The sequence below is a fragment of the Thermobia domestica genome, unplaced genomic scaffold (assembly GCF_964235325.1).
Source record: "Thermobia domestica unplaced genomic scaffold, izTheDome1.hap1.1 HAP1_SCAFFOLD_138, whole genome shotgun sequence".
Taxonomy (NCBI): Eukaryota; Metazoa; Arthropoda; class Insecta; order Zygentoma; family Lepismatidae; genus Thermobia; species Thermobia domestica.
The window spans coordinates 206260-278348 of NW_027655894.1; the positions used below are offsets into that span (position 1 = coordinate 206260).

At 35.3% G+C, this 72089-nt stretch overlaps 3 non-coding genes across 3 annotated transcripts; all 3 read left to right on the forward strand.

Annotated features, from left to right (window-relative positions):
• The first annotated feature begins 10852 nt into the window (after nucleotides 1-10852).
• Nucleotides 10853-10934, forward strand: TRNAL-AAG (transfer RNA leucine (anticodon AAG)). The gene has a single exon. It is a non-coding gene; the product is annotated as a tRNA-Leu (tRNA).
• Nucleotides 10935-22491: 11557 nt separating this feature from the next.
• TRNAL-AAG (transfer RNA leucine (anticodon AAG)) lies at nucleotides 22492-22573 on the forward strand. The gene has a single exon. It is a non-coding gene; the product is annotated as a tRNA-Leu (tRNA).
• A 27331-nt stretch (nucleotides 22574-49904) lies between these two features.
• Nucleotides 49905-49986, forward strand: TRNAL-AAG (transfer RNA leucine (anticodon AAG)). Its single transcript has one exon. It is a non-coding gene; the product is annotated as a tRNA-Leu (tRNA).
• Nucleotides 49987-72089: the final 22103 nt, after the last annotated feature.

The window sequence follows — 72089 nt, forward strand, 5'->3', positions numbered from 1 at the left end:
TTGTTAACTACTTTTTAAATAATATTTGTATTTATTCTGTAATAATTTACATACGTTATTACAAAATAAACAAGTTACTCAAAAATAAATACAAATATTAGTTTAAAATTTGTATTTATTTAAAATTCTACCGCGTGCCTATAAAAATAACGTGATTTTAAGTTTATTGATTTATTTCTATTTTATTTTATTTCATTCTATTTAGCATAACTATTGCTTTGTTTTAACATCGTAACTTTTCCCCTGCACATCAGTAGTTTCGTGGCGCAGCAACTTTTGAAAATAACTGTATTCACCCGAGATTTTCTCAATTGGGGAAATAACTCGTCCTTCATGGATCTTTTTATTATTGTTTTATATTTGTTTATAGCAAAATGTAATAGGCAAATATGGTTTAGGCGAAAGAAATGAACGGAGAGAGGGACTGGTTAATTTCTGAAGACGGAATTCACTAGTAATTGCGAACACGTAGTTCATTCAGCACAAAAGAAGAATATATAGATGGGATTCCCCAATAGACGACCGGAGATATCAGATAGACTATGTTATATTTCAGGACAGTTATCGGAATAGCTTGAAGAACGCGAAGGCCCTTCCTGGGCCTGATATTTTCTCTGATCATAACCTTGTGCTGGCCGAAGTGGATATTCAACTGAAAAAAAGGAGGTAGAAGAAAAGTAGGCAACAAACTGTTGAACACTGAAAAGTTGAAAAACGAGGAAGTAAGAAATCTTTTCGTTGAGAAATTCGAAGAAAATGAATCAAACGAGGAAAGGATAGGTGCGGGTAGTAACAAACAGTTTGAGCATATTAAACTTTGCATACAGCAGGGTGCAAAAGAAGTAATAGGTTACCGCAATCATGAAACGGGTAATAAACCATGGGTTACAGAGCAAATGTTGCAGAAAATGAGGGAAAGGAAGACATGGAAACAGGTTGATACGGAAGAGGGCAAAAGAGTATATTAAACAATGAGTTGCGAAAGGAAACAAACAGAACAAGGGAAGAGTTTCACAAAAAAAAGCGAAAACACAAGAATTGGAAAGAAAATGAAATGAAATTTTTTGATTTTTACGTCCCATGGTTATGACGGTTAGTCTAAAGGAGACGGTGATGATGAGTAATAAATGAAATGGTGGAACCAAGAAAGTAGGAGGAAACGGGAGAACCCCGAGGAAACCCACGCACACGATATTTGTCCACCGCAAAGTTCACTTGGTGGGGGCTGGGATCGAACCCGGGACTCGAAGCACCAGGCGTGAACGCTCTACCACTGAGCCAAAGAATTAGAAAGAGTTGGGAAATATAAGGAAATGTCTAAGAAGATGAAATCTATGGAACTTCGGAGGAAACAAGTGGGTATTACGATGGCAGCACAAAATAAGAATGGGAAGGTAGTCATCGAGAGAAGGGAAATTTTAGGAAGATGGAAAGAATATGTTGAAGACTTATATGAGAGTACGGATAGACTTTCAGGCCTAGATATTGAAGTAAAACATGAAGTGGGCGATGATGATAAAGGGGTTTTAATATTCTTCGGGATGACTTTCAAAAAGTTATATCCGAAATTAGGAAGACAACCGGGATGTATAATATACCAATAGAATTCATTAATAATATGGGAGACAAGGGAAGAAAGAATTTCGGCTGTGCAACGAAATATATGAAACAGGAGAGTGGTCAAAAAACTTGTTGAAGACGATCATGATATAGATCAGTGGTGTCCAATTATAATGAGCCTGAGGGCCATAACCGCCTTTACTACTAAGGTGGAGGGCCGCAAATAATAATAATAATAATAATAATAATAATAATAATAATAATAATAATAATAATAATAATAATAATAATAATAATAATATTACACTACAAAAGAAAAATATTAAAAAATATATTTGAAATATTACATACCTACTCAATGTGAGTAATGAGGGTGACTACCAGCGTTTACAAGTGCTGGGGTATCTATATCCATTCCTCTTATTGTAAAAGATGTAACCCGCAGACGTAAAAGAGAAGAATCTCTAAGGCAGCTTTTGGAGCGATTCTTTACAATTTTCATGGTGGAAAATGCACTTTCACACAGATAAGTACTACCAAACATTGACACTATTTTCGGACACAACTCACAAAAGTTAGGGAAACGTTCGTTAGAAAGTAGCCTGAAAAATCTACTCCTTTCTTTGTTCTTGTCTGAATGAATGGGTCAGTCTGAAGGTCACCAAGTTCGAGCTGTAAGTTTGGAGGTTGTTCTTCGATGTCTATTGTAATGGATTAGTAAATAATGCAATGTCGTTTTTTAGTTTGTCAAAATCTGAGAACCTCACATTAAATTCTTTCGTCGTACTCTGTATATCTCTACAGAACTCAGAAAAATTAAATGCTCATTTTCAAGATCTAATGTCAGACGATTGCAACTTGGAAAGTATGCTAAATTGTGTTTATCACAAGAAGTGGTGTATTTCTTGCGCGCTATGGCTTCTAGGCAAAGTTCGAGGAAGAAAGGGTCTGATTTAAAAAGCTAGATCAAATATATATTCGTTCATTGAAGTAATCGTCCCTTTCAGCAACGATTACATTACCGACTCCAGTGTTGCCATGGATGCCCGCGCCTTTTTGTTGTATTATAGAAGCGCTAAATGGATACCTTATTCCGAAAGAAGAGTGAAAACATTAAAAGAATGAATGAATATAAATTAAAATATTATTAGTTATAACAATCGTAAATCATGAATGATTTGTGGGCCACAGAAAATGGTTTGGCGGGCTGCCATTTGGACAGACCTGATATAGATGTCTAAGAAATTGAACCCAAAGAGATGTGAGGATTATAGAACTAAAAGTTTGCTCCGAATTCTGAATAGAACGTTGTATGAAGGAACAAATGAAGAAGTTGAGCAGAAACAGTTCGGGTACAAGAGAGGTTAAGGCACAAGAGATGCAATTCGATTATTAAGGATGATCGGTGAAAGATTTATAGACAAAAAGAAAGATTTATAGAAAAAGGGCTATTAATCTAGAAAAGGCTATTGACTATGTGAATTTGCAATTGTTGTTGAAAATTCTAACTAAGGTTAGGTTGGAATAGAAAGATCAAAGACTGATAAGAAACTCATATATGAATCAAATAGTAAATATTAGAATAAGGGAGGAAATAACAGAGGAAAGTGCAATTGGAAGGGGAGTTCGACAGGAATGCTGTCCCCCGCCAACAATACGATATCTATCTAGAAGAGATAGCGAGAAAGAGCCTACAAAATGAGAACATTTCAGTAGGAGGTAGAATGATCAGATATATACGGTTTGCAGTTGATATAACCTTTTGTTTCGGAATCTGAAAAGAAAAGCAATAAGCTGTAAGAAAACTTGAGTAAGGGCTGTAAAGAATATGCGATGAAAATAAATTTTAGACCGACAAAAGCCATGATGATTGGAACGAAGGGGTTGGTGTCAAATATAAAAGTAGGAGGATAGAAAATAGAACAGATGACTATGTGTCGATACCCGGGTATTATTATTAGTGATGGTATGAAGTACGAATATGAAATAAAAGAAAGGGTAGGAATGGAGAAAGAAGCATTTAGGAGAAAGAAAACACTATTTTGTAGAACCTTGAATAAAGAGTTTATAAAAAGTCTCATAAAATACTTCGTGTGGAGTATTGCACTGTATGGGCATTATGCAAAAAAGACGAAAACGACTGGAAGGTTTCGAAATGTGACTGTTCAGAAGAACGAAGAGAATTAGTTGGATCGAGCGGAAAGCGAATGAGAGGGTGTTAGAAATGGTAGGGAAGAAAAGAACAATTTTACATACTATTAAGAAGACGAAGAGAAACTGGTTGGGACATTGGCTAAGAAGAAACTATATCGTGAAGTACGTGTTAGAAGGTATGATGGCAAAAAAAAGAGAGTGAGTGGGCGAAGAGGGCTACAATTAAGGGACGATATCAAAACAGTAAAATCATAAGTAAAGACGAAGAGGTTAGCAGAAGACTCTGGAAAATGGAAACTTCTCAGTTGCGGCAGGTGAGCTGCCAATAATGGCAGAATACCTATGATAATGATTATGATGAAACTATTTAAAAATCAAATGAAAGACTACAAAATGTAAGAAATTTGATTGAAAAAATAATTTTAGAAAATAGACGATATATTTTATTTTAAATACTTCCATTCACATGCCAACACTTCTTCCCAGAACGCTCAAATGGTGGACACTCGTGTTATAGCTACAAGACTGTACAAAGAACAACTTCTTCATTTATTTTACTAAACTACTACAAAACAAGAAAATCACTTAATAAATCCTCTAACAAAATATGGAGTCTACTTGTTTTGAAGACCTACATCAAAGTTTTCATAATTCGTTGATAGAGTGAAAAGGATAAATAATTGTCACATGATTCAAAGATATAAGAGATAATATGCTAGTAATTTATCCACTTTGTTAAGAGTGTATGTTAAATAAAAGTAAAAATACATTTTAAAATAAAGTTAAAACATAGTAACCTAAATATTTTGTTGTGTACAAAAAAATTTAGAAAACACATATTCATTTTTTAAAACGCGATAACACACACGATGTCCTGAAATAGTCAATAAGTGCTCTTAATTTAGTATATTTTCTTATTTAGACAAAGAGATGGCACTGTGAGATAACGTAATTAGTTGTAGCTTTAATATATATATCTTTTTTAAGTATAAGAAACATTGCGCTGGAAATATCTAGTTTTCCAGGATACCACAATCTTTTCCTCTCCTTGCGGCTAGAGTATTGCAGTCTGCCTGCAGGAAGTTTTTACATTGTTATATGTACGTATATACGTAAAAGTATTTGTAGATATAAACTTCCTGTTCGTCAGACAGGAAAACCATAACATTGTGCATTTTCTTTCTTTCTTTTTTCTTTTTTTTTTAGTACTTGTGATACAAGAAGATAGATTAGAAGCATTCAAAAAGAACAATGAAAATAATACGTTTCATCTCGTATAACAGCGTTTAAACTACATATGTAGTACAAATTCTTCTTTGATGTTTTTGTTTAAATACTAAAGTTGTTAATGAGTTGTAATTGAACGCAGAAACAGCTTGCTTCTGTACTTACGTTAGTTGTTTCGAGGAGTCGGAAATTGTAATAAATAAAAAAAAATAAAACTTGTTCCTAAATAATTTGATGATACAAAACGTCTTTGGTAAAAATAGAGTAATTAAAAAGAAATGTTCTCGGATAATTCTTAAGGAGTTTGGTTTCCTAGAAATTAATTTATATGCTATATTCTGACTAGGCGAGAGTTTGGCTCGCTAGATTTTGGGAGACGAGGTTTTGGGCGGCGAGGTTTAGGACACTACGTTTTGGGCGGCGAAGTATTGGCCAGGCGAGGTTTCGGCCCGACGAGATTTTGTCCGTACCCCTTCAAGAACTACTTGATTTATTATCGTTAATTTTAGTCAGGATGTGGAACATCAAAACTTTGGAATTTAGGTCGTTAATGGAGGTGATACATCCAGTTGATCCGAAAATATGGACAATCAAAAATCGGTTACCTACGTATTTCTATGGGTATAATTACACGTATACATATACATATCCTTGCTAGACAAGGGTGACAACCTGCATTACTGTTAATATTAGCGGGTTAGTACACAGAGACATGGACATTATGCAAAAAATGATTTTAAAAAAGTACTGGAAGCTTTTGAAATGTGGGTGTAGAGAATTAGCTGGGTCGAACGGAAAACGAATGAAAGGATGTTGGAAATTGGGAGAGAAAAAAGGAACAATTTTAGATATTATTGAGAGTTGAGACAGTGGCTAAGAAGAAACTTTATCATGAGCGACGTGCTAGAAGGAATGGTGACAGAAAAGAGAGGGAGGGGGCGAAATAGTTTACAATTTTGATGGATGATACTAAAACAAAAAGAATCGTACGTAAAGATGAATAAGTTAGCTGAAGAAATCGAAGTATGAAAGCTTCTCAACTGCAGCAAGTGACCTGCGAATAATGGCAGAGTATCTATAATGATGATAATAATAATGCTCATAATGCAAAATACTAATCTATTTGTAAATTAGAACGCTAAAACGAAACTAAATGACAAACCTAAAGACAGGTTTTCTGTCTTATTTTTAAAAATACATTTCATGTAATTTGAGGTGAAATGTTATATTTAAGACTGGACTTGAAAAAATTTAGCTTGTTCAAGTTTAATTTGTAACATCACCAATTATTGTTTATAATCATTAACTTTCGTTAATTACATCCGTCCTTATTAGCCTAAAAAAGCATGAGCGTAGAATGTTAAACTAGAAATTCGATTTTTTAAAAACATAATCAGTCTTGTGTTACGAAAATAGTTTTACACTTCAGCCAAACTCTGTATTTACATTAATTTCTTAGGCAAGTCATTTTCAACTGAATTTTCTATGACGTGACAGCTTGTTGCTTTTTCTCTTTAGTAAACACCACGGAGATTGGAAGAAGTTGCAGTTCACCTTACATTAATTAAACACGGAGTAGTGGCAGGCAAACAAGAACATCGACAGAATAGTCGATTGTTCGCAGCATTTGCACACTGCCCTCTGTTCTTTCCATCATCGTATTTCTTTCCTACCGTGCTCTGTCTTCATACACCGGCCAGTTCGAGAGTATTACCTTGGAGAACTCCGTGGCTATTTTCCACCTTGAAGATTCTTTATTGGTTAATTTAGTGGCTTCCCCCCACCCCTTGTTGTAGTCGTGGCTTTTCCCTCCAGAAAGCTGGTGTTGCTCAAGGGAACTAAATCAACTACGGAAAATGAGTTATAATATATACACGGTGTTTCAAAACAATACCGGCAACGTTAGGGAGGTGAATCCTGACACCAAGATAATACAAAAAATATAAACCAAAGTGGGTACACAAATGCTTCCTTTCGGAGTTGTAAGCTGCCGAAAGCATGAAAAAATAAACTTCAAAGGTCCATAGCTCTAAAACTATGGGACCTACCGTAGTCAGGTCGAGACTTCACTTTGGAACTAGTATGTGTCATAACCAATTATCCAAGTTTCAGAATCCTGTAGTACTTCCACAACAATTTTTAGAGAGGTAGTTGGTGAGTACTTCACATTATATGCCTGTAGCCAACTGCTTCTATAAAAATTGGTACAGAAGTACCGCAGGATTATAAAACATGTATTTTTTGGATAGCGTACATATTAGTTCCTAAGTGAAGTCTTGACCCGATAGCGGTAGGTTCCATAGTTTTGGAGCTATGGACTTTAAAGTTCATTTTTTCGTGTTTTCGGCAGCCTATAACTCCGAAAGGAAGCATTTGTGCACCCAGGTTCGTTTATACTTTTTGTCTTATCTTGGTGTCAGGATTCACCTTCCAAATGTTGCCGGTGTTGTTTTGAAACACCCAGCATAAAGTAAGCAAATTGTAAATATGTTGTATTGATTTATTCCGCTGGAAAAAATAACTGTAACCTTGGTGTGACAGAATTATGATTGGTTTCACCTTTTACTATTAACATCGTGTTTGGTGATTACTAGAATACAGGGTAGAAGACACAACAGAAATATATCAACAAATGTTTGTCTGTGATAGGCCAAAAGTAGAAAATGTCAACAAATTCTTATTTCTAATTGGCCGAGTTACCCATTATTGAAAGGACACTTTTTGGAAGATTTATTTTGCTCTGTAGTAATTCAGTGGTAGAACACTCACTTCTGGTGCTGGTATCTCGAGTTCGATTACAGCTCATGCCAAGTAGACTTTGTGGTAGACAAACACCATGTGTGTGGGTTTTCTTGGAGATCTCCCGCTTCCTCCTACTTTTATCGCCTTTTTTTTATCATCACTGTCTCCCTTATCCTCGGTACATAAATGTAGAACATTAAACAGCAAACTTATAATAATAATCATAATAATTTGGTTAACAGCTATCCAATAGTTAATTTCCAGTGGTTAATCGAAGTTGAAATACAATATTTATCTTCCTGAATTATTGACCTGAATTATCCAAATTCGATCAACTTGCCAGTGCGAGAGATTTAACAGATATGTACTTCGGCCACAGCTATGAATGGACATGAGCAAATTTAGAGAATTTTCGTGTCAGATCTGGCTCGGAATGTACAGAAATTCTACATCAATTAAAATTTCACAGAATACCAAGAGAAACACACATCATGCATAAAGTAGGAAAAAAAAACTAAATGAAACATTCTTTAAAAATAATAAAAGTCATTATACTGAAAGATTAAATTTAAAAGATCATAAGAAACATAAAAAAAAAAAATATGTAACCACGGAAGAAACACGAACGAACACACGGAAAAGCACATTTTCGTCCATGCTTCACACAAACTAAAAGTCTTTTCCCTATAATGTACTGACCAATTCAATGTAGACAATGTAATGTAGACAATATTCAGACATTTGATTTTTTTAAAAAAAAAAATCGCAGATTTATCCCCATCTTTAAAAGGACTTAAGAATGTGATACAGCCAACAGTAAATATACGGCGTGTGAGCAACAGGAGAGATAACACATTATTACTTTTCTCTCATCTAAAATATAATATCTAAAATATAACCAACAACAAAGTCAAGCTTACAAAGGCATATAGAAGAAATGGGCAACAAGCCCGATACTTCAACTAACAGAAAACCTGCCGAGAATATCTACCTGTTTTTCCGTATCAGTTTGCGTTGGGACTGGTACTCCTCATCTTTCTCTTCTCCGGCTGCTGTGGGCTAGAGACATCATTTTTACTTCTTCGAGTGCTGTGGGCCAGAGCAACCTTTCTAAACCTTTTTCTTCTTCTTTGGGACATACCAAAGTACGTTTCAAACTTTCGTGACACCCCTGCATATGATTTTTTTCCTAGATGCAAAAAGTAAACATATAAAAATACGTATAGAATGACTATGAGATACAAATCTCACAAGCAAATTACGTAAGACTCTTGAATAGAAGCATATTAACATAAAAGAAACTTATGACTCTAAAACAGGCATATGAGAAAAAATATTACTATCAGAAATAAAATAAGATATCAAACTGAAAACTAGTGAAACCTTAGAATTCATTAAGAATCTTGCGATAAACCAATGTATCGCGACACAGCGGTTGAGAAACGCTGGGATAGAGAAATCCTTTCCCTTCTCAGCTGCTGTGGGCTGAGAAGCATTATCCTGGATGCTGTGAGCCAGGACTTACTTTTCTCACTTAACCTCTCTCCGGCTGCTGTGGGCTAGAGAGATTCTTATATCTACTCCGGATGCTGTGGGCTAGAGACCTATTTCATCCCCTGCGTCTGCTATGAGCTACAGCAGGGTTTCTCAACCTGGGGGTTGCGAAAATGCGCGGAAGTGATAAATATAATTAGAATCTAATATTGGAAGACATTTTTAAGTATTATTTTGAATTTTGTTCTGATACACATTTTTACCTTTATGCACACTGTTAAGAACAACAAAAAATAGGTCTACCGAACATTTTCAGCAGGTGCAGAGTTGGTAAAAAAAAAAAAAAAAAAAAAAAAAAACAATTTTAATGAAAAAGGTACGATATGAAACTAATGAGAACTGCATATTGAAATACCAGAAAAATCAAAATGCAACAAAACCTGCATATCGAAATACAATTAAAATTGAAGGCTAATTAGATACCTGAGCATGGTATGATTTCATTAGTACAGCAATGTTCTGTTAAATATTCGTGATACACGTTATGAAATCCTTTAAAATATTCAACAACGTTTTTTTTAACAACTGTCCCAGTCTTTTTAACCTAAATTACAAATTATTTTATTTTTTATCATATAATCCAAAATTAAGGGAGTTATGAAGTTTTAAAATTTTCAAACGTCCTCCATTTAAAAACAGTATGACGGATCGAATTCGATATTTGTAATATGAATGAACTGATCAAATTTGTTTTAATCAATTCGCTTTTAGGAAAGTTAAGAAAGTTACTGTATCCACTATATACAAGAAATGGGTTCTACTATTATAGAAATAGGTGGATATCGTGGAACTCCTCAAAAAAGTATATTGGAAATTCCACACAAACTTATTACAAACCAAAAATTATAAGAGGTCGCTGGCAAGAGGATGTGATAAAATGGGGAGTCGTGATAGAAATTAGGTTGAGCACCACTGGACTAGAGAGATGCTTTTCTTTCTCAGCTGCTGCGGGCAGAGAGTCGTCGCGGCTGCTGTGAGCCAGGACGTCCTTTCGCACTTAATATCGCTCTAGCTTCTGTGGGCTAAAGAGATCCTTAAACCTCAGGCTGCTTTGGGTAGAGAACTATCCCACCCCTCCTGCTGTGACTAGAGAAACTTCCTTCATTAGTTTATTTAATTCGTTTCTCATCATCACCGTCTCCTATAGCCTAGCTGGCATAAGCGTAAGACGTAAAACTTCCAGATTTCATTTCTTTTTTTGTGTGTGTGTCATGCGTATTTGAGTGTCTGTTTCTACGACCAAATGCAACCAGAACATTAAGACAGTGGAGCCGAAATCATTTTTGGAAGGGGATAGTTTATTCGCCTTATATTCGTACTTACCAACCAGAAACTGAAAGTTTCAGACGGGCTGAAGATTGTTGTAAGTGGCTCAGCTACGCTAGCTACCTAATAAGTACACGCCTGCTAGCACCGTGTATCATCAGTTGACAATCTTCTTGGATTATAACGTAACCAACGTGCATGTATCTAGAAAAAGCCATAAATGAACAATGTTTTACCTAGTTGAATGTGCCTCATAAGCGACTGAAAAAATAAACAAACGGAAAAGAAAGTTAATTAAGATGTGAATTCTTGTACTGCCAATTAACTACTTAACTGAATGTCTCATCGTGGTAGCGTGGCCGAGCGGTCTAAGGCGCTGGTTTAAGGCACCAGTCTCTTCGGAGGCGTGGGTTCGAATCCCACCGCTGCCAACTTTTTTTATCCTCCATAAATTTTCTATAGGACTAGAGGAAACAAAGAAAGAATGAAATGAAATCTTTGAGTTTTACGTCCCACGGTTAGACTAAAGGAGACAGTGATTATGAGAAATGAATGAAATTGTGGAATGAAGAAAGTGGGAGAACCCCGAGAAAACCCACGCACACGGCGTTTGTCCACCACAAAGTTCCCTTGGCGGGAGCAGGGTTTCAACCCGGGAATAATACAATAAAATATGTTCATTTCAATTGTGGAGGTAAAACTAGAAATGTGATATTTTGTTGTACGTGTATGTCGATCGAGTTTTGATATATTATGTTCATGTCTGTCTCGATTTTCTATATTCAAAGTTTTACATGTCAAGTCTTAATTATTATCCTATTTGGACATACATGTACTGTGTACACACTATTAGATATAATTCATGCGATATATCATAGAATGTTCATGTTAGACAACTACAAATCATTTACTTTAGAACCAGTTCTGCCTCTCGTAACATTCTATTGTTTTGCTGAATGTGGGAGTTACATAGGTCATTTTTCACAATGTCAAGTTTACGAAGAAACAAGTTAAAATATAGCTAAAATACTACATGTACAATATATTTTATTTCAGTTTTATACATGTATATCACAAATATAGACAGATTTAGAACAAAATTAAATACTGTATAGATACTTTACATTATACTCATTAATTATAACTTATATTTATTTCTAGATTTCTTTTTTTTAATAGTTTCTCCTTTGATTTATTTAATTTTTTTCCATAGCTTAATAAATAACAACATATAGTTGCTTTCACTTCAACTAATAATAATAGGTAATTCTTCTGTTTTTCAAACTATCCTACGCATTAGTATTGGAAGTTTCATACAATGTGTTCTTTAATATTAGATTAACGTTCCACGTCATTCTCCGAGGTTAAGGAACACGGTGATAATGCTAATAAAGGAAATTATAGAATGAAGAAAACGAAATAAAGGAATGAGGAAGTAGAAGAAATCGGAAGAACTTCGAAAAAATGCAACACGAACACAATTTTATCCACCAGAAAAAACACTTGGCGAGAAGTGGGATCAAACATTGTATTCCACGCATTAGAGATAACCGCTATACCATTGAATCCATAGCGGTCATTTTAGAATATATATATATATATATATATATATATATATATATATATATATATATATATATATATATATATATATATATATATATATATCAAGGTAACCAAGAAAGTTCTGTTCTTTCTGTGCAGGTCTGTGTTCAGTTGACTCTCACGCCGTGAGTTCGATGTGAATGGAGATAAGGCGAAGGTCAGATGTTGGTCAGAGTATATCAGACATACTACCTGGTTTTGGCAGTTCAGTTACACCGGGAACTTGCGTATGCAGCGGGGTGGAAGACATGACCGGCCTTTGGTGAGGACATCATGACTACGCAGACAGTGCAGCGGTGGTTTAACAAGTTCAAACACGCTGACGAAACACTCGGAGACGCACCACATGCCGGAAGACCAACACATGTACAAAGTAAATCCGCAATACTCCCCGAACATTGTACCGTCCCCGATTATCACCTGTTTCATTCCTTGGACAATCACCTTAGAGGAGGCCAGTTAAAATCCCTAGTAGAGGTGCAAAATGCACTTGGTACCTTCTTCACTTCACGCCCATCAAGTTCTATCGCGATAGAATCCATGGCCTCCCAGAACTTTGGCAGAAGGTCGTCTATGTTGATGGGGACTATTTTTGATCTTCCAGGTAGTCTTAGGTAACATATCAATATTCGAAGATGGTGGGTGAAAAAGCGACATAACTTTTTTGGTTACCCTTATACGAGGGCCATCCGGAAAGTGGTACCCATTTGCGCCGCATGAAGCGCTGACGACTCGGGGAGCCGCTGGGCACGGTCAGACCACGTCAGTGGCTTGTCTGCCTGCTCTGTGCGAGGTTGCGTGACGCTAGCAGTGCCTGTGTTGTGTCTGTGCTCGTTTATAATGATTAAACGAATTGAGAACCCCGCCAGTTGTGAAGTGAGGGCCGTGATTAAATTTCTTAATGCACGAAACGTTCGAACCTTGTGAAATTCATCGCCAATTAAAGGAAGTGTATGGAGACAATGTGATGGACGAGTCGTCTGTTCGGCGCTGGTTCGTTTTCGCAACTTCAACCTGGGGAGGGGGAGTACACACGACGAGGAGCGTTCAAGGAGACCATCTGTCATTACAGACGAACTACTGAGGTCAATAGACGAATGTGTGAGGAACGATCGGCGCGTCACAACTCTGTGAACATTTTCCTAATGTGTCACGAACAATTGTTCATGAAATTGTCAAAGACCATCTGCATTATTCAAAAATCTGTGCAAGGTGGGTCCCTCGCATGCTCACAGATGAGCACAAAACCAAGCGTATGGCTGCAGCACTGACGTTTCTGGAACGTTATTCCGATTAAGAAGACTCTTTCCTGAATAGCATCATTACAGGGGACGAAACATGGGTTTGTTATGCATCACCTGAGAGTAAACGACAGTCCGTGGAGTGGCATTACGATCATTCACCAACCAAACCAAAAAAATTCAAGAGTTCCGTCCACCAGGAAACTCATGGCAACCATATTCTGGGATCCACGAGGTGTACTGCTCATTGATTTTATGGCCCGTGGAGACACAATTAATGCTAATGCGTATTGTGAAACATTAAAGAAATTACGGTGGCAATACAAAATCGACGGCGAGGTCTGTTGTCTACAGGCGTCATTCTCCTTCATGACAATGCCAGGCCCCATGCAGCTGCGAAAACACAACAACTTCTGCAGCAATTCAAGTGGGAAACCTTCGACCATCCACCGTATAGCCCGGACTTCACCCCTTCGGATTTTCATTTTTTACGAAGCTTAAAGACTTTCTGGCGGGAAAAAGATTTGACAGCGATAAAGAACTTAAACGAGGCGTGACTACGTATCTCAATACGCTGGCGGCGGAGGACTATGACGCTGGAATACAAAAACTCGTCACACGGTATGACAAATGCCTCAATTTGCTTAGTGATTATGTGGAGAAATAGTGTAAAGTATGCTTTTTACAATAAAAATGTGCATATTTGTTAATATGTACTATTGTGTCTTTATTGCACAAAAAGGTACCACTTACCGGATGGCCCTCGTATATTCAATCGTTAGCCGGTCTATCTGAAAACATGTAATCGTGGATCATCCGAAAAAGGACACTATTCTACACGCAAATGCTTTCGAATTATTTTAATTTACAGTAGGAAGCCATACATACACGTTATGACTTAATAAGGTGTAGTTTTCTGTAGTTACAAGTTTGTTGGTTTAGATTTTTTTTCTACATTTGCACCATAGATAACTATTTTCGGTTTTTCATGTTGTTAAAACACCTTATTTATTTTTGTAATAGAATTTCCTTAACAACATTTTATCACAAAGTCTTTTTAAAAGAAAGTTTCTTTTAATGCAGTAATTTATCGTTGCAAAAAAAGAAAAAAGAAAAAAAGATAAAGAAAAGAAAATTTAAAACTACGGACAATGTACAAACATAATAATCAGCCGGAGGATAATGGATAATGTACTCTATATTTGGTGTTGTAAGAATACTACCGAGTATTCAACCCAAGCTCTAGTTTCTTTATTGAGGTCGGTGAAGTAGAAAGTAGCCAAAATGTAGTAACATTTTCGATTTCAAAGCAGTTTTACACAAAGTAAAAACGGTAATAGATAGCTAGAGAGAAGCGGTTTTCTGCAATTAATTAAGCGACCCAAATTATATTCCATCTCTGCTTTAATATCTCTATTTAAACCAGGATTGGGAGAAAATCAAGCACCTTTGCTTTTAACGTTGATCACTATAAAATAAAAGCGATATTAGATAGCAAGAAAACAGTTTCTGCAACCAATTAAGCGTCCCAAGAATGTATTGTATCTCCACTCTAATCTTTCTACCAAAACCGGAAACAGGGTGGTAGCCAGCCCAAAAATGTAGGGAAGGGGCTGAAGTTAGGGGGGCCCCATCCAACCACATTATAGTTCATTTGCAAGCCTACCGTGAAAAGTTTAGAGGGGGTCCGAAAAAATTTAGGGGGCAGCCTCCCTAGACCCCCTGGATACGGGCCTGACCGGAAGTGGTAGGAACTTACAATCACTTCCGATTTCAATACTGAGAAAATATCATGCCAAGTAAACCGAAACACTTCACGTGGTGAACACATGGTACTGCTACTTGTTCATACATAAATTTGGTGTGCAAAGAATAGGATCAATCTCTGTTTCAATCTTTCAATTGCAAGCGAAAGTTGAAAAAATATATCGATTCCGATTTAATAAATTTGGTCATACCGTAAAAACGGATAGGGGTAACAAGAAGTTATCTTCTTGATTGATTAATTGATTTATTGTTCCAAGAGTAGTTTTCATCTTCCTGTCCATCTAGGATCATACAGTATCCATCTAGTGAGATTGGAATTGATAAACCAATCACTTGTTCAGAATATTGGACTACTATAGTTTGGAAATCTAACGTGTTTTACAATGTGAAATGAAACGCACTCCTTTCTTTCTACAGTCATTGAGTAATAAAAAAACAGTATCGATTTCTGAATATGAAAGCCTGAAAGCCTCGGCCATACCTGGTATGGCCGAGTAATCTAATGTATTAGGCCGATGATTGCTACACTTGTCTGTATGGAGCACTAGAGCATGGGGTATATGGCTTATCGTTTTACCACACCTAAGGCATCACAACCATAATCTGAGGTAGACATGCCTTGGATTTTGGTCCCGTTTTCAATTTACAAGGATTCGTTTCATCAGACTCCCCTGGTTTATGGTCATGCCGTCAGATTCGCTTCCTTGTGGTGTAGTGAAACCCCCCTCCTCGGTACTAGTGTTGCCCAAGACACGAGAAGTACCTTTTTAAATTCGAGACAAGAGGAGAAATTTCACGAGTCACGTTGACAACATTAGTTCACCCAAATTTTAGCTCTCAATCACTGATTTTAGTCTTACATGATTCATAGTATAACACTTATAAATTGGTAAAGTGACTGTACGAACATATTGAAGAGCATTCATTAACGTTGAAAGATACGCACAAGTCATTACACAATATATTCCAGAAATAAATATAGTTTAAATGTTGTTATATCAATTCTTTTCCCGTGAAGCAGAAGAATTAATGGAACTAATAAAAGAATAAGGTATTTCTATCAGTTGAGTATCGATGACTAATAAAAAGAATAGATTATTCCTATGAGTGGAGTGTTGATGACTAACAAAAAGAATAGATTATTCCTATCAGTTGAGTACTGATGACTAAAAAAAAAAGAATAGATTTTTTCCTATCAGTTGAGTATTGATTGGCGCCTAAACAATAGAACCGTTTTTTTTGTTTTAAAAAAATCCTGGACCGTTGGATATCACATATTGATTATTTGAGTTTTCGAATGACCCTCGTATATATAAAAATTACAATTCATATAATCATATATCATATTTACTTTTATATCAATATTATTTTCATATTTTAACTGAATTCTCTTAATTAATTTCATTTCAAATATTTATACATTTCAACGTCGATAACAAGAGGTACATTTAAATAGCTTCATAAAAGTTGTTTAATTTTAGGTCCTATCGGGCAAAACTAAGAAGATTGTGAAGACGATATCATTATGACATTTACATAATTGCTCTTTTAAACAAGAAAGGATCAAATATATTATATATATAAATTCAAAAGTATAAATTACAAATTAAATTTCGATAATGTTTAGATCATTAGATAATGAATTTAACATTTATATCTGTATAGAATTTAAATAAAGTACGAATAACAAACGAAATTATAATGATATTTCCAGTGAAAATAAACAAAAATCAATTGATTATAGCTTTGTCGGACGCCGTAAATTTAGTTTAAGTTACATGACCAACGAATTCGTTTAGGTTGCATTGAAAGTCATAAACCGGAATACAGTCTTGCGCGTTACTTACTTCTATAGTTCTTTGTTTCCTATTTTGAGAATTTGTGCCACCTATGGAATTTCTACAAAATCCAATTTGAGGAAAATTAGATCTAATGAGTACATGCTTCTTAAGTGTAGTACGATTACTATTACTGTTGCTACAAAGATTAGATTCGGTTACATTACCGGTACACGTGAATTTAACATTACCTTTTACATTGGAATCACACTTTAATCTCAGATAGATACTTCAAACTTGGTTTCGATTAAGGTTAGTTTGGTTCAGGTTAGTACTGTATTGCACCATTGATGGATTTTCAAAATTTTGCAGTGTCATATCTAGATGATTGAAATCAATACATTGCATCACGTTCTGTAAAACCATTCACTCATATCATTTTGGCCTTTTCGTTGAGTGAACATTTCAACAGCTCCAACTCAATCGACCAATCACTACAAGCATTAGTGGGAACACGTGTTCTCTTTCTGAGTTTCACGAATAGTGGGATCAATTTTCTTCTTGCTACATAAACCAATGTCGTGTACATATCATTAAACGATTCTATTACAATTTCTTTATCTCCAGAATTAATATCATGTTGAATATACCGTGAATACAAGCAACCAATAGCATCCACTAGACGAAGATGACCATAACTTTTCGCATATTGATGCATACTAAAATCTTCGTTACACGCAACATCAGTAAGACGATCAAAAACATTCGAATGAAGAGAGAAGTCGGGATAATGTAATCCAACCAATACCGCAGTATGTTTTTGCGAACATTCAGCAAATTTCATCCACACATTTAAATCAATGATGTCATATTTCTTCGTCGATGCAAATTTTAGGATCTATATTCTCTATAGTTTCTGTGGAAGGTTCAGGTTCACTTATTGGGGTAGTGTGATCATTAACTATAGTTTCTACTATTTCAAGGGAATTTTGCACTTTAGTGAATCTACATATAATCTGTTCCATTTTAAGGTAACTTTGTTCAATTCGTTGATTTGTTTGGTTAATCTGTTCTCATAAATGTTGACTGTTAGTGTCGTTGTTTCATTTGTTCCATTTGTTGATTCATTTGTTCACCATAATCTTGCCTCAGTTGTCCAATCTGCTGATTCATTTGTCCCATTTGTTGATTCATTTGCTCACCAAAATCTTGGCTCAGTTGTCCAATCTGCTGTTTAATTAGATCAGCTAGGTCAAGAGAGTTCATCTCCATATTACCATTTGAATCAGTTGCATTTTCAGTACCAGGAAGATTCATTCTGATATTTCTGAAATTTTTTCTTTCACTTCTTAATAACGTATATACTATTCCGTTTTAATAGTTTCAGCAAAATCACTACGTAACCTCAAAATCAATCTGCAATCCTGGAATTAATTATCTAGGAGATTGTTTACTTAACTTCACACAAATCTCCTAAAATCCTGAGGCGAAACCACCAAATTTATAAGATCCCTAACATAGGCTATAATCCTTGGCGGAAACCACCAAATTTATAGAACGTAATCCTGGAGCGGACGACGCCTATTTACAACGTAAGATCCACAGTTCATATATTTATATAAACAAGGTTACTGATGTTATCAAAATTCGTATAAACACTGTATTATGACATCACCCTTTTTACTATAATAGTACGTAACAAATTAAACTTGTACACACCTTAAAAACTATACATGTAATTTTCAAGAGATGAATCCTTTGTTATGTATTATTTATTTTTTCGTTACTATGACAACTCAACTCGCATCGTCAAATCACTATCATAATAAAATATCATCGCATAACAACAGAAAAGAAATTACTTCTATTTCTTTTTTCATATTCTTCTTCCTTTCTTGAACAGCTTGTGCAAGTTTTAAAAGTACATTTTGCCCATAAATACAAATAAAGATATAATAAAGATGTTAAAATACAAGTATCGTTGTATGATGACTAACAAAAAGAATAGATTATTCCTATCAGTGAAGTATTGATGACTAACAAAAAGTAGATTATTCCTATCAGTTGAATATTGATGACTAATAAAAGAGTAAGTTATTCCTATCAGTTGAGTATTGATGACTAACAAAAACAGTAGATTATTCCTATCAGTTGAGTATTGATGACCAACAAAAAGTAGATTATTCCCATCAGTTGAGTATTGATAACTAATAAAAAAGTAGATTATTTCTATCAGTGGAGTATTGATGACTAATAAAAAGAGTAGATTATTCCTATCAGTTGAGTATCGATGAGCAATAAATGCAGTATTTTTTTTAAAATACTGCACTGATAACATTACTAACATGTTTTGAAGAGAAACCAGAACATTTGGAATTTTGAACAGTGTTTCAGAAGAGCACATAATGTAATTATGGGTCGTCTTAGAGCCCTAGACATATATTAATCAATAAGTAACATCGAGTTGAACAAACTTACACACTTGAGGATAAGTTCTCATGCGTGTTTTTTCGAGAAAATGGAGAAAAATGTATTTTATCGCACTAAAGAGAAGTATATCGTTCATAACCAATAACAGACCAATTGATAGTTTTTATTCTGGAGAATAGATTGTGTCTTTGTCTATTAACTGTATACATGCATGTAAAAGAAAATACACTGTCAAGAAACACATTGTTTCTTCTAATAAGTGATACACATACTTCGAAGAGTGACACACACATAGTCGCCAGAGCGGCGCACATACTGTTAATTGTGATGCGCTAACAAAATATGTACAAAATAAATAGATCATAAGCACAGTCATGGGCATTGTCATAAAAATGGATATGGTTGGATTTCTCATAAGAATTGGATTCTTCATCAGAGTTGGTGTGGGGGCACGGTTCGTCGGTGTTAGAGCGTTGACCTCTGGTGCGAGGGGGTTCTTAGTTCGATCCCAGCTCGCGCCAAAAGGGCTTTGTGGTGTACAAACACAGTGTTTGTGGGTTTCCTCGGGATTTTTCCGTTTCCTCGCACTTTATTCATCCCACTACTGCATTCACTTCTCATCATCACAATCTCCTTTAGCCTAGCCGGCATAACCGTGGGACGTAAAATTGAAAGATTTCATTTCATTTCATTTTTGACTTGGTTTCTTTTGGTTTGTCTACATTAAACCGCAGCTTGTCTTTGTGGTTCCCGAAGAAAACAAAATAAGGCTTTAACACTAGATATACAAAAACAACCAGAATAACAGACAATCATTCTCAAGGTCATTTCTCAAGAAAATAATACAAGACAAATTCTATTTAATTACAAGATGAGTTTGTTGTACTGTAGAACGATAAGAATTTGTACCTTTTTATTACGCGATACATGTAGTCTTTATTTCCATAAGCCATTAAGACACATCACAAGCGAATCTACTTTATGACAATAAACGAGAAAAAATTCCATTAAGACGGAGTTGGAAAATTGTTCTGGTTGATTTTGCAGAACACATGTTGCAAGAGATCATCAAACAGAACAAGAAAACGGAGATAATGGACGTCAGCTGAGCTGGTTCCACCCATGCATCCAATGTCTCTGTGGGTGTTTTGTGTGGGCTAGTGCAAGGCAAAACATTAGTGCACGTTTTAGAACAGACGCCTGAATTTTGATGGTCATCAAGGGTACTTGTCTCTCAGATCTTCGTGCGAGATTTCAGCAACGCCCATGAAAAAATGTGTGGATTTAAAGACGTGAACGGAACAAATGGTTCTGTTTCGACACATTATTTACAAACAGAATGAGCTAAGACAATATGTTTCACATTTTTTTGCCAAAACGATTTAGATCTCTAAGCGCAAACTTCTCTGCCCCAATCTGTTTCGAGCTCGATGTATTGCTAAGAATCCGGGGTCGCGGTTGCTCAATGGTAGAGCGCTCACCTCTAGTGCATGAAGTACGTGGTTCGATCCTTTCTCGCCCCATGAGCGTTTTGTGGTAGACAAAAACCGGGTGCGTGCGTTTTCTCTAGGTTCTCCTGTTTCCTTCAAGTTTAATCATTTCATCATTCATTCATTATCATATTGTCACGGTCTTCCTCATAGTCTCGCTGCATAAGCGTGGAACTTAAGACTAGAACTTTCATTTCATTTCATGAACACAAGTCCATATGAGAGTACTCCCTATACGTGGATAGCGAGTCAGGGCCCGAGTCCAAGCGAGCGCAAGCTAGACTAACAGTAAGCCTCATTGAAGATCGCGAACCCAACGACTTTTGAGAGGGAGATCAAGCTATTACAAGCCTAATTAAAGAAACCAAACCCAAGCTGGGTCGTCTAGGAATAGAAGCTAGCATAAGCCTTATTGATATTACTGGGAATGAGTTTCCTTAAATAGTGAGTGTGAGTTTCATTGAGATGAGTGAGTGTAAACCCCACTGAGGATACTGAAGCTGACAAGGAAAGGTCCCACAAGTTTTCGCTTAAATCTGACTGTTACATAGCACTTCTGATAGAGCAAAATGAGAAACCAAAATGAGCAAAATTTAAGGTGATATGAACCAGAAGGATAGGACGTACAGGACTCCAACATTTGGATATTCAAAGATTTATATCACGGAAATATATACGCTTTAAGTAAATACCTTGAAAACCGTTAAAGTAATCAAAACAAAAGGCGCACAATATAATGAGAACAAAGTACATTATCGAAAACCACAAATCGAAAAACACGGGTCTCTTTTCTCGCGTGTAACATTTTGTTTTCGCGAGTTATCAGCTGATTCACCGGGGCTACGGAAGTTAACACAGAAACCTCACTATTTTCTAATGTATTCCTTTATTACCCATTGTAGCAACGTGTCAGACTTCTCCATTGTACACTTTTAGCACACGTAGCTCCAACAGTATGTAACACTGTACCACTGCACCTCACTGTTATGTTTAGAGATAATAGTGCATTTTAGAACTCCTCGGTGGCTAAGCCGTTAGCGTACGCGCTTTTGGCGTCGGAGGCCCGGGTTCGATTCCCGGCTGGAACTCATGTGGTTCGGATCCCACGTTAATCAGTAGGTTCCATCTCATATAGCCTCACTGATAAATTGGGTGTTAAACTCAAAATCAACTAAACTCAATAGTAAATTTTAAATCTGTGGACATTTGTATATGGTGCTATTTCAAACAAAATATTTTTATGCTGAGTTGGCAACACTGCCTCATCTATGACAACACTTTGTGGTTTTCGATACGGCATTTTGTTTTCACTATATTGTACAATTTTTTTGATTGCTTTAATGGTTTTCAACATATTTATTTTAAACTTTCATAATTCCATGATATAATATTTTGGATATTCAAATGTTAAAGTCCTGTAGGTCATATCCTTCTGGTCCATAGCACTTTAAATTTGCTCATTTTTAGTGTATCAATCAGTTGCTGATGTCCTTGAATTATAGTATGTCTAACGTGCATGTACTTAGAAAGTTACAAACTAACAATTCACCCAGTTGAGTGTTTATCATAAGTGACCGAAAGAATAAGCAAGCGGAAAAGAAAGTATATTAATGATATGTGAATTCTTGTAACGCCAATTAAGTACGTAACTGAATTGTCTGCATTCTTGTACATCGTGGTAGCGTGGCCGAGCGGTCTAAGGCGCTGGTTTAAGGCACCAGTCTCTTCGGAGGCGTGGGTTCGAATCCCACCGCTGCCAAGTTTTTATTATCTTCTATTAATATTTTCCTAAGGATTACAGGTAACAAAGTAAGTTGCTAATTAGATTTAAAAATTTGCTTCTTTTCATATATGATTGCCAACTCTGAAATATAAAACTACAGGATCGTCATTCCCTCATAGTCCTCAACTAAATAAATAAAGAAAATAATTGTATTTTAAATCTTGAAATTTAAGAGTTGAGCCTGCCAGGCAAGTTGACTACTTTGGTTTGAGAATCATATGCTTTTTAATAACTTGTTTTCTAAAATACTAATAAAAAACGTGAAACTATCATGTAGGTGGACAATCTTGCCCTCCCCCCCCCCTTTCTGGCAAAATTTGAAATGACGCTCTTTGTATAAATATTCATGGATTTACGAGTAGTACATCTGGAAAACCATTGATGATTATCACTAATAGCTTTGTTAGCTTTCAAATACTGTAGGAGCGGCAGTCATGCTGTATTTGACATGCATAAGTTATTTTTTAACTCCACATGTTTTACTTGGTTTAATTTCATAGAAAAAATTTAATGGTTTACCGTAACTCATAGTACTTAAAAGCTAATCATAAACATACAAATACACAAGGACGAAGATGTTGGAAGATATGTCCCTCTTCCCCCGAAATATGAGAAAGACGTTCAAAATATTGGAGTACATTATGAGGAAAACCATACTCTTAGAAAACGAGATCTTCTCGAAAGGAAATCCAAGAATCGCTTCGGAAATTATTGAATGGGATATATTCCACCTGCCACCTATAACGACACTCGTTCCTTTCACCACTGGAGCTCAACGGCGCCGATTCCTCTCTAAATTTGGGGGGGGGGAGCATTCAGATGCAGAAGGTATATAGGGTCTATATGAGGATTTTAAGACAAATTGCATTCAAATTGCAATTATGCTAAATATTGTATATTCATAAATACAATAGGAGCCTAAATGAGCTTGCTGAAGCTTACCAATGCCAGCTTTGTATATGGTCTTTTTCCTCTCTGGGTGGTTTGTTGAGAATGGAAGCACGAAATGGGGACATTACAAAACATCAAATTGGAAATTATTCTTCTCTGCTTTAGATGTCAGTGTTAAATGCACGTAAAATGTTACTTTAGAGTTAAATTAGGTAGTGCTATTATAGTTAAATAAATAATATTTACTACTAAAGAAAAGTAAGATTAACAAAATGGCCTATGTTTAGCAGAAGGGGTCCAGCTCTTTTCTCTAAAAAATGTTACAATTTTGGTACTTTCTGTTCACATTCGTTAGTTTCGGGTATGTTGGGTTAGTTTAGGTTAGTTTAGTTTATGTTATATTAGTGTAGGGGACCCTCATAATTTTCAAAAAAAAAATGATAGAATTTCGTTTATTTCTACTAATATTAGGTTAGTTCAGGTTAGTTCAGGTTAGTTTATGTTAGGCTAGGTTAGATTTGGTTACGTTATGTTACGTCTAAGTACTTACATCATTAATTTCTCCTGTAAATTTTCTGTTTTTACGTGCTTCTGGACCCCTTGTACTAAACATATTCCAACAAAATTTCTACCTTGTATGATTACCGAAACCGCTATCATCATCATAGGTAATTCTGCCATTATTGGCAGGTCACTTGCCGCAGCTCAGAAGCTTCCATACTACATAGTCTTTCACTAGCCTCATCGTTCCACGTGCGAGTTTTCTATTTTGATATCGTCCATCAATTGTAGCCTTCTTCGGCCTCTCCCTCTCTTTTCTGCCACCATACTCTCTAGCACGTCCTACTGATACAGTTTCTTCTTAGCCAATAACCCAACTAGCTACTCCTCTTCTTCTTCTTCTTCTTAATAATATCTAAAATTGTTCTTTTCTCCCATTTCTAGCACCTGTTCGATCCAGATAATTCTCCCCGTTCTTCTCCAAACCCACATTTCGAAAGCTTTCAGTTGTTTGTCATAATTTTTGCGTAATGTCCATCTTTCTGACCCATACAGTACAATACTCCGCTCGAAGCATTTTATGAATCTTTTTCTCAATTCTTTATTCAATTTCCCACAAAATAGACTTTCTTCCTCCTAAAGGCTTCCATCGCTATTCTTATCCATGCTTTTTGTTTCACCTTCACACTTCATATCATCACTAATAATACTACCCAGGTATCGGTTTTATTTTCTCTCCTCCTACTTTTATTTTGACACCAACCGAAACAGTAAAGATTTAAAAAATATTATTTAAAATTATGTAAACTGTGTTAGTGCGTTTTAAAAATTCTCTTGTCGTTCATTTTAATGGAAATAAAGGGAATAAACAAAACGAGAAAATATTAGTAGAAAACTTTAATACAAAATATTTCAAACTAAAGATGATCTCAGGTTATGCCCAGGGAAATCCCAGTTGAAGCTGTGAAATTCGCGCCCGAAGCAAATATACAATTGTGCTCAACAATGGTTATCTTATCAGTATTTTTGCAGTACTATTTTTAGCTCATGTGTATTGAAATTTCTCCAGGAGAAATCGCCTGAAACCATCATTCGATCACTGTTTTCAACAATAGATTCCGTTTTTAGCTTCGCAGAACGTTAAAAGAGAAGAAAATCCTGAAATTGAAAAAGAAATGAATTTAACGTATCAATTGATTTACACGTTTCATGGGTTCTACTAATCTCTAAAAGAAGAGTACAGTAATTTATTGGATGGTAATAATAATAATAATAATAATAATAATAATAATAATAATAATAATAATAATAATAATAATAATAATAATAATAATAATAATAATAATAATTCTCGAAAACGATTTTGTTTATATTTCAAAGATCAATAATATATTAACAACCATATAACCTGTTATAAATAATTTATCAAGAAAAACCCAGAAGGTTTAGTTTACTTTAGACATGAGAGCCCTCATTCTACGAGTATATCGGTCTTCTATGAATTTGAGATTGCAACGCAAGAAAATAAAAACAAAAAGAACAGCAACAAGCAATTATAGCCTCATGGCGATTATGACTAATTTTGCTTTGCGTTGATGCAAATCCCTATGGAATGAAGTCCGAGTTCTTTTCGGACGATTTTTTTTTTCGAAAACAACTCGGGTGGTTTCATTCATATTACAAAAATATACGTTTCATCAACAGCTCGACAATATTACGTACATCATATTTAAAAAAAGGAAAATCCGCAAGGGGTCGTTATTTTCCGACATTATTTTCTTTTACCGGACAATTTTCTCAAAAACTACTCAATTTTGACAATTTTTCTATATTTCATAGTAAATATTCCATTAACAACTCTACGGTATGTAAAAAGAAATTTTTTTAATGAAAAAATCCACAAGGGGCAGTTAACTCTTGATGAGAGTAATTTCGGAAAGTTTTCTCAAAAGTCGTTTAATGTTATTTTGGCAGCGGGCTAGCTATTGTTTGTCCGTTCAGACATACATCATAACACCGCTCGGCTAGTATTGAACCGTGGCTCTCTGGTCCGCATGTAGAAGCTGTTTCTAGGGGTGTGACTGGTCCGAGTGGACTGCTAATAATTTTGATGTTCTTTCATCCTCTACACATGTAGGATCAGTCCTTCGTCTCTTGTTTGGTGTTACAATTGTCTAAAAATCCAACAGTATATTAGTTCAAATTTAACAATAATATCAGAAAAATATGGGACATTAATCCGACTGACATTTGATGTGGGATGCTGGTATCGAACCTTGATTACCAATGAGTACGAGGTGCATTCAAAGAGCAAGTTTCTCTAAGTTGATAAACATAAAGAAGACAGTGACCTACAGGTGGTCCAAAAGTAGGTATACACCTCTGCATTGAACAGGTATAATATTCTATCTTATTTGTTTATTTGCTTCGGCTGTTTCAGGCTTAAGGTATAAGTAAAATGACATTAAGAACAAATAATAAAGAAATTTCAATAAGAAATGATATGAAATACAGTAAGCAGATCAGTACCGGATTGTATACTTACTTTTGGGCTATCCTATATTGTCATAGATACAATACAGGTGACACTGCTTTTCAATAAATTCAGACCACGATTTCAGACACTTGTCTTCAGTGCTTCTTCCAGACAAGGGCGCCCATATTGTGGTTTCCAAGAGAGGGGGGGGGGCAAATATAAGCGACATTTCAAATATCTCAAATTTTTCTGTAACTATTCTAAAATATCTATTGAGTTTTCGCTGCTGAATCTTACGAATTGTTTGGCTTTGAGAATCACCCAGCCTTTGACAGAATTTGATGCAGTATGACTCAATTCGTTCAGTCATCTTGCGAGAAACACTAAATCCGACGAACACTACCAACGGCACCTCACTTCGCGACCACCAGCTCACGACTGGCACACGCGAACGCGGTGAAAAAATTCAAGCATGCGCATTAAGGTTCCTCCTTCCACCGTGCACGGTGGCGCCGCCTGAGAATCACTACTTTGCGTGGAAAAAATTAAGGTCGGATACTTTTTAGACAGGCCTCGTATGTGGCAATAAATGCTTCAAGGTCATTATGTCTTCTTCGTGTTTACTAACTTTTTGGATGTTCTTCCTATATGAATAAGCAAAAACCTAATGATTCATTATTTTTCATAAAGTAATAAGGATAGACTATTATCCAGTATCCTTCTTGACTTCAGAGTCACTGTTTAAAAATAGTTATTATTCTTATTTGGATGTGAACCAAAGTAGTTTTTCATTCGCGTACAATTGGAACCTAATATATTGTGTACTTAACACATAGCCTTTATTAATAACTGTCCCGGATCTTAAGACAAGATAGTAATCAGTTGCGTGGGCAATGAATTGAATACATTAATTTTAAAAGTGTTATTCCGTTCACCTTGTCTCCCACGCTCTAGTACTAAAAATATTGTGCGAAAAAAACTGAAACTAGTGGTAATGAATATTTTGAACAGAGGTTAAAAGGAATAAAAAAAAAATATTTGCAGAATTCTTACTGGATTTTAAGTACCTCTTTTAAAATATATTGGAAACTAATAATAATAATAATAATAATAATAATAATAATAATAATAATAATAATAATAATAATAATAATAATAATAATAATAATAATAATATATTTAGGTATAAATTCAAAATTGAGCGTGTTTCGTAATCTAAATACCCTTGAATGATGCAGTGCTGATAGTTAAATATGAGAAAATTTACATTTTAAGATAAAAAAGAGAGCCATATGATGGTGATATAAATACCTTTTCACCTAGTCTGTTATAGCACTATTAATTAAAATGTACAGCATTTAATTCAAGAACCCTGAGCAAGAAGTACGACAGGACAATGAGCCAAATTAACATATTAGCAATCTATTTATAAATAGAAATTTTCTGTCATAATTAGTATCGTACAACTGGAATGAGATCATTACTGGATGGTGTGTGGATTCTGACATGATGGCATTGTAACTTCGTATGTGTTTAAGTGTATTTAACACTTATATTAGTTTAATTGTTGTTCATTGATAAATTATAAGTTTATTTGTATTATAAGTTGTTTGTGAAATATTTTAGGAACAATCAGACCAATTACTCTGATTGTTATGTAAAAATGGTGACACATACCTTACATAATAGGGTGACACATACCTTATAAGCCTATATGAATAGTATTTACAACACATGTAAATGCTGCTATTAGCGTATTATTATTTAAAATATTAGCAATATAAACACGTTTGGATAACGTATCCCTCTTGACGAAATTTTGTGTACACCACTGGAACAGATAGTACTTAGATTTATAATATATTTTATTAGTAAATTTTAATATGCACATGACACGATCCATTATGGAGAAAATACTCATTAACATTTTTAAAATCAGTGACCCACCATTTATGTTCTCAGAACAATGTTGTCATTCTAGTCCCATTTACATGCCTAAACATACCTAAGCTGCGGGTTATGCAAGGTTGTACGGGAGTAGGTGTATTGTATATTGATTTGCGTATTTTTAAACATTGATAAATGTTCTTCATTGTGTTCGTGGAATCACATTATCAACTCAGATTTTGTAGTATGAAACATGTAACTCTGAAACAGTGTTAGAGGCCTAATACTTTGGTGAATTAATGTAGCTACTTGACTTCAGAGATTTCATAGGAGCACTCATTTTTATTTTTTAACAGTTTTTATCAAGCCGAATTTCACCGCAGAGTATTATAACGCGTATGTATGGTATCATTCGAGAGCTTTCATCATTTTAAAGATAATGTTTGTCTATTTATGAAAAGTTAATTAAGGTACGGAAGGAGATTCCTAAGTTTCCTTAGGTTGTTATTGTTTTGGATTTTTCAACATAGTGGAATATGAACTCAATAATTCTATGTCTCCATACTACTAAACAAGCCGGTTGCCAGCCCAAAAATATAGGGGGCTGAAGTTAGGGGTGCCCGACCCAACCATATTATACTTTATCACCATATTATAGTTCATTTGCAAGCCTACCATGAACACTTTAGGGGGGCAGCAAAAATTTAAGGGGCCCAGCAAACATTTGGGGCCGACCCTCCTAGACCCCCCGGATACGGGCCTGCCGCTTCACAATTTTAATGGAACTTGAGAAATACTCACCCTAGGACATGTAATATTTTGGGGGGAACTTTTCGTTAAGATACCTGACCCTGAATTTCCAACACACACGCTCAAATGAACATAATATCACATATAAAGAAAATTTTTGAAACATTTCCACTTTCTCCCGACTTTTTAATTCATCACACATGTGTGTAATATTATTTCGAAAGACTGCATCATCCTAAACACAATGACACACGAACAATGAATTTACAATGATTAGGGTACGAATAGTAGCTTCTTAAGTATTGTTTTAATGTTTCAAAATTGCGCAATATATTTCGAGAAATGTGTCTCTCTTCATACCTACTAAACAAACCTCAATGGTACCTAGCTAAAATGTAACCTAGGACATATAATATTTTGGGGATTCATTTGATGCAGGCATTACACCTTAGGCCACCAACAAAGGCGCACAGACTGCTAATCAACATATTTTTTCGGAAAATTTCCTAGACTTTCTCAAATTTTATGTTTGTAAGGTGTGTAGCTGTGTGATATCATTCGAAAATTTGGTTTATACTAAAACAATGACATTCAAATAAAGAGTCTAAATAATGAGGGCACGAATTGAACACTCCTAAAGAATATTTTTGTTTAATTTTTCTACCAATTATCACTGCAATTCTGCTTCGAAAACATTTTTATCTTTATTTCTATTAATCGTATCCCAATAGTTTCAAAAACTACTCGAGGCAAGAGCGTATGTTATTTTATGAAGTACTATCCGTAGAGGTACCTGCATCGTAGGCTCCGCTAGGGGTGACCAAAAAAGTTACTAATTTTCATTTTTTGTCCAAATTTCTTCCAAAGTTTGCATTAGAGAGACGTGTGTATCATTTAAAAGCCCGATTTATTCCCAAGATGATAATGTACGAATTATGAGTCTGACGTAATTAACAGAGGTGTAGTAGCTTCCTAAGTAGAAATCTAAAATACTTTAAAAATCCATAATTTTAAAAAGGTTTCAACAACTTTAGGTATTCCGAATCCAGTGATGATTTTAGATTATCTTCGAAGTGGGGAAGGAAATTTCAATACAGTGGGGGGGAAAGTAGTACTACAAAATCCACATAGAGTAATTCCGCCCCGGGCCACCCCTGAAATCATCACTATTCGAAAATGAAATGACATCTTTAAGTTTTACTTTGCATGGCTATTCCGACTAGGTTAAAGATCACTTCGATGATGAGAAATGAATGAAGTGGGAGGAAACGGAAGAACCCCGAGAAAACCAACGCACATGGTGTTTGTCCACTACGAAGTTCCCTTGGCGCGAGCTGGGACTGAACGAAGGACCTCAGGCACCAGTGATCAACGCTCTACCACTGAGCGACTGGAGCGCAATATCACTATTGAAATGAGTCGTAGATGGGAAAACAGTAATGAAAAAGAAACATACTCGAAAAATTGGAAACGATTTTTTATCAGTAGCAAGGAAAGTTGGAAGGAATTATTTTACCTTGAGAATTCAATACATTTTCATATTTGGTTAATTTTTCTAGTTTAGATATCATATAACCAGTTAACCCTGAACTGAACTGTATTATCTGCGAAGAATAAGTCAGTTTATTTTATTAAGAAACACATGTTCAAGAACTACAACAACCGAACACGTTCTGAAACCAGTTTAGAATAGAAGATTACAGTAGTTGTTTGAAGATTGTATTTGTGGGTAGAAATTATTCCAGTTGCTGAACGTAAAATGTTTAATATTAGAAGTATTAAGGCTGTTTATTGATCTTAAGTTTGTGTTTAGAGCCTGGAGAGGTCTAAGATATTTATTTAAAGAGTTGTGGTTTATGCTTTGGGAAATCTGTATATACAAGGGTGATTCAGAAAATAATGTCTCCAAGCCTCCCCTACTGACCAATAATCTGCAAACATTCTGAACTGAATATCGTTAACGCATTGATGTTTAAGCTATAGAATGTCACTTGTTTCACCTTCCTTTCTCTTTTCATTCCAGAGTAATGGAGTAATTCATGGCGTCCAGTGTTGACGTTCGTTTGAAACAGAGGACTGACATTGGATTTCTGACTGTGGAAGGCTGTGCACCCGGGAACATTTATCGCCGGTGACGATTCGTGAATACGCCATTACAACCCGGAAACCAAGCTTCAGTCGACGGAGTACAAAAACACCTCCTCTTCTCCACCAAAATATGCAAACTTTCCCATCTGCTTTCAAAGTGTTGTTGACACTCTTCCTCATCCTGCTTATAGCCCAGATCTTGCTCCCTGCGACTTTTGACTTTTCCCCAAACTTAAGCACATGGGCGGCGATTAGGGGGGCAAAGGGGGCAGTTGCCCCTCCACTTTTTTTAAGTAGCCCATTAAGGTATATAGTTTCATTTGGAAATGTAAAATTTTTGTATGTATTACTGATTCATATGGAAAATGATGCCATATAATATTTGCCGTTGCGTGAGTACGTATTGGTTAAGTGGAATTAAGAAAACTACAGGAATTGGGTTTTAATTGCCACCGAAAATAACCCCAAAATTAACCTATTGGAGCACAACAATTCTAACAAACTTTTACTTCTCCTTACAAGGGCTTGATATATTAATCAGCCGCTTTGAAACTAATTGAGAGAACATTTCGTACAAAAAAAGTTGTCTTTCACAAGTTATTTTTTAATTGCACAAAAATGGACAGTTCCTAAAATGTCTTATCTTCTTTCTAATAGTAAGGAGTATTGGTTAAAAAGGGAGTAATGTGAAACAACTTCTATCTTTTCCATTGTTTTGCAATGTAATATACGAGTGAAGTGGTGTGTTTAGGGGTGTAAGAGTGTATATACAATTAAATTTAGTGAATTCAACATAATTCTAGGTTTTAGGATTATTTTGTATAACTGGAGTGTGAAGTGATTCTAAGTATTGTGTTTTGATGTGGTCCAAAAAAGTGAAAACTACACCTAATGGCAACGAACATGATTCGGGAAGCTGCAAAAGTAAATATTTCTTTAAATGTAGCATATGTTTGTAGTATTCACTGTCTTTCATTTTCTAAGAGTAATAACATACATTTAATAGTATGTGTGGAATTAAAAATTAAGTTGTTCATTAATCCCCAGTTTCAATGTAACTTCTACAAATCAAGCCTCATTATTCATTACTATGATTAATATTATCTTTTCTATTCATTTCTTTTGAAAATTTGTTTTTAAATAATCTGATCACACAATTTTCCAGACATAATTTTAAGATGTTCATGAGCAAGGAATCAACTTTCTTCTTACACCTTCGTTGTTTAAGAGTACAAAGAGCTAGTACCTACTTGCGCTGCTCTTGTCAATTTACTTAATAAAATATAAAATACGATATACAGTATTTTAACTGAAAAATATAGTATCCTGTTAGTTATACAACCTTTCGGCAAACAAAGTGTTAGAAACAACCAGGGAAACTAAGATTGATACACAAATATTCAGATCATGTCTTGCCTCCCCACTTTTAACGTCCAATTGCCGCCACTGCTTAAGCATCATCTTAAGAGCCAACACTACAGTTGTGACGTGGAGGTGGAAGCAGTAGTTCGGCAGCCGCTACCACAGTTCTTCGCCAATGGCATGAGAAACTTTGTTTCGCTTTGGCGCAAGTGTGTTGTCCGTAACGGGGACTATGTTGAAATATGATGCCACACTGAGAAAAAAAATTGTAGGTGACATACTTAAAAAGATAGGTTACATGCATAATTCCTGTAGTTTTTGGACTTAACGTACAGCAGACGTATAACTGAAAACGCATGTTTTATAATACTTTCTGTATAAGTGTTCCATCAATACGTACTTTCCGTATGAAACAATATAGACGGTCAGCATCTCACATACAAATATACGTATATAACATACAGCTGAGGAATGTAACATAAGTATATGCATGTGAACTACGGAAAACTGTTACATGTCAGACATCCTGCAACCGCATCATGTAACATCGAAGGGCAGTGCCTATGTAGCATATGGATAACGTGTGCTCCGTACTGATTTCTGTAGTAAGCAAGAGGATACCGTATATTTGTACAATATACCGCTGTCCGGATAACGGATTTTTCTCTGTGCACCATTTGTAACTGACATTGCAAGTTTTCCACTGATACCTGTGTCGGTACTATCTGTTAAACACTAATAGAAGTATTACCTTGGAGACACTACTTTCTGAATCACCCTCATATTTACAGTAGATGTGTAAACAGGATTGATCTGTTCATAACCTAACTATTCGGGAATGCTGCTATTGTCTGTGTTTTTGCGCCAGTAACATGAAACCAGTGTTGTTATAAATTTACTATTTCAGTACTAGTGGTGTGCTAGTACTAGTGAAAGATTGCCAAACGTGAACCGCTATTGAAAGAGTACATTAGGGATGGGCACGAGTCGAGCTAAAACTCAATTCGACTCGAGTTTCGAGTCGAGTGAAAGGTAACTTCCTCGAATCGAGTTCCGAGTCGAGTCATTGTTTTTAAGGTCGAGTTTCGAGTCGAGTCGTGTTTGATAAATAGCTCGTTCGTTCAGCTCTTTTTAACTCGTTTTGAAATCATTACTTGATTAGACTGGAAAGCGAAGGCCATGAGAAATATAAGCAGTAATGTGGAATTCTTTTAGTGTTGTTCACGACAAGGGACACTAGTCGCATCTCGTCTCGTCTCGATAACTGGACGACAAATAGCCTCACATGTCATGAGCACCAATATAAGCATATACTGTAATTTTTAGCATTAAGGCTGAAATTTGCACGGTCGAATTTTTTAGCCCAAGCAGAAGCCCAACTCGGGTAGCCCAACTCACTTGACTCGGTTCGATTGAGCGAACAGCTCGAGCCGGCTCGGTTGAGACGAGGCATCGATCCGGCTTAATTGAACCGATGGCTCGAACCGGCTTCTTTGTTCTGTTCGGCTCGAGAAGACTCGGTTGGGTGAGTTGTTGACTCAACTCACTTCTTGGTTCGGCTCAAGGTGAATGAGCTGTAAGCCGAGCCTCCGCTCGATCTGTTGACAACCCGAAAACCGGGGAGCAATTTTGAACATGTTTGGCCGGCACCCTATAACTTTTAATAATTTATGGCTCGAGCCCCAATACTTGCTTCTCAGAAACTCAAACCCAGAACGTTGAGAACGATGTCCTTGCCACCTGAAGAGTTCTCGACGATCGAGATCGGCTGTCAACTAATTTTTAGTATTCAAATATAAACCGCCTATCTTCCATTGTTATACACAATGATGTTATGATAGTAGTAGTAGTTGTAGTATCAGTGATAATAATTATATTGTCTAGGTAGGATACTTGAAGAGAGAACTTAATAATACACACAAGATTTGGCTCGACTCGAGTCGGGTTGGAGGGAATTTTTTGAGCCGAGTTCTCGAGTCGAGTCGAGTTTCGAAGAAAACTCGCTCGTGCCCATCCCTATACGTCATAGCTCTTTTCTATGCCCATTTTCGTCCAACCAAACAGTGAAACAGTGACTAGGAAATGTTAACCATTTCAGGGACCATATATAAAGATATCGTGGCTTGGCAAATACAAATAGGGCCCATGGAGAAACATTCAACAAAATAAAAGTGGCTCTTTTGAGGTTCCCAGCGAAAGTGTCTCCCAAAATGCTTTGTGGAATTTGTCGATTGGCAGCCTTGAAAAATCTACCACCGCAACGTGCCTGCTGCAGAGATTAGTTTAGTTCATTGTTAACCGTGTCCGTTGGCACCATTTTGGCATACGATGTATATAGACGGGCCGGGTGGAGAGGAACGGACATAAACATTACAGTCTTATAAGACTCACTAATGTGATTCTAATGAATCTGGTGAAAGGATACCAGATGTTGATTTGACCATTTGGCAATACAATTAATAGTTACCTGTCTTACTCCAGTAAAGCGTAAATGAAACACATATTTATTGCTAAACATGTCTATACTCAACTAACTACTTTCAAAATTAAAAAGGAATTGAAAGTCTGAATCAAAAAGCGTTTGTTATTGGACAATGACATAATTATTACTGAAATGACGTGTCAGTCAATGTTGTTGATCTCGATGATAAACTATCGTTCATACAAATACTTCCGCCTTTTTCTCTTGTGTTACGGACAATACACAATTGCTCTTTTTATTTGCTGTCGATTAGCAAGGGAAATGATATTCTCCAGGAAGAAAACCACGCCCAATAATACGCACAGGCGGTAAATTATCCTTTGGTTGTTCCGTCAAGCGAACAGCAATAGCTAAATACACATCCATCATTTACTTGTTTTATGACGGTATTAAAACGTTGATGATCTACTGTTCCTGCATTATACTGTAGGATTTATTTCTTTCTTTAAATAAAATCATACAAAGAATTGAATATACCTATGGCTTGTGCAAAACGAAAAATTATAATCGAGGGGCTACAAAAAATTAAATGAAATGAAGAGAAACGTGAGGACCGCTTCCCTCCGCATCTTAAAATGCAATACAATATGCCTTCATGCAATTTCTTTGAAGTTACTTCCAAATACGTTAACTGCAAATACGGCCGCCTACAGTTAGGAGTAATGGGGCACTTACTCCTACGGGATTTTCGAAGAGTATTTATTTCTTCGAAGTGCATGCCAGAATATAATTTGCTTAATTATATGCTATAGTACTATATAGTAGTAATAGCATATTTATATTAAATAGTAGTATATTAGTATATTTATATTAAATACTATAGTACTATAGTACAAAAATGTACAGTATTAACTGTAATTAATAAGTATAAATGCGTAAACAATTGTTCTTTTATACGATGCATGCATTAAAGTGCGTGTGTGTGTTCGCTACTGGGCTTGTGGAATGCGTTATATTCAGCATTAACGCTATTAGTGGAAAGAAATAAATTTTAAAGAGCGCTCAAAATCAGATTTTTTTATTTTGCCATTTAGTAACAGCTGTACTCTACTCAACGTCAATTATTATTATTATTATTATTATTATTATTATTATTATTATTATTATTATTATTATTATTATTATTATTATTATTATTAATAATAATAATAATAATAATAATAATAATAATAATAATAATAATAATAATAATATATTTATGGATTTCAATCAATTTGCTAAAAAGCAATAGTATAGGTACCATTACAAATTTTGTGGATTTATGTTAAGAACTGTACCCACAGTACACTCAATATTTTATTTCTGCGAGAACGAAGATGTATGTAGCTAGTACCGGTACCTCTTTATGAAACTATTTTTAAGTTGTGATTTTCTATACGTTTTCTTTATTGTTGATTTAAAATCTAGTAGATTAAGGGAGTGTTATTTGCATTTAAAGCAGCGTTTCCCAACCTTCTTCAACTTGCGGCACACTACGGGTGTAACTTGAATTCTCGCGGCACACTCATAGATATTACTATTTGCAAATATAAAATAAAATGGTATTTTTTTTTCTGTGATTACTGATTTCCTTCTCACAGAGATGAAAGCTTGATCACTGGTTTTCCCCTATGCTAATTCATTATGCTTAATTTTTATTCTAATTTTAAAATAGAAAACAATTGCATTGAAATATAGGACTCAGATTGTTAAAAAATACGCTTTCTTTTTCGAAAACTGTATCCAACCTTTCATTAAGAACGAAGATCACTAAATAACGAACGAACAAACAAATGTCTTGTACTTTTAACTTTGCTGTTTTAACCAAAACCGGTGCATATTATTGCAATCACACAGCTTGCGATGCGCCGAAGTCAAAACACAGCTGTTGAACAAAGTGTTGTTCTGTCATTCACGTGCGAATGAGTGTTCTACGAACGTTTACTTGACGCGTACTGTACAAGTGCTTCTATTTCTCAGTGTTAGTATGATTCTCAATTGAAACGTAACATAGCAGCTATCCGTGGAAATGTATACGAACCGAAATACTGTCTGCTACACAGTAATAGATGTAGAATAATATATTACAATTACAATAATTTTTTCCATGGTAGAAATTCATAGTAATGTGAAATACAAAAATATACATTTTTTCCCTATGTCTTGCAATTTGGTTGCTATAGAATTAATAATTTTGTTTCGATTTCCTCGCGGCACACCAGTTGGGAAACGCTGATTTAAAGGGTAATGCGATCATTAGATGGAAGCACTTGCTAGTTTCCCCTACTTGTTTACAACTTGACGCTTGCTTCAGCAGCCAATCAGAGCGCATAGAATAACATTATTTATCATGAGTGCCGGCACTTTGTATCCCAAGTAAAAAAAAGCACAGGTTACAGTTTACATTTTCGCCAATTAAAATACATTCTTAGGTAAGAAATGGTTTACGGCATTCATGATCAATTTAGACCAGGAAAGTAATAAGAACTATTCTTAGAGGCTCTTTTACTATTTTCCGTTTTACCCCATAAGACGACAGTTCGTTGTATGAGTATGTCATTCATTTTCTGTATCATTCTTCTAATGTATAAATATTGTTGCTTGTTTCATGTAGGCTAGAGCCAGGGGCGGATCCAGGACGGACTTCTGGGGGGGGGGTTGTAATACTGCTACTTAGAGCTACTTTTAAGAGCTCCAAACTCTGGGGTGAGTTTTATTTATATGTAAAATAAGAGAATTTCCTTTTCTTGGGGGGAGGGGAATCGCCCCGATTGCCCCTCCGCGATCCGCTCCTGGCTAGAGCAGTTAAGATATCAGCGACGAACATTTCAAAGTAATTTTATGAAATCTGCATTTAAATAAATAAATACATTAAAAATAAAAATCTGTTCGATACCAAGTAACTTTTCTTGCTAAATAGTCTTGTTAACCACAAGTTAAAGAAAATATTCAATCTCCCTTTGCCTTGGTGCATATCATGAAACATTAAACAAAAACAATTAAAAAAAAATAAAATAAAAAAATAAAAAATAAAGAACTTGATTCACGTATACAACAGCTAGCTATTACAATCTTGCTGTAATCCACGAAGTTGAAATAAAGAAACGAACATATGTTCTTTGATTTTTATTCATGGATAGGGTGAAATTATACTCGACAGCCGCAATTTGACCATCGCTGGTTTGCTGAATATAATAATAATAATAATAATAATAATAATAATAATAATAATAATAATAATAATAATAATAATAATAATAATAATAATAATAATAATAATAATAATAATATAACTCAATTTAATTTCAAACAGCAGTGATCTGAAGAACAAAAATAATAGTGGTGTGTTCTGTTTTCCACAAAAATAATGTCTCAAAGAAAAGGAGGATGTTATCTTCGCCTACAATATATATAGACAATGATTTGTTAATTTGTACCCCGCTTCCGAATCGCCATTTACTGGTTAAACTCCAGCCAATTGCAACAGCTACGTGAAAACATTATTGTGTTTGGTTTTAGTACAACTTGTGGTTAGAAGTTTTATTTAACTAAATGTGCAGAGAGGGCAAACCTGAAGTGCTTGCCAAACTTCAAGAATTTGAGTCCAGAATTGAACACTTCAGTTACGCTTAAGATTTTAGTCTGCTTAAACATAATTTCTCATCACAAGGCGTAAAATGGTATTTTAAAATGCCTTGTCGAGAATATCTTTATGCAGTAAAAGAAAATGTACCCATTAACACATATATATATATTATGTAAATTAGTGTATAGTCTTGGTTATTCCAATATAAAAAGATTATGATTAGAAGAATGTAGACACGTAGTGACCGGTGGATGAAACGAAAGTAATTTTATTGTGGTTAGAAGTTTACATATTACTTTATCGCACTTTCGAAATAAGTTCTTCATGAGGTAGTAAGTGTAGTTGTTAAACCTTAAAGCAATCATGTGCAAGTTGAAACGGAAGGTTCGCCAATCATAAGGGATTTATCGGTGTCGAGGGCCATACGAGACAATGCACATGTACAACATATTCACAAGCCATAATCAGTTGAGAAACTGGTTCATCGTACAATAACACTACAGGAACAGAAAATATAACGCTAAACAAAATATTTACTTACTAAAGAAATGCAGAGAAGTCTATTTACTTACTATTTTAGTCGAAAACTTGATCCTTTATGTTAATTAGTCTCTCAGTGTTCGGTGGCAAATTGTATGTTCCAACGAGAAGGATATTTTTAAGAAGTATGTCAATTATCCAGGGGAAAAAATCAATTCAAGTTAAGAAATTACGTAAGAAATACATTTCCAATTACGGATCAATCGGACCGGATTAAAGAGTTCAGTGCTCCGCAACCGGCCCGAGGGCCAGCTGTTGCACATGGCTGCCTTAAAGGAAACTTATAGTGCATTGTTTATTATTATTACGTTAGAGTCCCGTTTCATCGAATTTGATGGAACCGATGGTACGCCAGTTAAAGGAAAATTCAGTTAAACTATTATAGAATAAAGGTTTCTTTATATAAAGTTCTCTACATTTGATACATTTTCAGTTTGAAAAAACGTTGTTAATGACAGATGATGGCTAAAACTAAATGCTAGAATTGGATACTGATAAAGTAAAGCCGTACGACTAAATAACGTTTAACTTTTTTAAAAAATAATAAAATCTTTCTCTTTGCTTAAGATTAGATAAACAATTCTTAGCAGCGATTCGTTAATCGTGATTCGGTTAAACGGAACTGTAGTGTTCTTAACGAAACTTACATAGAAACATGTTTATCAACACAATGCTCAACAGTTAAGGAGTTATATGGTTTCAGTTGGAAGTTAATAAAAGGATGTTGCAATAGGAACATAGAGTCATCGGTGATGGAAATGGGGATCGATTGCCCAGACGATAACCTGTTCCCACCACCAAACCGAGTTAATCTTTTATCTGTGTACTAGCAAAATTCCCGTTCTTCTCACGGTAAAAATAAGACTTCAAAGATATATATATATATATATATATATATATATATATATATATATATATATATATATATATATATATATATATATATATATATATATATATATATATTTTGTTTGTTTGAAAATAACAGTTAATGCAAGTTCGATTTTATAAAGAAACACTTTGCCTACATAAATGCCTTGTAAATAACTTTTCACAATGTCAAGACAAAGAGGTTTATTCCCTATGAGGCTTTCCAATAATTAATGGAACGCAAAATGGAGCGGAGCGAAGCAAAAATTAACGGAACGGAGAGTAACAGAACTCAAAACAGGCAAATATTAATCATGATATGACATTACCCCTTTAATTGCTCAAAAATAAATCTTGGTAGTTAGCTGGTACTCGAACATATACTTCTGTAAAATTGGTTGGTTCTGCTTGTCTCTTTGTATGGGTAAAAGCAATTACAAATTTAAATTACCAATAGGTATTACCACGTGGTACAATTTTCACTTAATATATTCTCTTCGATGTTTTTTTTTTAATCTTTTTTGCACTATATGATTATATGGATGCATATAGACCTCATCTCATCATTTTGTCTTGATGCTTCCTTTCTAATTTTTTGAGGAATATATAGGACCACTCCTTAAATTTGGGAATTGTCAAGAAAACTAAAATTTGTTAGTGGTTCTCTAGGACCCAAGTACATATATCTGTAAATTTGATTGGTTTACCTTGTACCGTTCCATTGGTAAAAACTTGTGAAAAATATACGCAATGAACATTTGATATTTTGTCAGAAAATTTGAATTAGCCCCGCGTCCTTCTATCACATGATATAAGGCAGGAATTTTCAATGTTCTTACCCACGCTTGTTTCTTTCACATGGTAGGCGGGAAATTTTGAATGTTGTCTTCAAGGTCTATGACGAGGTAGTTTGTACTCGTTTCCTAAAATTGCCAAAATTGTTTATTCTATCAAAACTTTTTATTATATTTCTTATGAATGGTCATATGTATCCGTTTTCTTTCGTAAGACAGTGGTACGAGAATGCACCCCTCTTAAATTTTGAGGGAAAGTATACTGATTGACTCTACTAAAAATAATTTCAGGGAGTTTTATTTAAAACTAAAAAATTCAATGAGTGCAAAGATTTTCAAACCAAAAATTTTTAAACGAAACTTTTGAAACTGAAAGAAAATCAGGGGTGCCAAAAATTTTCTAATAAAAATAAATTAAAAGTTCCAAAACAAAAAGTTTCAAATTAAAAATTCAAACTAAAAAATTGAAACAAAGACTTTAAATTAAAAGTATTCAGTCTACAAAAAATCAAATATAAATGTTCAAACAAATTTAAAAAAATCAAAACTCAATTTTTTTCTAACTAAAAATTCTACAGTGAGTGCAAAAGTTTTTGAACAAAATTTTTCAAACTAAAAATTTAGTCAGTAGAAACGTTCAACATTTAACAACAATGTCAGTGATCAGACCATCGGATTACACCAAAGATAACTTTCCACCAATGTCCTTAGATTATGAATTGCTTTTAAGATGCAAAGTGTGTAATTGATATTGTTGTATATGAATCAGTTTCAATAATTACCTATCTGGGTGCAAATTCTAAATTTAAAAGTTTTACTTTTGAAGACCTGAAAAAGCTCTAAAATGTTTGAAATTAATAACAGCTTCTAAAAGAATTCAATCAATTATAGTAGCTACAAAATCATATTTAGCAAATTTGGATCCCAAAATTTTTAGTAGAGCTTTGGACTAAAATCATTATGAATTTGATGTGTTAAATATAATTCTAAAATTTTCGAGAGCTCCTCCGTGGCTAAGCGGTTAGCGTACGCGCCTTTGGCGTGGGAGGCCCGGGTTCGATTCCCGGCGGGAGCTCATGTGGTTCGGACTCCACGTTAATCAGTAGGTCCACGTCTCATATAGCCTTGCTGCTGAACGGGACGTTAAACTCAAAATCAACTCTAAAATTTTCGAGTTAACATTAAAACATAAATTTAAAATAATGGTCGAGCAATTTTCAAACAATGATCGAAAAAATTTTCAGTGAATGAAAAAAATGAACAAAAACTTTGAAGGTAAAGTTTTCGAACTATAGTCTATAGTCTAGAATATTCCTAGATATTTGCACATTTGTGCAAAATTTCAATTAGCATTTTCGGAGATCTGACGAAAGATGAAGAAAGGTTCGTCCCTATTTCTTCCATTAGAGACCATATTTCTTAAAACTCCATCTAATTCTCAGTATTGATTTATGAAGAACATTTGTACAAAATTTTAAATTCCTACACCGACCACTTAAGAATATGTGAACAAATTTTAAATCTCCTTTCCCACTTCTACGATTTGCATTTACGGTTCATGAAAACTATTTGTACAAAATTTAAACTTTCTTCGCCGTGCAGATTTCAGAAATCTGTGGATCAATGAAAAACTTTTCAGGTTTCACTGTCCCCATGAGGTTTGCATTTCGTAAAATTTCATCTACGGCCTGTGGTTCAAGGAGAACATTTGTACAGTTAGCAAAAAAAGTAGTCGAACTCCTGACTGCTATAACTCCATTAAGTTCAGTCCAGTACTTTTGTTGCTTTCACAAATGCCTGAACAGATGCAACTCAACTTACACGTGACTTTCCAAGCAGTTGGTAAACTTGTGGAACGCTGAACATACTTTTATGATGCAATTGATAAACGAAAAAAATATATATATATTCGCTTTAATATTCATCTCTATTGTTTGGAGCATATTGTCCAATGAGTGCATTATAAAAACATTATAACTAAAAACATTATAACTACATACTCCATATCAGAAGAAAGAGAACACACTGATGATACATGAGTTAGAAAGTGGTTGCATTAAACTACACATATCAAATATTTGTGGAACAAGTGAAATAAAATACGTCCTTAAATCCTCGTGTTGATTCGTGGTCCTATTCCAATTCTCCGTCATTCTTCCAATTTCAACAACTCTTACCTTCCCCACAGGAAATCTTGCTTATTACACAAGTATGGATTGAAATTAAAATCGAAGCATGTAAAAACTGTACACGCCTGCCAGGATTCGAGTCCGGATCATCTGCTTAGAAATCTAATACATTAACGACTCAGTTAACGTAAACTAATCAGTTCCTTGTATTTACACAAAATTGCTAGCTAGTTAAAATCCTTTCATGAATATCTACACGCACCAATAAGTCCCTGTGAAATGATATTTATTAATTGAGTAAACTAATTTTCTTCATCAAATTTTATTATTTGCGTAATTGTTATTGCAAATGTATTATTACTTCATTATTACTGTATTCATGATCATAGAAATACATTCAATTTCATAGATTTAACCTATTTTACATCAGTTATTGTGATGTGAGGGAAAATATGACTTTGCTAAAAAAAAAAAAAAAAAAGAAAAAAAGAAAAAAAAAAGAAAAATATGCCTACACATTGCAATAGATGTAATTTCCGATCATACACCGCAAATTCAGTCATGTCTGACTTTGAAACAGAAAACCTAGTGTGGAAAAGGACACCTAGCGGTTTGGGTGAACACTTTGTTAAACTGAGTTCGCCTGTTCCAACCTTGAAATAGGTCTTACTTTGTTTTGCTCCTTTACCTACCCGGAGACTGAGAACGTTTCTTTGTATAATCCTTTATCAACTACTTCCTTTTCAAAATTGATTAGGAAACAATATCGCAAGAAAGTGTAAGTGTAAATTCTCATACCTTACAATAGGGTATTCGATAATTTCGGTATTCTAATATTCTCTGGACTGCGAGAGATCAGATTTCAATTTTCGGCAGAAGCGCATGTAGTTTGGATCCCACGTTGAGTTGTGAGCCCAAGATGGAGACGATAAACTTTAAATAACCACCCACAAGGGACGATAAACTCTAAATAATTATTTATTATGGGCCCTGGTGGCTCAGTGGTAGAGCGTTCACCTCTCGTGCTTGGGGTCCCGGGTTCGATCCCAGCCCCGCCAAGTGAACCTTGTGATGGACAAACACCGTGTGCGTTGGTTTTCTCGGGCTTCTCCCGTTTCTTCCCACTTTCTTCATTCCACCATTTCACTCATCGCTCATCATCACCGTCTCCTTTAGCCTAACCGACATAATCGTGGGACGTAAAACTCAAAGATTTCATTTCATTTTTAATCTTCTATTATCCTATGAATCATAACATAAAATCATTCCTCAATGTTTTCTTACCAAATAAAATAATTCATTAGTTTCTTGTTATACATTTTGATATGACAAAATAATAACTTCTATGAAAATGAATGAAAAAAATATTTATGTTGTTTCTACTACAATTACTGTGTATAATCTGATTTTCGATGGAGGAAAATGCGTAACTCCAGTACTACTTCGTATTGCACTTTAGTGCAGTCTTCGTAGTTTGAGGGAAATTTCCCTAATCTAGCGAAATTTCATAGGTAAATTTAGCAAAATGAGATAAAGGGAACTTTTCGATAAAACGAAAGTACAGTGAACATTTCGCGCAGACTAATTGAGCAATATAAATGCTTAAATTTTTTCTTTGTTCTTGAGAAATAAGCATCGATCTGATGGGAAGATCTGATCGAGACACATCTGAGAGACGACTAACAGAGAAGAGTTCTGCGTTAAGAAGAATTGAAGATGCTGAGTTTCGCAGTTGAAGACGCCGTGACACACCGGGAAACCTTGCGGTGTTAACGAAGGTGTGGTCAGCAGCAAAGAAGAACTTACTCTTTATTTAAAGAGAAAACTAGAGAAGAGTTGTGTGTTCAATAAAGTTAAAACTGAAACAACACACTTACACACACCGCTTCCTGAGGAAATAGGCATTGTTTTCCGTCGGCTTGACCCCCTATTGTGGACCAAGATTCGCACTGGCCATATAGGTTGTACAGCCCTTGGCGACAGTCGGCTGACGGGAACGCAATACTATCTCTTTGGGATAGCATTAGCGAAGCATACACACGCAGTTGAAGTCACCTGTCCTTTGAACATCTGGCCCTTGTCAGGACCATTCCCAGCTACCACATTTGCAAGCTCAATTTCCGGCCCTGTTTAGAGCCATGCCACGGGCACAGAAGACGCCTGCCAGGAAGGTTGCAGAAGAGGTGGGAGCAGCTGACAAGCACAACAAGAGAAAGCAACACGGAACAAGAAGGAAAACCTATGCCGATGAAGAAGACAGCAGAGGTGAAGCGAAGGAGTTGCAGTAGCAGAACGGGAGCACAATGCCAGACGCCGATGCACTGCTGGCGCTGTCAGTGCTACCGGTGTTCATCCAAAATGTTAACAGCAGATTTTCCGAACAAGACGTGTGTGCCATTATAGAAGAGATGATGGATCCCAGGGAATTCAGTGCAGTTGACGAGAAGGACTACATTGGAGTATACTTCAAGTCAGCAGCAGCGAGAGAAATCTTTCTCAAGATTTTCTGGGCAGCTGAATTCGGTTCCCGTGCAATTTTCTGTGAGAAAGGAAGCAGATGCCAAGATGACGGGGTGTCGCTGACGCCTATCACACCAAACCAGCACCGCAGCAAAGAGGGTTCCGGGCCTTATGAGGACCATCATCCCACAGCTCCAGAGCTATCCCAAGATGAACTTAACATAGACAACCAAGCACCTTCCCAACCAGAAATCTCATGTGAGAAATCTGATAAAGAAGATCACTAGTTCCAGGTAGTTCAACGCAGAGGAAGAAAGAAGAAAAACAAAGAAGAGAAGACAACAGAAGCCGTGACAAAAAATCTCACACAGGAAGGAACCACTGTCTCAGAAGAGAAAACCAAACACACACAGGTGGAAACCGGTAACATACAGGTGAAAACCAAACCAACCAAGGTGGGAAACGTGACACAAGGACAAACCAAAATATCAGCCCCTTCTCAGGACCAGAACAAAACTTTAACTACCAATCAGCAGCCCAAAACTAGCAGCCTACCAGAAGCCAGCCAAGAAAGAGGGAAGAACCAAATACCAAAATCTAACCAGAGGAAGAAGAAAATACACATGTTCACGTGTGTAATTAAAGGCTTTCCCACAACTAAGAATCTGAAAAGCCTGCAAGAAGAACTCCAGAAGCAAAACACAGTTTAACAGCCTAAACAGGATTCAATCAAAAGATGGCCCAACTCCACTAGTGAGAATGTTCACAACAAACCCAGAAGCCGTCAACAAGCTCATTATACAAGGCCTACAGACAGAATCAAAGACTTACAGAGTAGAACAATCAAGAAGCCAACCTCGACCATCACCCTGTTGGAATTGTTATGCATATGGGCACCGGAAGTTTCAATGCACCAGCGACAGAGTGTGCCACAGGTGTGGCCAAGCGCACAAAAACCCATGTAACATGGCAGTAAACAGGAACTTCTGTGCCACATGCAAAATAACTGGCCACAAAACAGGAAGTAGCGAATGTCCCATGAGACCGAAGGCTTCAACCCAAATCACGAAGCCAAAACTCATTACAGAGGAAAACTTTACGAAAACAGGCCCTTATCAGGGACAGACGAAAACCACAATTCAAGTAGAGAACGATGTCCTACAAAAACAAGACGAAACCCACAGCTACATAACATCTGAAGCACTAGACGAAGCAATTAACAGAGCGACGCAACAAATAGTAACGTGGGTTACTTCAATATTAACGATGACGACACCACCAGCGGACAGACCCAGAATCACCAATGCAATAGCTACAGCAACAAAAAAGATCTTCCACTTGACAATAAACACCATTTCAACAACAACCGGCGAACTGTATGTTACCAAACCTCAGATAGCCACTAGAAGCAGACAGAACGGGGGAAGCAGCGCCAAGTCCAAACCGACAGAGGGAAGAGAGGGACATTGATAAGTTGCGACCACCGAAAACCGATGACGACCAGGCGAGGCCAAGGACCAAGTTGCATGCTTAAAAAATAACACAAAGACCCACTAACCAAACTTGACCACCAAACTACAGACAATTAACAAATTAGATTAAATCACACCCAGCTTTTAAGTTAGATTAAATACAGACAGTAAAATAATAATTTTACATGGGTTTTTCCACCCCTTCTTAGTGTGGTTTACCATGTAAATAACTTGAGCATGTGCATGACCGATAAAGGGGGTTTTCCTGGACTCCATGTGTTTCCCAGGTTTTTCCCTCCTACTACCCAAGCCAATGGTGAGGTGAAAAATCTTCACGCGCTTTCCTATCTTCTATTTTACTCTTCTTTCTTTCTCTAACACACACTGCCCGGTAAATGTCTCACGATAAAAACCGCGGCGCGACACCACAGACGACATGCTGCTTTAGATCTCTAACTGCATGTAGGAGGTGCACGTAGATATAGGTTGGTGCATCACTCAAGGGGGCGAGCTTTCTTGCTAAGGGGCCCTCTTTATTCTCTAATTTATTTCCGTATTTCCGAGAAATAAACCAATACAATTAACAATAATTTGTGTGCGTATGTGTGTGGTCCCACTGTTGACAGGGTGTATTTTTGTGTATTTTTTTGTAAAGAACAAAAAAGTGAAGGAAAAGGTAAAGAAAAGAGAGAGAGAGAAGCAAAAAGGAAATGAATAGTAAAATCGACGGTACTTTGTAACTACCTCTAAATAAATAAATAAAAAGAAAACTTTACAAGAGAAACAAAAACGTTTGAAAATGTTGGAGATTATTTAAATGTCAGCAACTTTTCTGATGGAGAAGTGAAATTGTTATTGAAATTGACTACTCCGTCAGAAAAATTGCTGACTTTCAACTAATCTCCAACTTTTTAAAACTTTTTTGTTCTTCTGTAAACTTCTGTTTTGTTTTTGAGATACAAGGAAGCTGCAACGTACCGTGTGGCAAAATCTGGAGGGAAAATTTGAAATGAAAAGGGGAAATGTTTGTCAATTAAGAGAAATTTTCTTATGGAAAGTTACAAACACTGCTTTAGTGTCCCCTCTTACATACAAAATAGTGTTGGTAAGGGACATTAAATTTCAATAAATTTCCTCATCAATCAACCTAACACAATAACAAATATGGCACAGTGTGTCGTAGAAAAATAAGAGTAATATCGGTCATACGTAAGTTAGGATTTAGTACTATCAGCTTGTCTGAAAAGTATACTAACAATAAACTAATTATACCAGGACAGAAATTACGAACATTGTTTATATTTGGGCTAATTTTATGCTTTAAACTTTATTCTTTAAGCAAAAATGTATATTTTGCGAAACTAACGGTAGTTTTAGCGAAATTAACGTAAAATAACGATATAAGATGGAACACTGCGAAAATTGTTTATGGGCTGGGTAACCTCATGCTTTGTGGACAAATTTTATTTCTCGAATAAAGTGTATATTTTTTGCGAAAATAAAGATAGTTTTAGCAAAACTAACGTAAACTAACGGTCTGAGGTGGAGAATTTTATTTTTTGTAGATAGGAAACACTGAAGTTGGCGTGCCCATTTATTTTTTCAATATAAAGTGTATTTTTGCGGAACTAACGGTAAACTAATGATGTAGATATTAAAAAGATAAACGTATCAGGTGGGCAGGACAACTTCAAAGACATGTATTTATCAGTGGCGGCTCGTGCTTTGAATTTTAGGTGGTGCACAATAGAAGTGAAATGAAATCTTTGAGTTTTACGTCTCATGGTTATGCCGGTGAGGCTAAAGGAGACGGTGATGATGAGTAATGAATGAAATGGTGGAATGAAGAAGGTGGGAGGAAACGAGGAAACCCACGCACACGGTGCTTGTCCACCACAAGGTTCACTTGGCGGGGGCTGGGATTGAACCCGGTATCCTAAGCACCAGAGATGAACGCTCTACCACTGAGCCACCGCGGACCCTAGTGCACAATTGATAACTTCTCCTTTTTCATTATTATTATTATTATTATTATTATTATTATTATTAAAATAATATAAATAATAATAATAATAGTTGGTATAAATAATAATAGCGATTTCTTTATGGCATGCTTCAAGCATGCAATGGAGAAGCTCATTTTGTATGATTATTGACGCACTCTTGAAAATTGTTGCGCTTTCTAAATGACTCTTGAGAGCGCTGTCAAGTTCTGCACTGAAATTAATTAATCTACGAAATACTGCTCGATTTGAAGAAGAGTCATTTTTTTTAAATCATGTCCTCTTAAAGCCAATTCGAAATTGCCACGAAACCAAATGCAATTGATGATTATATTGAACACGTACCTGTTTTGCGTCACATTTTAATTGTGATTCTCAATGGACCACCTATAACCAGCAACTAGTTGAGCAGCAATATTCACATTTCCCAACACAGTGAGATTAGAACGTGTCTTATATGACCTGACGAATTTTCATGCTTTTTTAAAAATATATTTTGTCGTGCAGATGCTGGATATCTGCACCTTTCTTCAGTCCATGCATCTTCCCCCGCCCCGAACAACAAACAGGGAAAACAAAACAAAGCATTTTTAATTTCACATTCACATAATCACTTATGGTGTTCGTACAAGTTGAGATTAAACTTCCTTGTAAATGTTCGTTTCTGACTTATAATTACTTGCGTTATATTGAGAGACGGAATCGGTTTTCCGATGTCTTTCACAAGTAGGTTTTCTTCTAGCAGGCTGAAAAAGGTCACAGGGGAGCTCATCTCCCCCCCCCCCCAATCAGTTAATAGCTACTAAGCTACAAGCCTGCTAGCATTGTGTATCAATCAGTTGGTGATGTCCTTGAATTATAGCATATCTAACGTGAATGTACTTAGAAAGTTACAAACTAATGTTTCACCCAGTTGAGTGTTTATCAAAAGTGACAGAAGGAATAAGCAAGCGGAAAGGAAAGTAGATTAATGATATGTGAATTCTTGTAACGCCAATTAAGTATGTAACTGAATTGTCTGCGTTCTTGTACATCGTGGTAGCGTGGCCGAGCGGTCTAAGGCGCTGGTTTAAGGCACCAGTCTCTTCGGAGGCGTGGGTTCGAATCCCACCGCTGCCAAGTTTTTATTATCTTCTATTAATATTTTCCTAAGGATTAGAGGTAACAAAGAAAGCTGCTAATTAGATTTTAAAATTTGCTTCTTTTCATATATGATTTCAACTCTGAAATATAAAATTACAGTATCGGCATTCCCTCATAATCCTCAAAATAAATAAAGAAAATAATTTTATTTTAAATCTTGAAATGTAAGAGTTACGCCTGACGAAAAATAGATTGGAAGTTAGCTCCTTTGGTTTGAGAATCATATGCTATTTAATAACTTGTATTATCAAATGCAAATAAAAAACGTGAAACGATAATGTAAGTTTACAATCTTGCCCTTCCCCCTATCTGGCAGAATTTGAAATGACACTCCTTGTATAAATACTCATGGATTTACGAGTAATACATCTGGAAAACCATTGATGCCTGTCACTAATAAATAGCTTTCTTAGCTCTCAAATACTGTAGGAGCAGGTAGACATGCTGCATTTCACATGCATAAGTTATTTTTAACTCCACACTATGGCTTTTGTTGGTTTAATTTCATAGAAGACAATTAATGGTTTATCGTAACTCATATTACTTAAAAGTCAATCATAATCATACAAATGCATAAGGACGAAGATGTTGGAAGATATGTCCCTCCTTCCCCGAAATACGAGAAAGACGTTCAAAATATTGGATTACATTATGAGAAAAACAATACTCTTAGAAAACGAAATCCTCTCGAAATGAAATCCACGAATAGCTTCGGAAATTATTGAAAGAGATATATATATATATATATGAGAATTTTAAGACAAATTGCATTCAAATTATGCCAAATATTTTATATTCATAAATACAATAGGGGCCTACAATACATTATAACTCTTAAAACATTATAACTATTATAACTACATGCTCCATATCAGAAGAAAGAGAACACACTGATGATACATGAGTTAGAAAGTGGTTGCATTAAACTACACATATCAAATATTTGTGGAACAAGTGAAATAAAATACATCCTTAAATCCTCGTGTTGATTCATGGTCCTATTCCAATTCCACGTCATTCTTCCAATTCCAACAACTCTTTCCTTCCCCACAGGAAATCTTGGTTATTACACAAGTATGGATTGAAATTAAAATCGAAGCATGTAAAAAATGTACACGCCTGCCAGGATTCGAGTCCGGATCATCTGCTTAGAAATCTAATACATTAACTACTCAGTTAACGTAAACTAATCAGTTCCTTGTATTTACACAAAACTGCTAGCTAGTTAAAATCCTTTCATGAATATATAAAAGGCACCAATAAGTCCCTGTGAAATGATATTTATTAATTGAGTAAACTAATTTTCTTCATCAAATTTTATTATTTAGGTAATTGTTATTGCAAATCTATTATTCATGATCATAGAAATATATACTGTATTCATGATCATACAAATACATTCCATTTCATAGATTTAACCTATTTTACATCAGTTATTGTGATGTGAGGGAAAATATGATTTTGCTAAAAAAAAAAAAAAAAGAAAAAAGAAAAAAAAGAAAAGAAAAGAAAAGTATGCCTACACATTGCAATAGATGTAATTTCCGATCATACACCGCAAATTCAGTCATATCTGACTTTGAAACAGAAAACCTAGTGTGGAAAAGGACACCTAGCGGTTTGGGTGAACACTTTGTTAAACTGAGTTCGCCTGTTCCAACCTTGAAATAGGTCTTACTTTGTTTTGTTCCTTTACCTACCCGGAGACTGAGAACGTTTCTTTGTATAATCCTTTATCAACTACTTCCTTTTCAAATTTGATTAGGAAACAATATCGCAAGAAAGTGTAAGTGTAAATTCTCATACCTTACAATAGGATATTCAATATTTTCGGTATTCTAATATTCTCTCGACTGCGAGAGATGAGGGTTCAATTTTCGGCAGAAGCGCATGTAGTTTGGATCCCACGTTGAATTGTGAGCCCAAGATGGAGACGATAAACTTTTAATAACCACCCGCAAGGGACAATAAACTCTAAATTATGATCTATTATCCTATGAATCATAACATAAAGTCATTCCTCAATGTTTCCTTACCAAATAGAATAATTCATTAGTTTCTTGTTATACATTTTGATATGACAAAATCATAACTTACCGTTTCCCTTAGCCTAACCGGCATAAGCGTGGGACGTAATACTCAAAAATTCCATTTCATTTCAAAATCATAACTTCTATGAAAATTAATGAAAAAAAATATTTATGTTGTTTCTACTATAATTACCGTGTATAATACCGATTTCCGTTGGAGGAAAATGCGTGCCTCCAGTACTGCTTCGTATTGCACTTTAGTGGTCTTCGTAGTTTGAGGAAAATTTCCCATATCGAGCGAAATTTCATAGGTAAGTTAGCAAGACTATTCATGGCTTTGATTTGATTATTTTAACAAAAGAGACACTGGCCAAAGCTTAAAACCCACTTTATTTTAAATTATAATTTGTAACTGTTTCGGATATCTAGCATATCCTTTTTCAGACACTATCGAAAATAAATGAAAATACAAACATATATATAAATATTGTTATGACAAAGTTTAAATTCTTTAACCGTCATATATATAATAATTGTTATGAAAAAGTTTAAATTCTTTTAACAGACATATATATATATATATATATATATATATATATATATATATATATATATATATATATATATATATATATATATATATAGTCATTGTTGTACTTTTTTCTTTTTCTTTTTCCTTTTTTTCCGTATTTGCTGAGTCCTTCAGCCAATCCCATAAGTCTTCGTGTTCACTTTCCAACTAATCACGTTCCTTCATTTTTGGTTAATAGCTATACTGTACATTTAAAAAATATGCACTGTTAATAATGAAGAATTAGATTTTTGGACTTTCGGTATCTGTGGCCATATTAGTTCGTCACGTTTAAGGGGTAACGCCCCTCGGTGATCACACTACCCAAGTAGGGGAGGAAGAGAGTAATGGGATGGGAATTAGTATATTACCTAACTATAATTATTGGTACTCGAACAATAACGACCTAAAACCAGGGATGAATTCAGGGGGTAGCCCGGAGGGAAATCTCCCCCCCAGAAAATTCATTCCCCCCCGGAGAAACAAAAAAATTTCAGTCACAAAATGTAGAAATTACTTCATCTAATTATTTGCTTTTCTTTCCGTGCACGTGCAGAAGAAATCTGATCTCTCAATATACATATAAATGACGCAGACCCATTCTATATAAATATTAAACATGTAACATCTAAGATAGAATACCAAATAGTCAATAAAACCTGTATTTCTTAACGCTATGACCAAGTTTGGCAGAACATGAAATTGTCAACTGTTGAAGAAAGGTTTGTATTTTAGTAGGTACTATACTCTCGCCCTATATTATACATTAGTAGGTAGCACTAGCACAGATTAAGATAGGAAAGGAAAGATAGGGAAAATCTTTCGATCATTCCATATGATCTCTGATGTTAGCAGACTTCAGACTTCAGTATACCTAAGGGCAAGGGGACGCCGATCCTGGGGGGCCCAGGTCTTCCCAAAGCTCATGTGGGCCTTCTATTGTATTTATGAATATACATTATTTGGCATAATTTGAATGCAATTTGTCTTAAAATCCTCACATATATACCTTCTGCATCTGAATGGATCCCCCAAATTTAGGGAAGAATCGGCGCTCTTGCCTAAGGGCGAAATCATAAAATAAAGTTTTCCTAGTATTACTGCCCATATGTCCAATTTCAAATAAAAACATTGCACAGAGAAGAATATGAACAATTCCGCTCAGGAGATATTACTAAAATAGTCATATTGTTGAATGGGGCTAAATTGACGAACAATACTAAACATGCTCTACTGGAAAAAAATGAAATGAAATCTTTGAGTTTTGCCGTGTTACGGGCCTTGCGTATGATAGGTATACGTGCTACGCCAATGTAATATCAATTTATGGTAATAATAAAGCGACACTGCACAGTCTACTATAGACTAGTGATTTTCAACCGCTATGCCAAGTGCAGCGAAGTTCGATATTTCTTCCGCGAAACTTTCGACGCAATGTGACAATAAAGGTGTGAAATAAAGAAAAAAAGTAATATAAAATATACAATATTCAAATACAAATTCAATTCAATATACATTTGGAAGAAAAGAATATAAAAAACTCTAAATACCTAAAAATGTTGAAGAAAAAATACCTAACCAATATTTTCCAGACTTGTTTCCAGGAATGGACACTAGTTAGTGATGAGAATCTGCCGCAATATCGCCAATACATCAGTTAATGTGTCAAATGTACACTCAACAAATGAGACTGTGGTGTCTGGACATGATCCACTGCTCCACACGTGTACATTTAAATTTTGTTTAATTAGCTCCAGATGTAAACATACGGAAGCGTATAGTTTCACTTCAGGTGATTAGGGTACTTTGTTCGTAGCAGGTCAGATCAAAACCAAATTCGTTGGGCAAGTAGCAAATTCCAAAGGGATAGAAAGTGCTATATATTTAGTGACCGAGTTCGGCAAGGGACAGGTTCGGCTCAACTCAGGATGTGTATGGTACTATAATTCTCGTTAATAACTGACTGGATTTGAATTAAATTCGATAGGTAAGGTAGCCTATCATCTAGGGAATAAAGATCGTTGTATTTGGTAACCGGGCTTGGGTCGCTTTGTAACTTATGTGATACTTTACTTCTCGGTAATTGCTGGCCGGATATGAACCAAATTTGATGGACAAACAGCCCATGGTCTAGGATATAAAAAATGCTATATTTTGTGGACGCCTTCGGATAGGGACGGTCTTAGCCCAGCTTGATTCGTCTTATATGTGGTACCTTATTTCTCGGTCCTTATCTGAACGAAATTCGTGGGCAAGTAGCCATTCACTTAGGAACTACTGATCGCTATAACTGATGGAAAAGCTTGGCTCGACAACAAAGGCTATTTTTCATAGAATAGCATGCTGGGAGCTGCTGAGTTCGATTCTCCTCAGCTTGTTAAGTGTACATTATTGTCCATGTCGTCCTCTCTGGTCTAGTAATTAGCAAGCATGACTGGGTTCGATTCGTGGTGGTAGAGTAGTAAACGCATTTTGCTGGTTCACATCGTATTTTAAACTAAATATTTCGTCATTATATAACTACGCTAATGACAAAGGACTAAGAAATTAGATGACAGCAGAGTCGAGTCTCGAAACTGTATCGTGAAAAACTATGTCCCACCTCGAAAAAATGTATCTGTTTCTGTTGGAAGAGTTTTGTCCCGTTTCTAATCTCGTTACGAAAATTATGTCTCATCTCGTGCACAACGCATCAAAGGATACAAATAGAAATGAATCAATCAATTTTATCAAGGAAAATAAATCCTAATTATCGCCACGCTCTTCATATAACTAATGATATCGTGAAGCAACAAATAGCCACGACACTGAAGTAACCAACCTACACAAACAATTAAAACGTAATTCTGATGCATATTTTGAGGCTTCGTAGCCAAGTCTACCTCGTTCATTATATTTATTAATTTTAAATCGGTATGCTTAAATAGTTTGAAATAATTAAATAGCTATGTAAAATTTTCTATTCATTTAATGACAAAATTACTGACTGCAACAGCTGTTCTGAGACCACAATTTCTGTCCTCCTCTAGCTCAGAAGCTAGCACTATTTATAAACTTACTTAGCATATCGTAATTATCTGTTGAACTGCCTGGTATGTCCGAGCTCCCTCTTGACAGTATATACTTTACATCTTACCTCGTGTTCGATTCTCGGTGAACGCTCATGCTTTTCATTAGTCTGAGGTCCATGTCTCATATGGTCCCGGTGCTAAAACTGACACTAAAGCCCGGCTCAATCCTCTTGACGTATGTCGAAAGCCAATCGTGTACAGATGCGACGTTGTCGGATTTCGCTTCCTTTCGTGTACAGACAAAACGTGAAACATTAACGCGAGAAATTAAGATCTTGAAATACAAATTTGTTCTCACCAAATTTATTTACACTATACTGACATATAAGGACGTACCTGTGAAATTGTTTACCAGTAACAAAGCTATAAGACAACGTAGCACAACTTCCATTGGATATTGTGAAAAGGAGAACATGCCTTAAACGTCAGGAGGTTTGAGCCTGACTCTAAAACTATGAATCAAAGCCAAATTTAGTATGTCCAACCAGGAGTATAATTTCACGTCTTTGCTAGTGTGAATATCTCCCAAACTTATATGGGGTAACTTCCCTTTAAATGCCCAAAACGAAGGACGACAGTTGACTGTTAATTTGAAAATGAAACGAAATGAAATCTTCCAGTTTTACGTCCTACGATTATGCCCTTTAAGGCTATAGGAAACGATGATTAAGGCAAGTGAATGATGATGGAAGAATTGTTAGAGTGAGATGTGGGAGGAAACGGGAATATCCGGAGAAAACCCACGGACACGATGTTGTCCACCACGAACTTACTTGGCCTGGGATCGAACCAGGTACTCCAGGTACCAGATAAGCGCTCTACCATTGAGCCACCGTATCCTCGACCATTTAATTGAGACTATTACTGTAGAGGTTATGTTGTCTTACACGCTACGCCCTTGGAACGCTAGGTATCTGAGCAGATAACACACTATAAATTAAGGCCTTGTCTTTTATTCATACTACGAATGAGTTTTAAAAAATATATATATTCAAATGCACAATAAGCTTTAGTCATTAATTTTGGAAGAATCTCGCGGACCTAATTTTATAGTTTATTGTTTGGATCATCCCATAACTTTGTATTGTGGTCTTCCGCGCGGAACATCTCAAGGTCCTAACTTCCGGATCAAGTAAATTACTTAAACAATTACAATGAATCATCATTGTAACGAAAGATTTAATTCGTTAGTTGACAGTATAAGTTCATTCAAGGACAGACGTAAAACTAATATTGTTATATAATTTGGTGATATAAAAAGTGGAAAGCGTTTTGTATTGCTTGTTATTATTACAACAAGGCCTTGAAGGATTATAATAATATTTCAATATTCGATACTTGCCATATTAAAGGATTGTAGTCAGGCCCGTATCCAGGGGGTCTAGGGGGCCGGGCCTCCCCTAAATTTTTGCTGGCCCCTGTAAAATTTTCACTGTAGGCTTGCCAATGAACTATAATATGGTGATTAACTATAATATGGTTGGATCGGGCTCCCCCTAACTTCAGCCAGACCCCCCCACTACATTTTTGGGCTGGCTACCAGTCTGATTGTAGTAAATAAAACTGTGGACATAATTAATGTTATGGTGTCAATAGTGAATATTTTTTTCGTTTTGAAAGGTTCTTATTATTTATTTTTGTCACTGTTTACAATATTATATGGAAATAAGCAGTGGCGGATCCAAGGGAGGGCTATAGGGGCTATAGTCCCCCCCCCCTTGTCGCTCAGATATACACGGGATAAAATGGGTTTTAATCCTGATTTACACTGGATAAAACGGCAAAATATGGTTTAACCCCTACCTTGATCATATCGTGGATCCGCCCCTAAAAATAAGTATACGTCATTGTTACAGATAATGTCTGGAACATGCCGGCCATTGTTAACTTCCACCTGACGTGCTATATTTAGGTCGATTTCCATTACTCTCGTTAAAATTCTTGTACTAGGGCCTATTTTTTTTTTTCGACCTTAAGCTCTTGTATAGTTCTGGGGTTATCGTCATATACGCTTTCAGATAGTTCTAGAGAAAAAAATCTTCGCTGTTAAACCTGGCAAGTGTTGTAGCCAACTAAAAGGAGAAAATCTTGAAATTATTCTTCCGCCAAATCTTCCTCAAAGTGTGCCATAGTTTGTCAAGTAGTATGAGTAATAGGTTCATATTGTTGGAACCACATACCTGAAGTATTTTGCACTTCTCATTTATTTAAAGAAATTTTGATCACCGTCCGATATTGAGGGTTATCTACTTAACCGTACAATCAAAACATTATTTAACTTGTAAATCATAATGTTAATTATGCTCCACCCTATGCTTTAACACTACGAAGTCTTTTTCAAGCATGTATATAAAAATATACCTTTAACGATTGTGAAGGAAAAGTTATATTAGATAGTCAAAAAAAAGTTAGGACTATCGAATTTGATCCTACAAAGAGAAGGGCGATGATGTGTAGAAGTGCTCGAAAAAAATCTTTTGACATAACTGCTAGTTAAAAATAAAGTGAAGTTATTCCTTGTTTCCTCAATTCTACGGCTCGTACTATGTTATAGATTAAAATCATGATTAATTAAAATTTCTAATTGTACACTGTAAAAAATGAGGTGTTGAAACAACACAAAATGACTACCAGTTTAGCGTGTTAATTGTGTGTTAATTCAGCACCAAGCACATTGCCTTCTGAGCATATCAGAAATAACTTGTTTACTACCCGAGATAATTTGCATTGGTATTTATCGTTTAATATAAGCAATGCTTTGCGAAATATATTTGGCACTTATGCCAAGTAACGAATAACGTTCTATGTTTCCTGTTATCAATCACAATAATGTTGTAAACCTGTGAATCGTCTGACAACAATTACACAAGCAACAGTTCTGCCATCTTCTGTTCATACGTGCTAAGACACAAGAATAACAAATAAAGAAAATGGATGAAAGCACTGCTACCTGTGTAACTGTTTGTTGTCAGATGATTCACAGGTTTACAACAATATTATTGTGACCGATTACAGAAAACATAGAATGTTATTAGTCACTTACCATAAATGCGAAGTGTATTTCGCAAAGCTTTACTCATATCAAACAGTAGAAAACGATGCAAATACTCACAGCCAGTAACGAGGTATTTTTGATATGCTCTGAAGGCGATGTCTTGGTGTCGAATTGACACACAAGTAACACGCTAAAGTGGTAGTATTTGTGTTGTTTCAACACCTCATTTTTTTGTTGAGTATACATTTAACTTTTTTAAAACAAAAATGTGCCCCATTAACTTGCGATTATACAAATATTAATGCTCAAATCTGAACGTAGGAGTAGATATGCTTCATATGGGCTGGCGATAAAGCTCATTAAGTGTTGCACTCAGGACAATAGCCAACCCAAAAATGTAGGGGGGCGGTAGAAGTTGAAGGGTGATCCAACCATATTATAGTTCATTTCCGAGCCTACAGTGAAAAGTTTACGGGTGTCAGTAAAAATTTAGGGAGGCTCGGTCTCCCTAAACACTCCCTTGGACACGGGCCTGATTGCACTATCCTAAAGGTAAATGGTAACAACTGTCTGTAATATATATGCTGTGCTCGTGTTGGTTAATTAGTATGTTATATTGTGCTTGGCATGAAATAAATACTTGTGGATTTTACACAAGTAATTACAATATTATTTACGTTTAAAAGGATCTTGTCTTAGTAATAAACAACATAGTTCAGTATCGTCATTATCCAGTTTTAAATAAAGGTAAGCAGATAGGCAGGGAGCGGACGTAACGGTGCTTCGATTGTTGACTAGACTGAGGTATTTTTATAATAAATAGATTGGTATAAATTAATACTGGAATAAAATATTATATTTATATATAAGGTTTTCAAGGTTAATTGAAAACTGAAGTTTATAGTGAATTTGCTATAATTTGTTTTTAAACCTTCCAACGACACAAATATTAGAAATACTGACAATACTATTGGGAGGTAAATATTGACAATACTAACATTAAAAGAAAAAGGCTACAGATTTGTATAGTCACCATAGCGACCTAGCGCTCAGAGTTTTTCGAGCCCTGGAAAATCAGAAATAGTTTACAATTAGATACAATAATTATTTTCAATATTACGGAGACTATGGATCACATAGTTTTACAGCTCAGCGTAACGAGAACCAACAATTCTTGTTTATTGCGTGATATGTTTGCGTAACGAATATAACAAATGGTAAATCTAGCGAATAAGGAGGATGGACTAATGTGTCTCAAGCAAGTTAGATAATGGTGTCACAGCTTGTCTTAATAATGTGTCGTGAAGCCTTCTGAAACACAGCTTCCCTTTAATACCTTTTCCAAGCTGGTAGAGATGTTAACATTTTCTTTTCTGCATCAGAATTCAACGCTTGTTCCACATTTATATATTTGTCCATTATGGCTTGAGCATCTCGTTGTCTATTGTTTCAGGAAACTTCAGGAATTTATCATCTTTCTTAAACTTTTAATCTGCCATTATCTGCTCATTTAGATCACGCAAGTATGATTTACAATATTGAAATGTTAGCAGATACGCTACTCCACTCCACAACTCTTGAACGAAAGATAATTTTTGAATTCTGTTTTCTGCAATACATAGCAAGTGCAATTATCTCGGCCGAGAATGTTAATAGTGTCAATGCGTTAATGTGTTTACACAGGTAACGATAGCTTTAATGGTGGCTAACCATAATCCATTTTCTACAATTATGAAAGAGGATATAATTCTAGAATGCTAGAAGTTACACATTGAGTTTTTAGATGTCAGTAAACATGCTCCAGCGATCGATATCCCCTGGACTAAATTGAAACTTCTAGAGCCTTTCTATTTGAACTGTGCCCCTTCTGGCGCTACTGTCGGTGTGTGTGTTCCTGTACCTCCCTCGAAAGAGGAGGGACAACTTGCTGCGGCCGAGATCTTTCCATTGTTAGATGCGGAAGCGTTGCCAAAATGAATTATTTCACGAACTTTGCTGTGCTCTGTCTTGTTAGCCATTTCTAAGTAGCCTACGTTCTTCACTCGTCAAGCCCAAACGACTGAATGACAATTGGTAACACGGCTGAAGTCATGCACTTCTTTTCCGTAAGCAAAGGCAGAGTTTCTTCCATCATAGGGCGGTAGGAGTGGGGCCGAAGTATAGTTCGCATAGTTTCCGAGGGCACACCTGAGATAGACAGGCTCTAGAAAAAGAAACAAATGTACGTATATTTCTCGTGAGTTTATTTACGACATTCTACAGAAGACTTGTCGTATTTTTCTTACGGGCTCATTAACATTTGTTCCCAAGTTTAAACTCATTATGGATAAAAGCTGGTATAACGCTATTTTATCTGTCCTCACAGAAATTTCCGTTTAACTAGAGTATCGCCGGCTAAGACTAGAACGATCACAACCAACAGGCTACAATAGGGAACACTTTACCTTCTTTTGTCTTTTAAAGCTCGAAATGGAAGATTGGAGAAGCGTGTGTAGCGTTATCAAGTGAAATTCTAATAATAAAGTATTTTCGGTATCTAACAAAAGAATGACATATATTCAAAGGGGTTTTGCTTTTTATTCAGAGAGTCACTGTATCATTCAACGTGTTTTCAACCGTAAGATTGCTTGTGTGTCTGAAATTTCATTTCTTAGGAATGGCAAATTTAAATCAAAGTTGGTGTAAGGAAATTTATGGTGTGTTAAAGTCGTAACGATCATACCACTAGTATAAAAAAATGTCCACGCTTGAATAAGATGGATTTTAGATTAATTTCAGGACGATGAATCTAATGAAACATTTTCTTAAAGCACATCCATCTATGAGGTCAAGATAAAAAAGAAACCTCAAAATTGGAATTATTTGAAGTACCGGATATGACAATGGTAAACGTATTCGTTACGTTTCTAACTGTATTTTTAATATTAATTTCAGGATACTGAATCGAATCAAGATATTTTCAAATATATCTGACTATGGAGTCACGCGAAAAATGAGTTCAAACTTGGAATATTTATATTCATTTTTGTATAAACTCCATGGATACGTATGTTTCAAAATAGTTAAATTGGATTCAACGTCCTAAACATAAAACAAAAAGTGCAATGAGAAATGTTTCCGTCGGTGGGTACTTTTACAAATGGCATAAGCGTTACCTCAAAGGTACCAAATTTGATGTAGGCATACCTTTTCCTCATGTCCTCACAGACAAATGTATTTGCAAATAGTTTCATTGAATTCAATGCCCTTAAATTAGTATAAAAATACAATTAGAGGTGTATCGAACTTGGGGCACTTTTACCATTGGCTTAAGCTATACCTTAAAGATCACAAATTTGAGGTCATTTCTCTTCTTAACCTTTAGAGGGTATGGCTAAATATTGTTTCATTACATTAAACATCCTTAAATTAGTTTAAAATATCGATTAGAAATTTATCTCAGCTTAGACACTATTTTACTATTGGCATGATCATTAGTTCCTTGGTTAAGATTGGTTAAAGGTAAATGCTGAAACATGACATCCGTAGGCACACGAAGATTTTTTTTTCTGAGGAATGGCGTGACCGTTTGTAAGAAAAGTAGTATCTACAGTAATTGATTGTTTATTTAGATGACCTACCAAAATTAGTTAAATTTAGTCAAGGCTGATTGTCGACAAATATTTCAAAATGAACTGAAGATAGAAGCATTATCTTACCCATTACAGGGTTACTAATTGACTTGAAAGTACACAATATAACGATGCATTCTGCCTGAGACTAAAATCAATTTAAATTACTCGTAAATAAATGATTGGAATCTCATCCCACGTAACGGAAAACTTGCAGTTTTACAATGGGATATAAAATTAAAAAAAAAAAATCACTGCAGTGTTCTTGTTTTAAATGATTTTCTAAAGCATTCGGCACTTTTATTTGCCTAAGTCGAAATAATTGAATACAGATTGGTAACATGCGTGCAAACTGATGTGCCGTAACAACTATTATTCAGGCAAGAAACATGCATCAACTTCTGCTTTATTTTTAAAGATGAAACGATTCCGTACAACATTTTATATTCTTATTTTCATGCAGCATGTACACATAATTGCGAACAGATTAACTAAATGTGTGCAAACTGATTAATACTGGTGAGCCATACAAACAAATATTCATGAAAATAAAACGCATTACCTGCACTAAGTAGCCACTATAATCAAGAACTTTATCTATTCTGCGTCAGGGCAAGGCAAAGCTGGTGTACTCCTACCTTACGAAGCAGGCATGAAGTGACGGTGGGTACGCGCAAAAATAATTATTCCTGCAAAAAAAAAACACACACACACACGAACCTGTGCCAACTGGCCACTACAAACAGTAGTTCGATCCAAGCTGTATGCTGTGTTTACAAGTAACTTAATATGGTTTTGTCAGTATTTCAACGGGAAAGGCATAATGGGTATAACTCTTGTGACCAAAACAGTCTGCTATTAACATTATTGTAAAATACTCAAAACGTCAACATTAATACGACTTCCAATAGCACTTTCTTACATTGTGCAGAAAAACACCGCAGCTGAAAATTAATAACTTACACAGTCTTCTTTCCTGTACACTTACTCATTTTAACCCTAAAATAACAATTGTAATGGTATTGTAAAACTACACCAAAGAAAATACTTAAAACAAACTTTAGAAAGAAAGGGAGAAAAGGAAATGCTTGCACTGATGCTATTCAACATGAAAATCTATACTTTATTTATTTATTTATTTTTTTAAAAAGAACGTTTATGTAAATTCTTCATGTCATTTGACAATGAAGGCTTATCTTTGAGTTCATATTTTTGTCATTTCAAAAGAATATGGTTTTCTTCGAGATTCAAAGATAATACTGAAATTGACTCAGATATTCCGTGTTTTTTTAATAGAAAAATGAATATGACAGTTTTATGCCCTACGGTTATTGTAGACTAAAGGAAATGGATGAGTGATGAAAGTGAAATATTATGAAATGAAATGAAATCTTTGAGTTGTACGTCCCACGCTATGCCGGTGAGGCTAAAGTTGACGGTGATGATGAGTAATGAATGAAATGGTGGAATGAAGAAAGTGTGAGGAAACGGGAAAATCCCGAGAAAACCCACGCACACGGTTTTTGTCCACCACAAAGTTCATTTGGCGGGGGCTGGGATCGAAGCCGGGAACCCAATCACCAGAGGTGAACGCTCTACTGCTGAGCCACCACGGTGAAAGATTATGAAAGACGGATTAAGTTTAGAGATGTCCCTCCAATTTTTTTTTATATAAAAAATACGAAAATTTACAGAAGAAATGAGGTAAGAAATAATACCTTGGAGTTATGTGATATTTAAATGTGTAAATTTGGCAGTAAAGTTATGTTTAATACGAGAAAAGATATGTAGAAATTTGTACGATTTGCAAAACGCAGAAGGTTTCGATGAAATAGCAGCATGGTAGTCGTATAGGATGGCGAATGCCTTGGATGCATTCGGTGCGTTGAATGTGATATTTCCGCATTGACTTTTACAGAATTATATAAGAATAATGAAGAGAATCTCTTAAACTTTTATGAGAACCACGGATTACTGAATTTAAGTGATAATTGAAGCTTCTATGAGAACCAGGTCTAGTCATTGTTCTAGTCTAACTAAAGTTTTACTGGGTAACCTAACCTAACCTAAACAGAAACGTAGCCTAAACTAACAATTTTTAATGTTTAACTGCTTTTTTGTAGGTTTGAAACTAGAGGGGCATCTCTAAATTTAAGCCTTTGTGAAATGTGATCATTAGGAGGGAACGAAAGGTATTCCGACAAAATCTACTGACACGACGTTGTCCAGTAGACTCACAAGTACTGAGATCAAACCAGGGACTTCTCATATCAGAGATTAGCACTCTACCACTGCGCTAAATGCGCCCTATTTTCGAACAGTGTTGCCACAATCCTAGCTCTGGAGTAGGCTGCAAAATAGTACCAAATTGAAACAAAAAGGGCTGAATTCATTATTTTATACCAGTAAAATACGTCTCTATAGAACGAAACTAAAAGAGAAATATTCTAGAACACTTCCCCCTTCCTCTTCCAAGAGCCCAAATCAAGAAAGTGCTCTTTTTAAAAATTATTTTTTTTAAAAACATCCAAATCGGAGGACCCAGTGGCATAACAATGGTCTTTGGCCACCCTAGATAAAATCCCTATTGGTGCCCCCTCTCACCCACTTAATAGAACAATGTATGACCATCTCTAACTACGCGCTACATCCCACATTTTGCTAGTTTTGGGCACTGTTGCCAACATGAGATTTTTCTTTCCGCTAAAAGAGGGCTAAAAGTTCGCTAACTGAAAAAAAAAGGGGTAAATGGCTCCTGAACGGGACGTGTTATTATCTCCATGATCTTCAAATACACTATCAATAATTAGTCAGGTTTCTAGCTCAGCAAGCCACTATCGCACTTCACATCTCTTAACAACTGGCGTTTCATGGTTGAATGAACTTTCTCTTTTTTCCTGAAATCAGCATTGCAATCTTCTGTCTTAAGATATAAACTTTTTTTTTTTTTAATCTAAATATTTAACACAATAAGGATTCTAAATAACGTCGAGCAAGGATTTACCATTATAACCGATTGTTGGCGTGGTTACACTAATTTAAGAAACCTAGGTTATACTCATGACTAGAGATGCAAGGGCTCGGAAAAAAACCGGCTTTTTTGGAAAAAAACTCGGTTTTTTCTGCTTCGCTTTTTTGCTTGGGAAATTTTGGGCTTTTTTGAAAATTCTGCTTTAAATTGACAAACCAGATTTTGTTTCGCTTTTCTACAACACAAAAAGTCATTTAATTAGTGGTTGATGTCGATAATAATATAAAACCTCGAAAATAAACCATGAATTTCGAAAAGATATTTCAAACAGTTTTACTTCTCAACATATTTACATTAGGAATTACAAAGGATTAATCAATGTATATAATAAGATTTTTTTAACCTCCTACATACAAAAGTAAACAGGGTTGGCAAGAACCATGGTTGTTTTTGAAAATGCCAAAAACACGATTTTGGGGGGGAGTTTAAACTAGGCTTTTTTGGTTTAAACCAGGTTTTTTTGGGTTTAGATATTTTGCTTTATGTATTTATATTACATATTGACAGAAATAAGTTTGTTTCGCCTTGGTGTTATTATGCAACAACGGGGCTATGCTGGAAGAAGTCACATAAGCTTAAAGAAGTCCGGTCAGTAAACTTCTTAAATTGAGAAACTCCCGCCTAGCCATCGGGAAAATCCCGTCATTACTCTAAATGTAAAACAATAACGGAAAAATCCTGTTATTGCTTTGCATGTAAAATTTAAAGGTCAACGTATCATAATCAGAACGCTAAAACTGAAGTATTAAACTACAAATTTAGTACGTACATATCATTGAAAGTACAATCCAAGCTAATGTTGGAAGCTACGTAGGCAATCGATAAATTTTGTCAATTTATATCAGTATATTCAGTGGTGCCCACCCCCTCATGTCCATGACGCACTCCCCCTCAATTGTCTATCCGTAGGTGTTCTTCCATGAAAAAAAATTTCGATTAATTTTTACACCCCCTCAAACATATTTATATAGATTTTTAACCCCCCCAAATATTTCAAGACGCAGTTTGCGTCATAGCCCCCCCCTTGTGGGCACCCCTGGTATATTTAAGCAACCTTGACTTCTTTATAAAACAACAGGCATTCAGGCATGCAGAAATATACAATTTAGTTTCGTTTCGTATGTTCAGGCTTAACATCCTTACGTAATACCGAGGTTATCAAGGAGAAGACTTTCGCTTAAAGTTACATCCGAACCGCTACTTTGTTTACGCATGAAAGAAGCGTTGTGGTTCGACCGAGAATTGAACATGGGACACCTTGATTAAAAGGTGAAAAGGAAATAAAACTAATGCAGATAGTTTGATGTATGGAAACGTCACCATGAAATTCACACGATTTGCATTTTTCGTTCTTTTTATTTTATTTTATTTTTTATTTTTGGTTTAAACCAGTTGTTTATTTTAAAAAGAGAAGAAAAACAGCTGGTGTAAACCAGCCAACCCTAAAAGTAAATACTTCTTTTAAAAAAATACTCAAATAAGTAGCAAAATTCTATGTAGTATTTTTACTTCAAAATATTCCATACCCTCTTTTTGGAACAAAACAAAATTAAAATAAAACATAAGAAAAATACTTAGATTTATATGATACACTTAAAGGCTGCACGCAGTGGCGGCGATTGGACGTTAAAAGTGGGGGGGGCAAGACATGATCTGAAGAATTGTATATCAATGTTAGATTTCCTGATTGTTTCTAAAACTGTTTGATGAAAGGTTGTATAACTAATAGGACACTATCTTTTTTCACTTAAAATACCGCATATCGTATTTCTAGTTTATTAAGTAAATTCATAAGAGCAATACAGGTAGGTATTAACCCTTTATACTCTTAAACAACGAAAGTGTAAGAAGAGATTTGAGTTCTTGCTTATGAACATCTTAAAATTCTGCCTGGAAAATTGTGTGATTAGATTATTTAATAAATTTGCAAAACAAATAAATAGAAGGGACAATATTAATCATAGTAATGAATAATGACGCTTGTTTTGCAGAAGTTATATTGAAACTAGGAATTAATGAACAACTTATACTTTTAATTCCACGCATGCCATTAAATGAATGATTTTACTCTTAGAAAATAAAATACAGTAAGTACTGGAAGCATATGCTATGACATTTAAAGAAATATGCAATTGCAATATTAATTGCTTTGAATTGCAATTAAAACACAATTCCTGTAGTTTTCTTAACTCCACGCGAAGACAAATAACCAATACGTCCTCACGCAACGGCAAATATATGGCACCATTTTTTCTATGAAACAGTAATACATATAAAACGTTTACCAGGGTCCACATTCTGGAAAATAAGTGAAAGTCAGTGAAAGGTCAGGAAGTAAAAATGTAACAGGTGAAGTGAGGGAAATGGCAGATTGGTCAGGGAAAGTCAGGGAAAAATCGATTTAGGTCCATTGTTCAATTACTGAATTTATGAAATAGGGTTGATTTCTTTACTGTTAATGGATGCAAAATCTGGTGTTCTCAATGATTATATTGAGGGAGTCAGTGTTCTCTGATATAGTTGTTGAAACTAATTTTCTGCGAGAAACACATCTAACTGCATCCTGGCATATTTGCTCAAAAGGGTAGACGCTCTTCTAGAAGAATTGCATAGTGCTAAGAAGATATCTGGACAAGTGGCTGAGGACGTGAAAAGAGAGTATCTCCAGCTCACAGTGAAAGCTCAGACACGGAAGAATTTAAAGAACACTCGAGTGAATTCATAGCCAATGACAGAGATTGTATTGGACTTGATGAGGTTTTTTTTTTTTTTCTTTTTTTTACTTAGTCTTAGGAAATGGGAAGAACTTCGTTGACTTATGGTTAGTTATGAAATTGTCTTTTATCTTCTTTCACGGAAACGCATTTTTTGAAAATGGTTTCACAATAAATAAAATTCTCATTGTTGACAACTTACAAGAAGAATCTCTGGTGGCTCAACGGATCATATATGATTCTGTTATGAGAATAGGTGGATCATCAGGATTAATAATTACAAGAGGTATGACAAATTCAGTGAGAAGTTCAATGAGACAATATCAGGTGTATTTGGAAAAGAAATGAGAAATAAGTGCTGGAGACGAGAAGAAGAGAGAGAAACGGAAGATTCAGCAACAACTAAAGGTGTTGGAGGAAGAAGAAAAGAAAATTAAACTGCGGAGACAAGAAGGCTATTCAGATCAATGAGAAGAAAACTATGCGAGAAAGGATGAAAACAAATTTCTAAATGGGTTGCATTTAACAACTGCACCAGCAAAAGTATGTGTTACATAATGTGTCTGTATGTGTTTTTTTTTTTAAATAATCAGTAAAATCATGTATGAACTGTTTATTACTATAGGCAATATTATAATATTTTAATTGGTATTATAATGGGTATTTTTTCCATATATTAAGTACTCTCTATACTGCACACTCGTTTATAACTTTATAATTTGTGTAATATGTAGGCCTAATCAATATCGGCCTATTGCACATGTTTGTAAATTAACATTCGTTTGGAAAGAAAATTGAAAAAAGAAAGAAACAGAAGCGGAAGAGAACAAGGCCAACTATTGGGAGTATAGAGGCTGGGGTTTCTTTCTTTTTTCTATATTTTTAAGTTATTCAGGGGTCAGGGAAATCTGGAACTTTCATCATGGAAAGTCAGGGAAAAGTCAGTTTTTTTCTCCAAATTGTGTGAACATCCTGTTTACATTTCCAAATAAAACTATATAAATTAGGGCGTCACTTCAAAAAAGTGGGGGGCAACTGCCCCCTCTTGCCCCCCCTAATCGCCGCCCATGGCTGCACGTCTAGAGCTTTTGGTTTTGTATATTCTTGAAATTCTAGTTTTATATGAGCACCATCACGGTTTACTCAGTCCTCAAGTTTTCTGTATTTTTAACAAGAGGGATTCGACATATGAAGGATGTGAGGTAAGAACATGGTAACCCACAATTTTACTATTTTAAGAAATTAGAAATTTTCTGCTGCACAATCCATTTTGAAAGTCGGAAAGCTGATTTTTCACATAAGACTATGCATGAGGGATTTTAGAAAAAGCGATGTGTGTTGCTGTCTATCTGGTGCTGCATAACTCAGGAATTGAAAATTTGTTAGTTACCATGTTCTTGGCTCACACCCTTCATATCATTATGGAACTCTCCCCACCCCACCAACACCAAAAAAAAAAAAAAAAAAAAAAAAGAAAGGAAAAAGGGACAACGGAATATATTTAAGTTAAGATAAATGCAACTGCACATCAAACATGACTGAGTGGAGCTTTTGCGCTTCTATCGAGAAGTCCGGAATTCAACTCAGCATTCGACCATTCTGCCAAAACTTTTCTTCATTCCATCTATGAAGTAGAAATAGTGCGTGTACTGTGAGTTGGCCGACTTCATTTCTTATTGTTTTTAAATCGTTATTATTACTAATTACCAGCAGTGACGGTTTTGCGAAGGTTAGGGGGGAGGTCTTTCGGACTGAAGCTTGTTCTCCAAAATTACGGAATGTCTAAAACAAACGAAATATCTATTAGTCATGCCTTTACTCATAAACTTTAAGCTGCCGTCAAATAAAAATTACGAATGTTTAGAAAAACTAAACATTAGTAAGAAAAAAACCCTCCCAAAATACTTTTCTAAATCCGCCACTGATTCTCAGTATAAAATGTTCTTCAAGGTTGTATCCGGAAGATTATCGCTAAATATATAAACGAAACGAAATACAGTATTAGTTATGCCTGTACTCATAAACTTCAAGCTCCTCCCAAATAAAATTAGGACATTTTAGAAAATGAAACAATCAGAGAAACCCGTCCCAAAGTACGTTTCTAAATCCGCTACTGATTATTTCTATAAATTAGTATTCAAGGTTGTATCCGGAAAATTATTGCTAAATTGTTGCACAGCTACGTTATAACAGAAATGTGGAAGTACGGTTAGACGGATATATTGAAAAACGTACGCTTTGACGGATATATAGAAAAACGTAAGTTTAACTTTTGCGCTAGAAGCTAGGGTACTAAGCTCTTAAAAAAGAAACACAGGCGACAAACTGAAATGATCCCGAGAAGAAAGAAATGTCGATAACTCAAAAGTTAAAAATAAAGTTAAATAGCCTCTAAAATTGCCCTCAAATACTACATTCTTCATGTTAGCTTTAATTCGTAAAACATGTGCTCCATCCACCTTGGTGGTGAATTTTAGAGCGAAATATGGCATGTAGGTCATGGAATTCTTATCTAACTATAGAATATACTATAAGAAAGCTATTTAGATAGAAAAATCATGAAAATGAAAAAAAGCCAAAATTTCCAAAATTCTCGTTTTTTTCCCAAAAAAGCCGGCTTTTTATGTGAAAAAAACCATCGATTCAAAAAAGCCGGCTTTTTTGCATCTCTACTCATGACACAATAAATTTCTTGAATCCACAAAACAACCACATCTATACACAAAATATAGAGAGTTTCTGGGCTAAAGTGAAGCGTAACATTAGACAGCGAGTGGGAAGAATGAGTGTTTCGAGACTGGAAACACCTAGCGGAGTACATGTGGCAAAACAAGTTTACAACAAATGAAGAACTGTTTGCTGATTTTTCGCGAGCTGTGGGTTACTTTTATACAGTAAAAATACACATCACATGAAAACTGAAATATTTTATCTACGTTTAGTCTTCGTTTAAACGGAACTAATAACTGATAAAGAGAGTATATTGTACTTGTTCTTGCTATTTAGTTAATGAATTGAATGATGACAAAGGGAAGCATATTTCCCCTGCAATTTTTAACTTTTAAGCACGCCAATGTAATGGTAATAATTTTTACACTACCATTACACTGACAGTCCTAAGCCTGAATAAAGTGTGAAGAGAAGTTGACATTGCGCCCCGAGGTTGTAGCCATCATAGTAGGATCTACTAGTAGACAACATATAATTTATCGTGACATTTTATAAATGTCAATATCTCATGTCATAAATTCTTGTGGATATTCTAATCAGCAGTATTCTGCCTATGATGTGCTAACACACTGAATAATCTCTTGAAGAATCATCTAAATTTAAGGCGCCAACACCTGAAAATCACCCCTAAAAAACAGACTATTTTAAAATGCTAAATTACACGCGAATATTAATCTAGCAAACAGTAGGAAATATTTTTCAGACTACTACTACTACTACTACTATTATTATTATTATTATTATTATTATTATTATTATTATTATTATTATTATTATTATTATTATTATTATTATTATTATTATTATTATTATTATTATTATTATTAATAATAATAATAATAATAATAATAATTCGTGTTACTATTCGGTTCAAAATCTCTTGTCGTCGCGAATTCTGTCGAGGAATTTAAAGCTTAAAATAAATAAAACGATAATCATGCCTGTTGTTCTGTATGGTTGTGAAACATGGTCGCTTACTCTGAGGGAAGAACATAGACTGAAAGTATTTGAGAACAGGATCCTGAGAAGAATATTCGGACCCAAGAGGAACGAGAATGGGGAATGGCGGAAGCTTCATAACGAGGAACTACATAGTTTATATACGGTTTACCCAACATTGTTAGGGTCATCAAGTCTAGGAGGCTTAGGTGGGCAGGTCATGTAGCTAGAATGGAAGAAAGTAGAGACGCTTCAAAGTCTTGACTGGTAGACCCATAGGAAAACGACCATTAGGAAGACCTTGGCGCAGATGGGAGGACAATATTAAGATGGATCTCGCAGAGATAGGAATACAAAGTAGAAACTGGATGCAATTAGCTAAGGATA